Source organism: Ornithodoros turicata, chromosome 1 (assembly GCF_037126465.1).
Source record: "Ornithodoros turicata isolate Travis chromosome 1, ASM3712646v1, whole genome shotgun sequence".
Lineage (NCBI taxonomy): Eukaryota > Metazoa > Arthropoda > Arachnida > Ixodida > Argasidae > Ornithodoros > Ornithodoros turicata.
The window spans coordinates 98,294,744-98,366,832 of record NC_088201.1 but is presented as its reverse complement, the minus strand read 5'-3'; the positions used below and the strand labels follow the sequence as shown (position 1 = coordinate 98,366,832).

Genomic DNA, 72,089 nt, shown 5'->3' with positions numbered 1-72,089 from the left:
CCGAGAAGTAAACGCTTTCGAGGTAGATAGTGTCATCCAGTCATACCTCCGGCACGCAAACTGAGTGTAATTGAAAGTTGGACGTAGTAAATAAAATTTGCCAGAGCACTACACACTGACTCGATTCGGCTGGCACTTTTTTATTACACTCATCATTTGTCCTCATGTGTGTGCAAGTCTGCGTGGCGATCGAGAAATGCAGCGAAATGTACGAAACGCCTGGGACTTGTGCACCGAGCACTGTCTGGTGGTGCGGACACATCAAATAACGGTAGGTACATTAAGGGCCATTAACATCCACGTGACACATTCGTGGGATATTGCTGGGAATGTCCAAAGGGCTACCACTGGGACATGCATATGCCAACCCACGGACATTTCTGGAATGCAGGGGGGATATTGAATATCCATAGAGGAATATCCCTGGGCCGTTTGTGGGATGACGTTTTGTTGTCTGGGTGCTGGAAGGGAGATGCTCCAAAATGTTTATCAAACATGCAGCACAGTAAAAAGAGAAAGCTTAAAACATAACCTAATTACCTAAAAATTAATCGCTGGGCATATCACCTTATGAAAGAACTGGCTAGAGAGTGTTCCTTTCTCTATGTCACCTGAACTTTGTGATATCCGTGTTGAATAAAAATAAAAATGACCATAAAAATATCATGGCACCAAAGACTGCAACACACTACAAGGTACCCACAAAACAATCTGTAAAAACAAACAGAAAATACGACCTTTCATAATACCCTGGCATTCAAACACTAAGACAAACTCCAATGAAAAAGACTGACTTCGCCTGAGCATGTTGATGAGATGCGGCGACCAGGTATCGTTCTTCTCGCAACAGTGTGTGAGTGAATAAATGATGGTACTTAGGCGATGGCAGGTTCCAATAAGACAATGAGATGTATCAAAGTTCCAAGCACTGTGCACTTATCTGCATGTACAACACATGAAAGGTGAAAGGTGAAAAAAAAAGGTGAAAAGTGAAAAAATACTGACTTGTAAAACGTAAGAAGTGTAGGTAGCCACATATTGAAGCACACATGATGCTTCAGGTACGAAAATTGCAGTCAGTTTTGGAAGTGCTTCCTCCGGGTGGGAAGGCCGCGATTCAGTCAAGTTCGCACCGTCAATGTCACGAACCTCATCCACATCACTGCTCCCGTGGTCGCCAAGAGTTTGATCTACCAACACGGGACGTGGCTCATGATCACTAGGAGTGTTCACCAACATCGAAAGCGGTTCGCTTGACTGGCCCACAAACATCGAACGCGTTTCACTGCCGGCGTCACCATCGTTGCGACAGTCATATGATGCTCCTTCAGTTTATCACGCAATAGCTTCCCACTACAGCTTGGCTCACATGACGATGAAGTGTTCGCCTTGATGTTCGTTTGCTGCGTCTCATGATGAACACACTTTGATCGAGGAGTAGCTCACGATGTTCCTAAACCGAAGTTAAACGAAGAAAAATGCGTTTGAGCATTACAACACTTTGCATGTTTTCAAACTAACAGCAAGCTTCACTATCGATTCCGAATAACACATCAAAAGTATACTTACAATTCATTGATATAACGCCGTTGGCAGCAACATTGACAAGGCCTCGCTGGAGCACATGCGATCGCACGAAGACCGTTGAAAATTGAACCGCGCAGTCAGCAGTCTCGCCCTCCTCCTCTCATTGCCGTGAATCAGTTCTCCCTCCACTCGTACAGAGGTCTCTGACATGCTCCCATGGGGACGTTTTCCGGACCTCGTTGCTCGACGTAGCAAGTATAAGTTCTGAAGGCATCCCCACGGATCCCTCAATCGAGTCAGCGACATTGGGATCTGTTTAGGACGTCCCCAAAACGATACGTGTTGTCGGAGTTGTTGTTCGCATAAACAGTGACCGTCGTAAACATGCCGCTCAACAGATGGTTTATTGGGAAAACGACATCTTTCTCGTTCATTTCTTTCCCGTCGTCGCGAACAATGCGCGCGGTAAAAGACACGAAGCTACCGTAGAGATCCAAGTGTACCCTTTGTAAATTTTGAATAGAAAATTCGATCACGGAATTATTTACCCCGCTGACCGGATAAAACAGTTGGTACGGAGTATCTTCCACACCGTATTGAATGAAAAGGGTTCGAATATCATCACGTCACTTGTAAAGCTATGCGGTGACCGTTGCGTCTGTATTTTTCGTTTCGTTGACGTCATGATGGACGGAGCGCGCAGCGGATGTGTGACCTTCACGGCGTACCAAAGAAATCTGCAGGTGCGTCGTGTGCCGGCGCCTTTTGTTGTCTTTTACTTTCCATTGTTATTGTTGTTGTTGTTTCCAGAGCCCTCCATGGAATCCAGCACGTCTCTCCCCGTTGCTCTGGCCGTCTTTTTTACTGCGCGCGATATTCCTTCGCCATCAGCCAAATTTTGCGCCAAGTGCTTCAACGTTCTCTTGGCGATCGGTTTTATTTGCTGCCAGATGGGAACGATAAACTTGGATATGTTGGTCAACACACCGTCCCCTCGTTGGAAAAAGGGGTCCCGTGTACACGGGAATTGTTTTGGGGGAATTACAGTACATATTTGAAATGCAACGTTAAATTGGTTCTACCTTTAAAATACTGGATGTTATCTAATGTGTAGGTGACGACGTGCTTGTCTTTCTCGTAATAAAAGGGTAGTATTTGCAATATCGTTTTTTTCTCGCTCCTCACGTACGTGGGTTCCACGATATCCGTGTAGACGATTATGTTGTGAAACGGGGGTTCCAGGAGTACCTCGACGGAGCTCATGGCATCCTCCTCCCCCGTGAACACGGTACGTGATTCGGAGCCCAAAAGCACGGCCAGGTACTCGGAAAGTCTTGAGGTGGAGGCGCCCTACGCGCTGGTTAATCGCATCCAGAAGTGCTTGCGGAGTCGCATAATAGCCAGGAGGCAGATGTACTTGCAAAGATTGAAGAATTTTTGTCTTGATCGTGAAAGAAAATTGGCGCACTACGGGGGGAGAGACGCGTAGCGTTTTTCCGTGTCCGTCGACGGGTGTGAGATGTAGCAGCTTGACAAAGGGTTCCGGTACGTGCAACCCTTTCGGCGTTTTCAGAGCGTAGACGTTATTCGTGAATTCTAGCGAGGCATCCAGGTTGTGCGTCTGGAAATACTTGTTGAGTGTGTTACGTTCGAGCAAGGGTCCATTCCACGGCTTTCACGTCCACGGGTAAGACGAAGTCGTATCGCTATTTATTGTACGCGAAAGGAACGTTAAATTCCGAAAGGGCTTTTCCCAAATCCCTCTCCAGATCCGAGGTGACACGAAAAGTTCTCCCGGCTTCGACCGTGTCCTCGAAAGAAACTTCGATTTTCGCATCTTGCCTTTCGTACCCGATATTTAAAAAATCGTTCCTTATGCTGAAATCCATCAGACCAACTTTATAGCGATTCTAGAGATGAAGCGGACTATCGAAATCTACCATGCGAGGAAAGGCTTAACACGAGCGCGGTCAAGCATTCAAGTTTATTCGAGGGAAACTGATCCATGCTGGCGCTCGAGAGCAGGTGGACGTAGATGTCTGATGTCATTTTCCAATCTTGACGACGTCGCTGCTCGGAACCCAACTGTTGTGTTCTTTGTCGTAACCGAACCAGCGAACCAAGGAGAAGCTCTGACCGTTCACTTGCTTCTTTCTCAGCACTTTCGTTACTGGCCAAGGCTGATTGACGTCTCCGGTTACGACGAGTACTTCCTCCAGGTAGAAAGATCCGTCCACTTCCTTACCCCGGTAATCTTCCAGGTGCATGACGGGAGGGGAGGTGTCTCTCAGGCGGGAGACGGTGAAAATCATAGGTGACCAACCCCCTTCCGAGATCTTATGAAGACCTTTTCTGCGTAAATGCGTATCACACGTTCTGCCTGCGATGCTTTGATTACTGGAGAGAAGGTGGAACACATGTGGACGTTCTTTTGTGACAGGTACTCCTTGACGATCTTGTTGTAGAATTCCCCTCCTCTGTCGTAAAAGATGCGTGAGGTGTGTTACCTCCCCCGAAAAAGTCTTATCATGGCCCTTTTCATTTCGGCGGGGCGCTTCGTCCTTAGTGGGAGGGTGCACAGAAAGCGGGAGAGGGAATCGATCGCCACGAGAATGTAGCGGTAGCCGCTGTTGAATCTCTTGTATTTTGAAACGTCGGCAAGGTCCATTTGCCACACGTCGTTGATCTTGAGCACGATGATGCGTCTCCTATTAAACTTTCTTCTGACCGGATCGTGAAGTGTGTAGGCATCCAGCTTTTTCAGAATGGCGAGAACCTTCTTTTTGCTCAAGTGATGCGCATTTCTGTAGCGGTCCACGCCACCCAAACCATCCACTGGTCTCTCATATCCCTCCATAAGTCGTCCACGCAATGGAGGCCTGCTGCTGCGGCTATTAAGGCTCGCGAGATTAGGGCAGAGAAATCAGGCGCAATAGTTTCGAGACTTTGGGAAACCAGGAAGATTTCTTTCCTATCTTACGTTGCAACAAATAATTGATGAGTTCGTAAACGGAGGAGTGCCTGATGGGCTTGCCCGACACGGAGACACAACCCTCGTGATCCCAGGAAAGAACCTTCTTTAATTCCGAGACAACCCTTTCCGCTTCCTCTTCGTCCACCTCTGGAGAGAGGTGCGAGTAGTCAAAGTCAATTGTAGCGTCGGACGTGTTGTTTTTATTGTCGTAGGAGTCAAATCCGTACTGCCTGAGCATACGACACAGTGCTTGCAGTATGAGTTTCACTCCGAAGAATGTTTCCGATGGAGGAGGTGGTCACTTCAATTCTCTTGGCCATTGACGAAAAGGTTCAACATGGCGGAAGGTAGGAGAGGAACCACCGATGAAAGAACACCCTGTCCTCGCTGCTGAGAGAGATAGCGCTTCAAACGTTGCGGATTCTTGCGAATCTTTTTGTAGGTGAGCCGTCGTAAGAAGCATTTGTGCTTCTTCAAACGTGCGAACATGTCTGAAGCTAGAGCCACCTTTCTGTTCAATACATTGAGGCAAATTTCGGAGAGGTGTTTCATGTCGGACGAGGAAGAATGTCTCAAGACATCGCGACGGCGCGGAGGGGGTAGAGTGGAGAGTACTTTGAGTAAAGTGAGGTGAGGGCGGAGATTCATTTCGGGGAGTAGATATATTGACGTTCACCTGGAAAGATATTGCAAATAAGCGTGAGGTTACAACATCGCTTGTTTATATGCGTCCAGAAAATAGTCCAATCTTTTTCTTCCAAATAGCTGTTGCCCGAAATGTTCCATCTGGTGCACGCTGCGCACGGTGCGCCACAGGACGACGTAACTGGCGTTGTAGGATATAGTTCTAAAATGGCTACTGTCGAAAAAGATGTTTTGAACGAGTAAGAAGGTCGACGCGTTGGTGTGGTTACAACCCCGAATGAAAAGATCGGTCACCACCTTCAAGGAAGTCGTTCAGGTTCCTCAGCACGTTAGCAATGAAAGTAGATTTGCCGCACATAGAGGGGCCGCTTAAGATACAGCAAAAAGGATGACAGAAACGAAAAAGTTCGGGGGAAGACATGTTGCGTGCGTACACGTTGCACGAAGAAAAAGAAGAGACTGAGACTCGAAGAAGAAATGCATCACTTTTATTTACACGTCGTTTTTTTTACACGTCATCGTCCTCCTCTAGATCGGAACTGCGTTCCCAATACAGATTCTCCAGGCTAAAGTTGGACTTCTTTTTCGTCAGCCTGTCCGCCACTAAGATGCGGTCGAGCGTTTTCATCTTGTCCTGACACATTTCTTGACATGCTTGCAACCATCCCAGGTGGTGGACTTAAAAGGCTTGCTCCACGATGCCGCGAATAAATTCGTGAAGTTCTTTGTTTTTTGTCTTTGCTCGTCAACGAGAAACACAGAATTAACCACACATGGTGTTTTCCACATATCGGTCAGAATGATGAGGCGAGCGCGGTGCGCGCTGCTTTTATACAGATAAGCGTGCGCAAAGAAGTGAGAGCGAAACCAAAACGAAGAAGCCACCCGGCGCCGCTAGGAGCGCGTGCGCAGCGGGAGGAGCGGAGAGCCAAAACCGAAACAGGCCCCGGTCGGGCGGCGCAGAGGACGCTAGGAGCACACGCGCGCGCATGCGTAGCTGCTGCGGCGCGGCGACCCCAGTCAGTTGCTCGCTGGCTGTCGCGGAGAGGAAACGTGCGCTCGGTTGCTCCGCAGTCCCCACGCCCGCTCAGTTTCTGCCTGCCCCTCGGATGGAGCAGTCGCATCCATCGCCGCAGGGGAAAGGTGAGTGATTTGCCACATTGTTTTACTGCGCTCCTTTTCTCACATGTTTGCCGTGCCCCTGTGTTTAGCGGTGACCAACGAGTGATTTGCCGATGCTTGACCGCGCTCGTGTTAAGCCTTTCCTCGCATGTTTAGACTTGTTTAGCGGTGAGCAAGCCTTTTGTTCGTGTTGACGCATGTTTAGCGGTTGCCGCCTTGTGTTAGCTGCATGGTGTTGTGACGCCGTGGTTAGGCCTAACCGATCGCCCCCCCCTTAAGCCTTTTCCTCGATGTGTACTGTTTTCTCCGTGCTGTTTAGCAGTAGCGGTTAGACCTTTTCTCTCGCATGCCTAGACTTGTTCAGCAGTGTTGCCATTTTTACCTGCCGCAAGTGTCTTGTTCTGTCTTTCTCGCATAGGGCTGCGATGGTGGCGCCATCTGGTGTGATGCCTTGCAACTAAGTGGCCACCTGTCATCGATCTCTGCAACTGCTGGGTGCCAACTACCAACATGGCAGGTGCTGGTCACTGTGGTGTTGCGGAGCGGCATCGTTCGCCGCGGCATCGTTGATTTTTTAATAAATTGTTTCTCTCCACTCTCTTTCTATACATCTATTTTATTTTCTACCTATTTTTTTCTTTTTCATGACTCTCGTAGTACACAACGCTCAGCTGGTCTGGACACGAGTTAGATGCTCCCCAATTAGTGTGGTGGCTCCCTGGAGGGTGCTGATTAATGTGGGGGGACCGAATTGGCTGTAGTTGCTAATTAAATCGTGTTCAGGACAGTTGAGCCTTGTGCACTATGAGAGTCCAGTACTTACTACTGACGTTTCGCCGAGACGCACTATCAGAGCCGACCCAAGATCGTGTCACTTCCCTACGCCGGGCTGACGAGTCTCAAGTAGGACGAAACAACTGTACTCGGCTGGGAGTGTACAATCAATTTGTAAACATATGCTCAACGTGCAGCCATAGAGCATTAGCTATTTTTCCTTTGTATATATATATATATATATATATATATATATATATATATAGTTTTTAATAAAGTCCCCCTTTTATTCCTTATCCTGTAGAAGCACCGTCTCCACTTCTGATCTTTATTGAATACCATTATTATATATATATATATATATAAAAGTGAAATAATAAGACTTGGACTACAGATTACAGGAACGTTAACAAAAACTAATTTATTTAATGGGCAATTTAACACATAGATTAAAAAAAAAAAAAAAAAAAGAATGGTCGACGTTTCGACAGTGGCACTGTCTTCGTCAGGACAAAAGAGGTACAAGGGTTGCATATTGCTTAAATAGGTTTCCTGGGTGACGTCACAATCGGTGCAAGTATGCCACGTGGCAGTTGTCTGAGTCATATTCTGGAACATTCCGCAAGGTCAAGTCCGGGTGGTGATGTCATCTTTCTTGGGGAGCCAGCTCAGGGTGAGCTGTACTGAGGCCATAGCTGAAAAGAAAACAAAGGAAAATAAAAGGAAAAAAATGGGAAAGTATATCCCATCTAGACGACCAGATTCCTTACTGTTGAAAGTACACCGGGATCTTCGTTAATGATTGATTGGAATTTGTAAATGAGGTAAGACTCGCGTTGTTCCCTGCCTCTATCGGAGCTAAAGTTTGATTGAAGAATAAAAAGGGCAACGTCATTTATTGAATGACCCGGCTGGTTGAAATGACGAGAAACAGGAAGATTTGGCTTTTTATTAACGTCCGACCGGTGGTTGTTGAACCTGATCCGAAAAGATGTTTTGGTTTGACCTACGTATTGTGCTTGACACGCGTTGCACTGAATGGCATAAATGACGTTGGATGAATTGCAGTCAAAGTCACCATGAATTTTGACGAAGAAATTAGAATTTGTGCTGTTAAGCACGTGGGCACTTCGCATTAGTTTGCATATTTGACATCTGCGGCCATTGCACGGGTGGCAGCCTGCCGTCGGACTTGTTGGTCGGTTGACTTTGGAGCTGACTAGATTATCGTGGAGGTTTTGCGAGCGCCTGTAGGTCACACGTGGCGGCAATTCATCCAACATCATTTATGCCATTCAGTGCAACGCGTGTCAAGCACAATACGTAGGTCAAACCAAAACATCTTTTCGGATCAGGTTCAACAACCACCGGTCGGACGTTAATAAAAAGCCAAATCTTCCTGTTTCTCGTCATTTCAACCAGCCGGGTCATTCAATAAATGACGTTGCCCTTTTTATTCTTCAATCAAACTTTAGCTCCGATAGAGGCAGGGAACAACGCGAGTCTTACCTCATTTACAAATTCCAATCAATCATTAACGAAGATCCCGGTGTACTTTCAACAGTAAGGAATCTGGTCGTCTAGATGGGATATACTTTCCCATTTTTTTCCTTTTATTTTCCTTTGTTTTCTTTTCAGCTATGGCCTCAGTACAGCTCACCCTGAGCTGGCTCCCCAAGAAAGATGACATCACCACCCGGACTTGACCTTGCGGAATGTTCCAGAATATGACTCAGACAACTGCCACGTGGCATACTTGCACCGATTGTGACGTCACCCAGGAAACCTATTTAAGCAATATGCAACCCTTGTACCTCTTTTGTCCTGACGAAGACAGTGCCACTGTCGAAACGTCGACCATTCTTTTTTTTTTTTTAATCTATGTGTTAAATTGCCCATTAAATAAATTAGTTTTTGTTAACGTTCCTGTAATCTGTAGTCCAAGTCTTATTATTTCACTTTTATTCAACTTCGTAGCCGTCTGATATATTAACCTATTTGTTCTATATATATATATATATAGACTACAAGTAATGAAGAGACTTGGGAGGCCGTATAAGGGTTAAAAACACTTGCTACTTTTATTACATTAATAATTAAAGGGGCGCTAGGAATAAATTTACAGTTAGGGGTCGACGTTTCGGCAGTCAGCGCTGCCTTCAACAGAACTGCAGTTCTGTTGAAGGCAGCGCTGACTGCCGAAACGTCGACCCCTAACTGTAAATTTATTCCTAGCGCCCCTTTAATTATTAATGTAATAAAAGTAGCAAGTGTTTTTAACCCTTATACGGCCTCCCAAGTCTCTTCATTACTTGTAGTCTATTTGTTTTCGCGTCCATCTGTACTCAGTTATACATTCATATATATATATATATATATATATATTAGAAGCTTAGGAGGGCGGTTGACCACGAGAATGAAATAAGCAGGAAAAATCAGAAGACAACAAAGAGCTTACAGGAAAACACAAAGGGGAGTTTATTAACACATATGGGGATAGGGGACGACGTTTCGGCAGTCAGCGCTGCCTTCGACGGGAGGCAGCGCCCGTCTAAGGCAGCGCTGACTGCCGAAACGTCGTCCCCTATCCCCATATGTGTTAATAAACTCCCCTTTGTGTTTTCCTGTAAGCTCTTTGCCGTCTTCTGATTTTTCCTGCTTATATATATATATATATACGAACACCCTGTATAGTTTTGCAGAATGCAATGTGGGGCACGTTGATGGCGTTGACGGGAATTAGGACGGGATTTGGTCGCCAGTGGGGTATTAGTGACTCGGGCCCAGGCGAAAATTTTTTGAACTGGTACCAGTTGAACTGTGTTATCGAACAGGGACCAGTTCAGCCAGTCCCAGATCAACTGGTACCAGTTGGGACAACTGGTCCCTGTTCGATAACACAGTTCACCCAGTCCCAGTTGCAACCGGTCCCAGTTGAGCCAACTGGTACCAGTTGATCGAACTGGTCCCTGTTCGATAACACAGTTCGCCCAGTCCCAGTTGCAACTGGACCAGTTCAACTGGGACTGGGTGAGCTGTGTTATCGAACAGGGACCAGTTCGATCAACTGGTACCAGTTGGCCCAACTGGTTTCTGGCCGGTCCCAGTCTCAACTGGTACCAGTTGGCCCAACTGGTTTCTAACCAGTCGCAGTCTCGACTGGAACTGGTTGCAAACCTCATTGTTGAGCTGGGACCGGTTGAAGTGCCTTCACTTAGAGCGGCCTGTTCGGACAGAGGTTAGCTTGTATGTAACCGGTGCCCCTTTGTAGGATTGCTGCTCCCAGCAACGGCAGATCCAAAGAACTGCAATGCAAAATTGTATTTTATTTGTAGTCAAACATTACACATATTTCAATGTACATGTAGCATAACTATAATGTAATTAAATTATAGCAGTAGATGAACTACAGAGTTACATGGAATAGATAATACTTCATGGTTGATTGGTCCCTTGCTTGACTGCCTTGTGGACATCTTGAATCATTCAACAAAGTATTTGAGATGTTCTTAATAGCACATAATGGATCGATATTTTCCTTTGAGCCCCAGCAGCTTAAGGTTTCTGGAAAGTTGAAAGGGCACAAGTGAATATGCATTCAATTACAACATGTAATTGTAGTGTGTGCCTGGACAGTCACTCAATCTGAGCGGTCGTGGCCCCGGAAAGTACGCGAATCTCTCAACATTTTCGTTGTGCAGTAGTTGGACCTTTCAACTAAGAGATTCGCCAGCTTTCGGGGGCAATGAGTACTACTCTGGCGCGCTACGCTAGTTCGACAACATCCGTGGTGTGAAGGATCTAAAACACGAGAATGAACGAAAAAAAAAAGCAAAAACAAAAACATGAATGAAAAAAGTTGCTGGTAGCGTTAACATAAACCGGATGTTACTCGTAAAACGCCATGCATTTGCAGGTGCCACGAATGTGACGCGGAACAAGGAGAAGAGGTTCTAATGGAAGTAATATTTCTAAATGGTGCACAACGGAAAAGCACTTAAGTATATAGTACTCACGATATAAAGCGGTCTCCACAGTTGTAGTCAAGCTGCAATCCTATAACACCCATCCGCCGGCCGCTGGCGCTCATTGTACTGTCGCACTGTTGTAACTTGCAGACAAATCATTTAGATTATAAAACCAACGCCTATGTCACACATCACGCTAAGAACATAACGGGCAAGAATCGCCGTACAAGCACGCTGCTAAGCAAGCGACCGTTGCACAGTAAACGCATCATTCAACGCGGGAGCAGGAACGCACAAAATACAAATATAAGAGTTCCAAAATAACTTTCGTTAACACTAACGAACTTTGCCAAAAATTGAAATATAATTATTTCTACTAATAAAGTTACTTTCTGATCGTTTTTATAACTTCGTCTTGCAATCTTCATATTAACCTGTCCTGGCACTGAAACCGAAACTTCCTCCCAAATATGTAAACGGGTCCAGTTCGAACTGGCACCACCTCACTTCCAGATGCTGCCAGTCCAGCTTGAACTGGTACCAGTCCACTTTCCAGTTGCCACGATCCCAGCTTGAACTGGTTGCACACATTGCCCACTTGCCACCAGCCCAGCTTGAACTGGTACCAGCTCACTTTCCAGTTACCGCCAGCCCAGCTTGAACTGGTACCTGTTCACTTCCCAGTTGCAACCAGTCCAGCTTGAACTGGTACCACAAAGTGCCCAGTTGCCACCAGCCCAGCTTGAACTGGTACCAGTTTACTTTCCAGTTGCCACCAGTTTGGTACCAGTTGGTTCCAGTTGACCACCAGTTGGTGCGAACTGGGAACGAACTGGTACCAGTTGGCTTCCCAGCTCAAATTTTCGCCTGGGGGAGTAGATAGTAGGCAGAATATAATAATTCGCGACACAAATATGCGTTCTCTACGTGACTGAGCCTAGTGACTACCCACTGAGCCCCCAGTGAATGATGCATAGCGTGGTTCAGCTTCCCTGTAACAGAGAACTTTACTCTTGCACGTGAAACCAGTTTTCAGACATTCTGGTTTCGTACACATTATGAGAAGACGAAGCTCAAGGAAATCAATTGTGTCAGTATTTGCTTATTTCTTTTGTAGACAATTGCTGCAGCCATGCAGGATCTCCATGGAGTGACTATGTTACTTGTAGTCATCATTGGTGAGTCAGCGGAATTCACTTATAGCAGCAACTTATGCTTCCTCTCTACTGTGAGAGAAACACGAGGGACCTTTCTTTACAAACTAGCAAACAAGGGACTTACATTCGTTGAATGTCATGAAACCATCCAAGACTCAACCGCAACAAGATCTCTACGTAAAGGACGCGGACGAACTTTGAAATGCACATAGAAACCTGATCTTTTTCCATTATATTTCACAGTTTTCACCGTATCGGTATTCACCAGCGGAGACGGTCACAGAAGGAGTATGATAGAGAAGTTTCTGAGCGCGTGTATGAAATTTTGAATGGACTTGACCCCGTTGTAGTACTACCGGTTTGTGTTTCCAGTTTTTGTTGTCTATATACAGGGTGTCCCAGAAAACATCTCATTGAATTATAATAAGAAAAAAACTACGCCACCTAGAATCATGCGGTCAACGGCTTTTGTTCTTATTAGGTTTTTGCCACATCCTGATGTGAAGGTCATGTATCGTAACCTTAATAAAATATTTCCGAATTGAACTCGGAAATTTGCCAAGTAAAGGTCACTTTTTTACTCCACCAATATGAAGAGCGAGCCGAATTCATTCAAATTTTTGATAATTGACAGTGATATTCACGAGCTATCCCATCGGAAAAAATAGGCGAATATCATGCTTTTCGGAGCACCGGACCATAACGCTCTAAGGCTTTTTGAGCGCAATCGCTTTCAGTCCCACAATAGGAGGTTCCAAAGCCAGCCCACAGAGTGATAGCAGAAAAAGTAGCAGTTCCCAGAATTGGGAGAGGGAAAGCATTGTCCCAGCGAAAGTCGGACGCGATAAGCCATGTCTGTGTTATCTCTTTCTGCGATGCCGGGGTGGCTGGGTCTCCAACCTGCTTTCGTCGGACTGGCAAAGATTGCTCTGAAAACTTCATCGCGCGCTATCCTGTGGCAGCTTCTTAGAGCATGATGTTCGTCTATTTTTTCCGATGTGATAGCTCCTGAATACTCCTGTCAATTATCATTAAATTAGACACGCTCTTCACATTGGTGGGTAAAAAAGTGACCTTTACGTCGCAAATTTCCGACTTAAGCTCGCAAAAATTTACATAATTAAACTTACGTTACTCGACATTCACATCAGGAGGTGGCAAAAACCTAGTAAAAACAAATGCCGTGTTGACCGCATGTCTCTAGGTGGTGTAGTTTTTTGTATTATAATTCAATGGCACGTTTTCTGGGACACCCTGTAGACTGTAACAGGTAGCTGAGCGAGGATGAGGGAGCATGAGGGAGAAAGCAGAAATTAAGCGGTGAGTGAGTGAGCGCGGCACCATTCAGCTGTCCCTACTCTTCTGTCAACACCCATTTCCAAGCGGATAAACAATAAATTTAGAGTCGGATAGCAGAGCGAAAGAGCGCACCGCAGCTCTTAGAGCACTAGAAAAACAAGTTTCAGAGTACCAGCAACCGGTTGGCTTGCCTTGGCTTCACTACAAGTAAAACCAGGCAACTTCGCCATTTCCCTTCCACGCCAATTGAGCCCGCTGTGTTAGTGCTGTGCGACAAACGCAATTTTATGTAAACTAGCGTGAGATTACCTGCGCAGACGAACCTGGCCGGTACAGAAACTCTGTGTACAGATATACTGACATAGGCGATTACAAAGCCAAAGATTTTTCCGAGGTATGGACAACTTAATCTCAGTTACACAATAGTTTGATATAAAAGCACACACTGTAGTATTTTAATCAACAGCTCTTTTGGGGAAACAAAGTAGTAGTACAGTAGTTCAGTAGCTTTGACGAACGCGATATGTTCAACAGTACGTTCGGGTCTGTCTCTGATAACTGGTTCTTTATCTTTAATGTTGCATTCGAATTCACCTGTATTGCTCATATTCCGAATTGTCGAGAGCTTCTTCCCCGAACCGAAGACTACAATGACCCCAAATCTGCCGGCAACCTTTTAAAAGGGAGTATTAAACGATTTCTCCCTTATTTATTCACTTATTTATTTATTTTTATTGTATTTTTTGTCAGAAGGGATAATCCTGAAGAGTCAACTGATATTTTACGTTCGACAAGGCAATGGCTTTCTCGCGGTGGGATTTAAAAGCGAGATCGTACATTGTACGGGGATCATGCGAATCTGATTCTGTGGACGACGCACTACGGCAAGATACCAGCATCATTGGTGTCAGGAAACTTGACACTGTGACAGGTGCGCCCATTTGCGGATACCTCGCCCACGATATCACCGGACCCGGAATGACCCGTTCAAGACTGACCGACGCTCTTTTATTCGAACAGTGGGAACCCGGAAACCCAACGCATGGAGCAAGTGGCAGCACGTGTGTACTATTCAAATGCGCGAGAAGAAAAGCAACAGGAAGGAAAGCACGGAGGAGAGGTCCGGTGGAAGGAAGGATATGTAAAGTTAAAACACGCGGAGAGGTTGGTAGCAGCCAGAAGGGCTTGCTAGCTACTGACCATTAATTTGGTGTGGCTGCGGGTGATATCAACTGCGTGCGGTAAAAAAAAAACAAAAAAAAAAAGAAAAACAAAAAAAGCGCACCTCAATATAGACAAATTTCAGACGTACAAGTGTCTCTACAGGAAAAACTGTTTTCAGCGAAAGTTTACGGGGAATTGGAGAAATTCTGTAGTCGATTTAAGCCGATGTAAGGTCCTTCGTGGACACGGGATTACAGACATCAGTGTGATCTCCTTTCTTCTGTCCTCTCTCTCCATCCCGTCCTCCTCTGCTCTGTTTGTTTTGTGCCTTTCAGCAATTCAGTGTGTCGGTCAGCATAAAATGCCTATCTTTTTTCTGTCTTTTTGTCTTTTACCTGTGCTTGTATTGCACCCATTGAATCATCTTCAGATGTCTTTTATTCCACAGTGCATCTGCAAGCCATGCGAAAAGAGAATTTTGCTTTTGCACAGGAGCCCCCTGTTGATCTGCGTGTACATCGTAAGTAAAATTCAATGTTCATTCGTTCTATCAGCTTAAAATACATTTTTCGACTTGCCAGTAGACAAAAAAAATTTGGAACCCGAGAAAGGGACAGAGTCGACAGGGACAGAGAGGACAGGGAAACGTGTCCTGTCGTCCCTCTTCTGTCCCTTTCTCGGGTACCAAATTTTTTCACCATGTACCAGCTGGCCTGCACCCTTGCCCTTTTGCCATTGCCAGTAGACATTCAGTGTCGCCGTGGGTCGCGGCTAAAACGGTCTGTACCCGAAATACATCCGCTGGTATAGCATGTAAGCCTGCACCTCCTAATATAAGCTAGAGCTAACCTTTTGCGGAACTTTTCAAAACAGATTATCCGGTAAAGCCCGCGGCGTATTGTACGAGGAGCCTTTTTGCACATACCTTTTGCCATATACGAATGAAAAAAAGCCGAAGCCTCCGCTATTTTTTATTGATATATGCACTGTCTTGCTAGAAGCATCCACAGGTGTTGCCGGCACCGTGGAGCACTGATATCTAGCACAGAAGAACGGTCTTTGCAGAGCCAAGATCGTGTGACCCCCCGTGCACTGCACCGGCTAGTCCAAACTAGGACGAAACAGCTGTACGCGGCTGGGACGTTGGGACAAACATGCTCTGCACGTGCAACTTCGGTTATTTTTCATCTGTATATGCACTTCTTAGTTTCCACTCTGCCTCCTCAGCCATCACTGACACCGTAGAACACTGATGTCTTGTTCAGATGTATTGTCTGTGCATAAACCCCGCCATCCTAGGGGTTACCGCGGTAGAGCAGCGTCCCTACAAAGGCTGCTGAGGCATGCTCACATATTTTCTTTGGTGGGTAGTTCGCTTGGACTACCCAAATCCACAGCAAGAATGATCGCATAGCCCCTCTCTCTCCCGTGTCAAAGTCGCCCCCCCCCTCTTTCATCCTGCCGCTTTCCCCCTGCCTTGGCGCGCCGAGCCTTGTTGGTCGCCGCGGTGCGCTCTGCTGCAGATGTCTAATGAGCCCAAAAGACCTTTGCTGTCTCCCTTTAAGTTCAAGTTATAATGTTAGTACGCGAGGAAGACGCTCTTCGTTTTGAGGCCGAGGGCATATGAGTCATGTTCTGGAAGATTCCCGAAGGTTCCTGGGTCATTGGCCGCTGACCCAGTAACCTTCCGGAATCTTCCAGAACATGACTCACTGACGACTGCCTCGCAGTGGAATTGTACCAACTGTGACGACACTTTTGTAACCTTTTAAAAGACCTTGTACATAGATTTTCGTCTCAGTCCCGAAGAAGGCGGAGCTTCCGCCGAAACGTAGACTTCCCCAGACCCTTAGTTTAAATGCCAGCTTAATAAATAACTTTCCCCTACTCCCTACTTCAGTCTCTGGTGTCTTTTCTCCCCTATATATATATATATATATACTTTTGGGGCACTCCGTATGTATCGCATGACGTTAATAAACCTCTCCTGCCTGGTTCTGCCCTCTCGTTTGGGTCACTGGTATGGAGCTGCTTAAGCAACTCCTCGCAGACCAATGTTAACGAGTGGTTCGTATAACCACCACTGTGTAACCTCTCTACGTGATTCGCAAAACTGTCGGCCATACGGTGAGGGCAGGATTTACTGAGTCAGTTGCGGAGACAGAGGTGAGCGGTACTTCGTTTCACAAGTTTAGAATGACTAGAACTTCTATGGTTGGAATGGCTTGAAGAGGCTTCTTCGGTCGAGGAAGGTAAGCCAAGCACGTACGTTCTCTATGAAAGACAGTGTTGATGTCCAGGAGCCTAAATGAACTGTGCTACCGAACCTCATGCATCACCACTAGTGGCCTAAGACTGAAAGTCGCTTGTCTGCAATACAAAACTCTTTCCGCGGTGAGTTTCTGCATCACACGGTGAAGCCGTTTACTGAGGCAGAACGCGCGGCTACTGTGCGGCTCTTCCATACGCTCCACACCGTAACGGACGTTCGGAGGAAGTTCCGAACTAAGTTTAGGAGGAAACCTCCGACCGACACACGATTCTCAAATGGGTCGAACGATTCGCGCAGTCCGGAAGCATGAAAGGTAAAAAAAGAAATTGCAATCAACGTCGTCTCACGGACGATTTAACCAACGCTGTCCTCGTGGTTTACGACTTCGACCCTCTGATTTCAACAAGAAGGGCCGTACGCCTTTTCGAAGTGTCGGACAGGAGCATTCGGAGGGTCGTGAAGCAGCACAACATGCATCCGTACAAGGCCGTGACCGTGCAGGCTCTGCTGTCTGGGGACCGAGAAAGACGTCTGTAGTTCTGCACTGAGGAACTTCAACGTATCAAATACAACGCCATGCAACTGCCGTTCCTCACGTTCAGCGCCGAGGCCGTGTTTCACTTGGATGGCCGCGTAAACCGGCACAACTGCCGGTATTGGTCTTGCGGTACTGGTACAACTTGCGGCCATTTTCGTGATCAACTGATCAAATGCTTGTCAACGGCGAAGCAGATTGAACGAATAGCATGCGTTTTGTGTGCAGGAGGCCAGTTATAATGGTCGTTCAGAGGCTGTTTCTTTGCTTCGTTGCCATCAAGTTAACTGTGGTAGTCGGTAACTAAAAAATAGTCGGTAAAACACTCATCCGCACGTTCTGCTGGTGTTTTTCATCGTGTCGTTTTGTGCACTGGTGCAAAACACTAGGTCGAGTGACTCACTTGTTGAAGCAGAAATCATGAGATTTTCAGGAATCTCTGTAGATAGTAGATTTTTCAAAAAAAAGTAGGTAGATCTCATGATATATCTGTAGGTGGGGCAACACTGAGTAAAACATAAGCTGGGCGAACGCAAGAGGAAGCAACAACAATGTGAGCAGCAAGTCTCTCGCCCTTGGAGAGAATCGGTTTCTTCGGAAGGATTCGGGGCCCGCTTCGGTATGGTTCTCCTTAACGCCATGCCTGTGCTGTCTGACCGTGTGCCATTCGGCCGAGAAATGTCCTGACCTCGCGGTCGTTGTCGACAGGAAGTCGGTAACACGATGTAGCGAAGGCAGGTTACATTGCACAAGCATGCACAAACGTATTCTTGCGAAAATAAGCCTGCGATCGCAAAACAACAGCGAAGTGAACGGCGGGAACTCCAACCGGAGGAAGGATGTACGTCACTTCCGTGGTCTACTACGGGGGCCGCGATACTCACCAGGGACTCAAAGCGTTCCCCTGCAGCCGGATTTCATATCACGATTATGGCGGCATTTCATCGAATATAACTAAATCTCAGTCGAATCCCGCATGTTTTTGGTACACACCGCAATGTGAGATAAACAGGGTGGCAGCATATACTCTGGCTTCTGTTGTCATTCATGAAGGAAACTAAATCTAGTCCGTCAACTACATACGCCGTTTGATATAAGGAGAAGCAATAGCGCGCCACGAGAAATACTGCAGCACCGCCAAGCGAGATCACTAGGGGAGGGCACTTTCTGCTGCAACCTTGTGTCATGCGGGGGTGGACACATTTATTGAAAAGGAAGGAAAGAGGAAAGGGAGGGACGGTGTCGTGCGACCTATACGGAATCTAACTGAGCCTATACGGAGCCTATACGGAATCAAAGTGAGTGTGATAGATTCATTATCTGGCGCAAGCAGGGAAGGTGGCCTCTCTGTGTTCGGTCATCCTATCCAGGGAGCTGTAATATTTTGATATCTATCGAACTCGTTTACTTTTCCTTCTTAAGTTGAACACGTCTATAATGGCTATCCCGTTTATAGTGGTGTAGATAACCGACGAGCCTTATCCTTCTGGAATCAAGCCCAGTATACTCTTCTTATTTCCTTGTTCTTTGTTCCTTCACGTCACTTAACGTATATGCATCTTCATTCACTGGAATGGCTATCCATGCCCTTTCTTGAGAGCTTCGAGCGATGCTTTATGGCCCCGTCTCCCACTAGTGCTACACGATTTACACTTGCTTTATAATGCAATGCCACAGGAACATGAATGATAATAAAACAAAATGAACTCTAAACAAAATGATAAATTTAGCATTTAGCATAGCTGTACAACTTGGGACAGAGTGGATGAGAAATGTATGAAATGCCTCCAGCGTGAGTGAACGCTGGAGGCAACCAAAGAGTAACTCGAGTACACTCTAGAAGCAGAACTTCACCACACAGCACTGTGAACACAGGGGTGCCCTGTCGTATCCCTTCCCATTGAAAAGAGCGTGCAACCCTGCGCAAAGAACTGTGGGACGGTTCAGGCCTGACGTTTACGCAAACGTCATCACTCACATGATCAGTAAAATGGCGGCGCACATGATCGCCGGTGAACACGTTTGTAAACAATGTCACTTTTGCTTCTGTGATTGGATTCAAAAGCATGTTTTGATCGTACTGACAAGTTTGATCGAATGCAGCAACAGTTAAACATGATCCTCATGGATGTGGCCTCATAGTACACGGTGAAGTGTTGCGTACAGCGGCTAATTCCTTCGCAATATTTCCGCGGTACCGGCTGCCCGTTGATAAATAAACCTTGTTGTGAATGTATGTCATCTTTGTGTTTTACCTAAACTGAATGTGAAGTGTCCACAAAAAGAAAAAAAAAAAACGTCCCCTACCTCAGTCAGTTGGGCAGCCGCAGTAGTTTATCGCTTTACCGGGTTTTACCATGACATGGTGTTCCTGAAACCTTGGTTAGGAAGTTTGAGAGACAAGTTGGTAGTCCAGTAGTTACTAAATGAAGTGTTTACTGACGCAGGTTAAAGGAACAGTGCTGGGGAGACCCAGAACAAAAAGGAGCAACAAACTATTTACATGAGCCAACGTTTGCTCTTGACATACACTATGTGAAGTTTGTATTGTATCACTATATACAAGGCAACATGACCCAAGGGCAAGTGGGTGAAATATTTACAAACTATAAAACAATGAAGGGATGCTCTATATAATATATACATTACTGTAGTAGAACAGAGTGTGTTACAGTAGTAACCTGTGAAGTGGTCTTAACCATAGATCGAGAAAGTGCCCGTCATAAATAACTCGTTACAAATTCAGTTACCCCGTGAAAAATATAACAGTTAATAATTATGTTCTTCAGCCTGAAATGTAACTTGCAGTTACTGAGTTACTTACACTTACCTTACTTCGAACAAAAAATAGGTAAATAGTATTTGGTAATAGTGTTAGGTAATTAGCAGCGCGTGTGAGCAGTTGAGCTAGACCTTGAGTTACCTGCGGAGAAGTACAATACGACTAGGTCGTTTTCATTTATGTCCAACAATAGACCTCTCCCTTTTTGTAAACAAATGACGTCATAGTGTTCGACACCGCTACAAATTTGGTAAAGTTGAACTACACTCGAAGCTAGAGGTGAACAAGGTCAACCCCGAAAGCCTCCGTCTTGATGATATTATGATGGTCCCAGAAAGGGATGCGACCTTCTTTCCTATTTTTCTTCCAGTAGGAGGCAGCAAACAAGTTCCCATTCGTGGAACCCAGCCCACCCCTTCCGATTTGTCTCTGTCTACCAACATTATGATGACGTTTCTCTGGTAGGGGTCCATTCGAACGCTTTGCATCTTGCTCCCTGTGGGCACACAACGGGCCAGCTTCATTTCAATGGCAGCAGTTCTTACTCCCTGAATAGAATACTGTCATTGATTGAGCATCACGAAATGGTAAAAAATGGCATAAATGAACCGGAGGGAAAGCAAGAAAATATGTGGACGTGAGTGAAAAGTGAATTAAAAGTAACTTGGTACTTAACTTAAGTTACTCTGGCAAAGTTACCTAAAAAAGAAACGAGTTCCCCTGAAAGTTACCACGGCACAAAAGTACCGAGTTAAGTTACAAGTTGCCCCAAAAAAAAGGAACTTTGTTACGGTAACGAGTTACTTGTAACGGGTTACCTCGAACTCTGGTCTTAACCGTGATACTGAGTACCTGCTCAATGCAATGCTTCTTGCAACAAACAAAACACTTCAATTACTCCCCCTTAAACTGTGTTAACTTTGTGAAAAGCTGCCTGCAGCGCTGTCTATGCAAGTCAGCAGTGGCTTGCCTGCTTGCATGATGTAATCGTACCTCGAGGTATTTTTGTGCTATACTCTTCACAATGTGATAGTAATGATTTTCCAGTGGACCCTGATCAAGCATATGTTGTTGCCGGAGTGATTGAAACACTTGACTTTCAAAAAGGGGTTCAAGCACACGAGGAAGCAGTTCACGCAACACTATGCTCGACGGCTGTCCCTTCTCATTTAGCGCCCCACGGAGAACTCTTTCTGATTTTCGACAAACAGCAATAACGTCTTGTGACGGAAAGACAGCTTCACCTTGCAGTCTTCGTAGTATCAAAGAGTGATATGGCCTTGGATCTGACATGGTTAGCGTTGGTACACATGTCTCACATTTCAGGTACCCTTGTAGGTAACGTGCAATATACCCTGCGATGTACACTACCACCCTCTCTCCAAAAACTGAGGGTTCACGTGAATCTGGGAAGTAGTCATGGTCCCGCAGGTCAGCCGGCACGACGTGGTCCTCTGTTGTCATGTTTCTTCTAATCGATGTTACATTAATGATGTCTTCTGATCGAGATGTATAGCTGCTGGCATGAAGAATTGCAATGTTTTCTAGTGGAAGGCAATTTCCCATTCCTGTTTCTTGTACTTCATTTTGGATGAGCAGTTTCTTGAATCCAGCTGCCAATTGTCGTGCTGTTGGGTTGTTATTCCATCCCCCCTGAGCTCGAAGTGTGCCAAAGAAGAGTTCCAAGTGATCTTGGCTGATCCTATGTGTAGGTAGGTACGTTATGGCACCCTTGGAAATCAGGTGCTCATAAACTTCCAAGGAGCTCTGGCAACAAACAAGGAATCCCAAGAATCCAGTTTTCCTGTTGCATTTTAGGATAGCAGGGCCGGATATGCTTGTTCTAAGTGAAGTGATGTACGCTGCCGCGCAGTTGAAGAGGTCACGAACATTTTCTATGTTTTCTGGACATAGGGGCTTCTTCCAATTCTTCTGTATCATGCTGCGGGAGTTTAGCACATCAAAAATGTCATTTACCATCCTAAGGAACTTCTCAGTGGCTTCCGAGTCACTGAACTCTGGAAGGGGGAGACTGCGGCATTCAGCTAGTGCATCAGCTACAGATGTGCTCATTACTTGGGCGGCCAGGTTAACCTTCATAGGCTGCCGCTGCCAGTTGATGTGTGCCACCCGCAGCCTATTTCCTGCATGCAGGCCTTCCCTCGCTTGCAGCAAATGCAGCTTCTCTATATATGCCCATGAGATAGTGTCTCCTTCATTATCTACAAAGGTTTCCTTGTGGGACAGGGCATTGCGGATTAGTTTTAGCATATGACATGCGTCCAAAAATGCACTTATTGGCTCACCAGTCTCAGGGTGGGGAAAGCTTGTCTTGAGGCCCTTTTCGTAGTCAAAGGAGCAACCCAAGTTGCGAAGCATGGCAACGTTTGACGATGCCCCATCACAAGTGATTGACACGATGGTTGCACCTGCTTCATGTAAAAGTGATAATGCCTCGCGCACAAGGTGTGTCTTCTGCTCACCAGATATGCCATCAACTAAGAAATAGCCGATTGGCAGCTTCCACTTTTCCGTGATGGAAACAATCATCACAACAAATGCTTCTTTGGCTATTGCTGTATCATCGGTGGAGTCAGGTCCGAGGCTGACATAGCCGTATGTCCTCCTTCCATCCCACTCGACATGTTTCCTTATTGCCATTTCATCAACCATGAGGCTGCACACTGTAACTCTGCCTTTGCTGTTTTCATAAGCTGTCTTCATTCGGAGTGCTGTGAGGGCTTCTTTTGAGAATCCTGGTTCGCCGTCGATTGATTGATACCACTTCTTTATTGTCCGTGGATGTGGCAGGCAGGTGTCGAAAGTGCTACGCACATATTTATAAGCACGAGGGGAATAAAAGTGGAGTGTCAAGGCAAAGGCACGTAACTCTGAGCTGTACTGACGTGGCACGGGTTTTCCCTTCTGTTTTGCTGTTTGTCGTTTGAGGATGTCTTTGTGGGCTCCTGCTATGTTTTCTAAGCAGTCTGCATTTTCTTGCAGTAGTATGTTCTTGGACCTCAAGTCTTTTATTACATCTTCGAGGTGTGCCACTTTTTGCTTTATGCGTCGCTGTGCCTGCTGGAGAGCCTTTATCCTCTTTTTGCTGGCAGTGTGCAGCGATGCCACTCGTTTCACCTCCTTTTTCAAAAACGCCTTAACAGGTGTGTCCTCAGTGGCATGGCTGTCCTGGACAGTGAGCATGCAGTCGTCTTGTTAGACGTAAATTCATAACACACACATTGAAATTTACCAGCTTCTCGCAATAAAAAATAAGTATGCATCATTTAACTTATGATTTTATATATTCTACAGTGAAATTATTGTGCAAAAATGCAGGTTGCACGGTACATAATTATGCCAATCAATATTAGGTACCTCATTGTAAGTTTAATCAAAGGACCTTCAGAGAAATGTCTCAGCTTTCTTTACCGCTACGTTGTTGCAGTTCACATCCCCCCTGCCTTTGTGTGAAGGGTCAGCTGCGAGTGTTTCCACCTGACTTTCAGTTTATAGGAACAGGCATGATTCATGATTGATTTGTACCATGCACATGATTAGAAGCAAACGAGATGCACTAACAGCTTGCGAGAGCTACGTAGATGGACAAGCTGGAGTGCTCTTCCTCTATGCCTCCCAATCCTACTTCCTAGAATAAATGACACAGACATGCAAATCAACAAAGAATAAATCAATGTAAGTATTTTATTTCATCATTGAGTGTACATCATAAATGCAATTCATTTTTCTCATGCTGTTAGTAAAAATCAGTCAACTCACAGATCTAAATCAATACATGCCATCAAGATGTCATGTTAGGAATTAGAAGATACATGCAAACACATTTGATGGAATAGAAAGAGGCTGGTTTATAGCGCGTAGTACGCTCCAAGTAGGCTACGTAGATGCAGCCTGTACAAAATGTCAGCCGCCATCATACCCTCGTGATGAAAGATTTTTCTTCTAAAACGTAAAGGGCACAATAAACCCTTTAGTGTTCAGGGTACATCTTGCTCTCCCTTTCTCTTTTATTGTGTGCAATATGTTGTATTTAACTGCACTTAGTTATTAATTTCGAGGTAGTGGCCATGTCTCAAGACAGATTGGTATATCCTCCAATGACAAGAAGAACTATATGGTTTGAATGTATCCCCAACTGTAGTGGCACAGAGAGATTCTATGTTACTGTTGATATAAGCATGCCGCACATTCCCTCTGTGGTCTGAGATGAAACAGTAGCCCTCCTGATAGTTCTTACCAATATAATCCCTCTGGTAGGGGTCACAGGAGTGGAGGTGCTCGCAGTATCCTATGTGTCCGATAGAAAAATAAAATGCATGTATATACCTTGACTGCACTTAAATGTATAGCATCCTTTCAACTGTTTTGCTTTTGGTAGTCCTCACCAGTGAAATCCTTCTGCTAGATGTGGCAGCAGCATAGGGAGCATAGGTGATGGCACTGGTTTCCTTTATACACAAAGGAAAGGAAAAGATGGAGATCACCCTCAGCTATAGCTAAATGTACTGTAGAATTGTAAAAGCAGGTGTACACCAATAAAGAAGGCAAAGCATAAAAACGTTAGCATTCACAAAGCATCACTACTGTGTTTCCATACTTATAACCCCTTCATAGCAACAGTGTGGGCGAGTTGGTACATACTGGACACAAAATACACTGCAGAGACCGGACATGACTAGTCAAATGAGACGGATGATTCAAATTCATAATAGAGGTGGTAACAGTGTGCCTTCCATTACCCTCCTTTCCCACGAGACCCAGTATGTCAACCACAAAATTGTTTTCATTCCTTCCCAATAAACCACAGTTGTTAGTCAGAGCTTCATTTGTCTACTCACGTCCTGTCTCTGCGCTGTTTTTTGTGCCAGTTTATACCTAGGGAGTGACTTTTTCGGGTTCAATGCCTTTCTCAGATTCGGGGGGTAAAAATCAGGCGATAATTGTGCCTTTGTTATACATATATATAATTATATGTATAAATATATATAATTGTGCCAGGTGTTATCGGGTGTTTTTGTTTCTCCTCTTGTCTATTGAGTCCTTTCCTAATCTCTCTTTTTGTGTTTTTTTGCGGGATCGTGACCTTCCAGTGGTAATCCTCGAAGGCATAGACAGTGTTGACACACATGGGTGTATTGCTGGGAGCGTAAGTGACCCATTCTTAAATGTGTTACACGTGGCGACCTTTGTTTGTCTTCAGTGGAAACGTCACTTGAGGATTCCATAGTGACTGGAGATCAGAAAGAAATCGGGTTTAACCCGAATTGGTCGTGCATCAGTTCGGGGGTAATAACCGGGCAGAATCGGTTTTAACCCGAAAAAGTCACTCCCTATTTATACCCCTTCTTCATTTCTCTTTCACATTAACATGTCTCGGACACTTGATAGCCTTATGGACATAATTATGTTTCGGCCCAGCTTACTGATTTGACCCAGGTATAAAAATAACCTTGGGTCATGTGTACCAATATGTAAATTTCCAAACACAAATCAACAGGCCGGCCAAAACATTCAAAACAGGATTGCATGGAGCAGGAATTCTGACAGTTGACATTCTCACCAGTGAGGTATTTAAGCTTGAACAAGAAGCTTGAGGTGATGCATGTCCAGCTCGGACATATCCCTGCAAAATTTGATGAATGCAGTACTGTAGCACAGTTAACTCTGTGCAAGCATATGGAGAACCAGAGAAAGCAAGTACTTACTAATACGTCCTCATCTTCGAGCTCTGTAAATGGGTTGTGCAACGGGTTACAGTCAAAGCCCGTGCTTTCCTGCAGCCAAAGTAAATCACATATAATACAGGTTTGATGGTTTTAAGAAAGCATAAAAAAAACGATTGTTCAGACCAATTAGATGCCGTTAGATGCCGATGTTAGAAATTATGGTGCTCTGTGCATATGACTAATATTTTGCATAGCTGAAAAGGCAGCAATTTGTCTGTATAATGTAAAAACCCCGAGACTAAGGAACACGAAGGGACAGACACAACACCCTTCGTGTTCCCTAGTCTCGGGTTTTTTACATTATGCATCATCTTCACCAGCTCGCGTGCTTCCTAGCCATTTTTTCATAATTTATCTGTGCCCTGTTGTGACCCCGTCAGATGAAAAGTACTGATAACCAAGCAGAACGTGCACAGTGACGTGCTTTGTTTCAGCACAATATAAGAAACAACATCGAGTCGTCTCACTTTGTGTTTGCTGGTTGACATGTTGAGTCACTCAGTTATCTCGATATCAGTTGTTTAACAGGAACCACACATTTTAGTGCAGCATGATTTAGCATCATAAAGCAAAATGTACTATACTTACATCACTCATCTCTGCACAGGAGCTGGACAATAAGTCTTGCTGTCAGGATAGAAATTTCAATGTGAGCTGACTTGTGGAACTCACAGCAGAGTAAACTAAACTGTCTAAACTCTGAGGTAATAAGATGCACAAATAAATTAGCAATACGCTATGCAAGTAGGTCTCTGCGCACGAGAGGGGAAATGTTTGGAAGACGACATGACAAAGTGAGTATCCTCTCCGAAGGCAACAATAGAGGACCACATGTGGACATGTAGTAAAATTATGACACTATATGGTGAAAGACGAAGCCACCTGGTACACAGTGTAATTGATGGCCCTCTTATTTTCGAAAAGGGTGGGGAAATTAGGATGGCTCCACCGGCACGAGGAGAAAGGGGCAACCTAAGGGGCTGCGCAGATAGCTCACACGCTTGCATAGCATACAATGGCATACAAGTTGATGTGTAGAGACTACACTCCTTCACACAGTAAGATACATTATGCATACTGATTGTAGCAATAGTAGACAATGGATAGCAATGGTGGATAAGTTTTTTAGACTCTGTGTTAGTACTGCAAAGCAACTGTGGCTATGTGTGGTGTACTGAGATGGATAGATGGAGCGAAAGAGAACAGCACGAGGGAGTGGTAGAAAGGCTCTGCATCCTGTGTCGAATTCACAGGGGAAATGTTGCATGATGTAGCAATAATTGTCCAAATAAAAAATCATATACATGTTTGAGGACTTCAAGTCCTGTAGCTCACAGCACCCTGAGTGTGTACACGAAAGGGCCACTCACTTCATGTTCTCCCTCACAGGTTTCCTCTAGAGCGAGTTCCTCCTGTGTTCTGGCTGGAGCTGGGAGTTGCTCCTGTGCTCCACCAGGAGCTGTGACTAGTTCCATCTAGGAAACAACCAGTATGTCATACAGCAATTGCCACGACATAGCAGAAAAATACAGAATATAAACCTAAACGTATGAAGCACAAACACTGTGCAAGGAAATGCTGTGAACACTGCGTATCATGCCCTGAGAGTGTGAACACGAAAGTGACACTCACTTCATGCTCTGCTTCACGTGCTGCCTCAGGTGCTGTTGAAAGCTGTGCTACCTGGAACATAACCGACATTATATGTGTGCCATAGGTAATGAAATATTGCTAGGGATTGGCAGAAAAATGTAGATCACAAGTTCATATCTCATGTGCTGCACTTTCTCGTCATGTTACTTAATCGAAAATTTCAATAAGGTTACTGCGCATGACCAAAACAAAAAGTATGTTCTCGGATAGCATTACTTACAGAATTTGCTATTCAAGTTTTTTCTTTCCTTTCTTTTATTTTTGTCGACATTAACGCTCACTGATTCATAACAGGTTGTCACAATTTCTTGTACCGTTCAAACAATATTATACGCACTTTGGAGTACGGGAACGAGAGCACTCAAACACACCTGCAGCTCAGGAGCAGACACAGAAGGATGAGCGATGGGCACCGCACCAGGTCTTAATCGAATCCGTGCTAACGATGTCCTGTCCATGTCACGGTTCTGAAAGTGCTTGGAGCACACTACACTGTGTTTGCTGGGTGTCCATCCAGTTCTCCCAATGGCCTCAACCCAAGCTTCTCGAAGCGTAGGATCTCGTGGGAAACTGTAATCAATAAATAGAAGTAAAGTCAACTGTCGTACGATGTGCGACAAACGCATATACTTACCAGTGAAATGTTACGCCCGAGGCTTTTGTTGCCTCGCCGGACCGGTGCTGACAGCCCATGTAGCAACAACGTCCCATATTTATTATTGTAAAGTGTTATTCACAACTTTAAATACCTAAAAGACGCACAACGACACCAGACTAACACCACATAGTTGCGTTTGGCAAGTTGCCACCGATTGCCACACAGCATAGAAACCACGCCAATTTGTTTTCGTCGCCTTCCGTGCGCGCCGTATCGTCTGCTAGTGACGTCAGGCCTGGACAAGATGGCGGTTTTGCAAGGAGCGACCGCTTGGGGGTGGTTACAAGGTCTGGGACTTCTGGCACCCCTGTGACTGTGAAGGCCGACTATTGCACACAATGACACTTTTCTCTCTCCCAATTTGTGGAAAGCGTGGTGCGTACGCCTTCTTTGGAACTGGATAAGTTTTTCAAAAAGGCGTACGCCTCACGTTTTTAACCAATCAAGGAGCCAGAACGATGTCGATTCCGGATGGTGATTGACTAAGAGCGTGCTATATTGTGAGGTTCAGTTTTTACGGTCTAGGGTATCTCAGTAGCGTGTACAAGTCTGCAACAAATTCATGTGCCCCAGCCATCGAGCACGGTGTATGCCACTTCAACCACGTGGAATACGTTTCGATTTTATCGTGTTTAGTAATAATAGTTCAATTAACAGGTAAACATAATTCAGTTTTAGACAACCGTACGCCAATGAATTCGCAGCACGTTTCTTTTTCCTTCAGGCGAAGACGGCTGCCCGTTCTTGGAAAACGTGTGCGCGGAGTCCTGCCACAAATCGTTCGGAACTGGAGCATCAGGTCGCTGCATGGGTTGGCTGTGGGGAACGTGCGAGTGCTATCATGTCTATGAAGAAGAATACATCTAAAGAAATTAAACAGTAAACAAAATCTACTGATCTGGTCAAATCCTATGTCTCCACTTCTGCGCCTCTGATTTTGAATGAAATGTACTGCTTGCAACATACTTGACTCAAAATTGACAGCTTGCAGTTCATCCTGTATCAAATCACCAGGTGGTGCAAGATTGTTGCTTTCGACTAATATTGTCATACCGACACTACCCACCCTCCAACACAATAATGATACAGATTCTTCAATGGCGGCCAAGCCAATACGGGCTGATACATCTTTCAACGAATAATCACGTGCTACGTGATCTTCCGCTCAAGCGGTGCTTGCCTGCATACTGCTGACGTTGGCCCAATCAGGCCTCAACAGCTCTCCATACCCGCATGGTGACGTTTGAGCACTTACAAACACACGCTATACGCGTAGCCAAAGAGCTCCTGCTAATTGTTTCCCTTATATACTTGACCGGCTTTGCACTGGGCTTTCAGTGTTGTGTTAGCGCACCTTCACGAGAGGAATCATGTGCTACGTGACCTTCTGACGCCATCAGCTCAAGCGTTGCCTGCCTGCGTACTGCTGACCATGGCCCAATACGGCCGCAACTTTTATCAGGCCAGTATCCACCACCACTTTTATCCAATACTGCCGTGGCGACGTTTGAGCACTTACAAACACATGCTATACGTGCAGCCAAAGAGGTCCGGCTAACTGTTTCCCTTTGTGGAAACCCGTGTTTCCACAACCTCATGGCGTCAGTCCGTCCGCCGCACCCGCCAGGAAAACACAGCAACGACAAAATGCAATCAGCAACAACAAGGGTTTATTTGACTCGCATCTGCGGCTGATCCGTCTTGCCCGACACTCCTGGCCAAGAATTCCTTCCTCAAACCCCGCTCACGCTTTTAAATGCTCCGACAACGCCCCCTTTACTATCATGCCACTGACACTTTTCTCGAGGGCGCGAACTGGTATCTTATCAGTTCCCATATTCCCCCACCTCCAAATAGTTCTTAGAAGAACATTCAAAAGACACTCAGAAGTCCATCATGTCCAAAATCACATCTTCGGACGCCGAACCTGGGAGAGCTTATCGGGGTTCCTTGAGAAGATCCGGTTGGTGGCGGCGGAGAACGCTCAACGCTGTCTCGACATCAGTGCTTGTTGATCGAGCTGCCTTGGCAGCTTCTGCTTTTGCCTGGTGAAGTTGGCCCCGCCGGTGTTCCGGGCGGCTGATATCCGGGACGGAACAGAGTGGGCATAGGTGTCTCCGTTCCTCTTTAGAGAGGGGTAGAGGGGGGTCTGCGGGACGACGACTATCCAAGCTGAGCCTCCGGAAGGTAAGCGGTAGGAGCTCGGGGTCCGCCCCACGAAGTGGCCTTGGCTGGGAAGACCATTTTGACCTTGAAGCCCAGGCAACGGGTTTTCCGTCGGATACGACCGTCCAGGTGGCCACCGAGTGAGTAGCCGGTCGACCAGATGACCCCGAAGAGGAAGGAAGGGATCGGGAGGAAGCTGCGCTCCGGTCCTGGGTCGCTTTGCTCGTTGAGACATACTTAAAAGAAAGAAAGCAAAAACAGTCAGGAGGATACTCCTGCTCATCAAGGTCGTAAGGCCCTGGTGAAACTAAAGTGGGAGACCGTGACAACGAGAATACCACATAGAAAGTGCTACACTGAACTCCGAGCATTAAGTAATAATGACTGAGATAGTGCCTTCTACGTGCGCTGCCTGCGGGGACGCGAACTGTAGCGACTGGAAGGTCCGGGAACCGAATCCTAGTCCAGGACTTGAGGAAGAAGCTGGACATCTGCTTCTTCGTCCTCGGGGTCTTGGAGGTGGTAAGTTTTCAGGTCCGAGATGTGTACTGGCCCAGTTTCTTCGCCCGTGTTACAGCGACGACGCCTGTAAGTGAGGCCGGAGGAGCACCCACTTACCTCGAAGGGGCCATCCCACCTATCTGCGAGTGAAGCTGCAAATCCGCGTGCGGCATCAGTTAGCGGATGAGTCCGACGAAGGACGAGGTCACCGACGCTGTAGGTGAGGTTCCGTCGCCCTCGGTTGTACTGGCGAGCCTGGTCCAACCGTGCGACGTCCAGATTCTCCCGAGCCGTCCGAGCTGCATCGTCCAGTCGACTCTGGAGTTCCTCAGCGAACCTTGAATAAGGAGGCTGGGTACTGCCATCCCGGAGGCGTAGAGCATTCTCCACTGGAACAGGTGCCTCTCGTCCCAAGTTCAGGAACGCCGGGATGAAGCCTGTACATCTGTTTACTGTTGTTCGTGTAGCGAACACCAGTTCAGCCGGGCGAAGATCCCAATCACCGTGATACTGACTAGTAAAAGCAACCAACATAATTTTCAGGTTCCGATTAACACGTTCGGTAATGTTAGCCTGAGGCTGATATGGGGAAGTCTTCTTGTGCTGAATGCCTAAGACAGCGCAAGAACTGAGAACACCTTACTCGTAAAGTAGGTAGCGTTATCTGTGATGAGCTGAGCAGGAAACGCGAACCGGCAAAAGGTGTCGAGTAATCTTTCCCACACTATCAGGGAAGTCAGTGTCCTGAGAGGAAACAGCTCAACCCATTTCGTGAAATGATCAGTAACCACAAACAAATACTGGCTACCTCTAGGACTACGTGGAAACGGTCCCATCACATCACAAACAACTATCTGCCAGGGCCTACTGCTCTGAATAGGCTGCAAGCACCCAGGGAGTAAACCACCACGAGGTTTTGCTCTCTGGCATACGGGACAAGTGCGAACATACTTAGTTACGTCCTACCTCATTCCTGACCATGTCGTGTTGACATAACTTTTCATCAGTTTTCCTGCCACTGCTGTGACCTGCGAAGGCTGAGTCATGAAAGTAACGTACGAGAGACTTACGCAACTTCCGTGGCACCACGACTCTGAATGGGGATGAGCCTTCATCTTCATCCGCCTGGGGTATGTACCTGAACAGGATGCCATCCTCGCCCAGCAGACAGGAGTGGTGCCGTCTGTCAGTCGTTCCGGTGCCTGCCGAGTCCTGTTCAGCTAACCATTGAGACACCCGCTGACAAAGGCCGTCCGCTCTCTGAGCGTTTAGGAGCTGCTCTCTGCTCACGACCGTGCCCCAAGAGGAAGATACGTCTCGTGCCACTTGTGCTGCTGCCAGGAGCCGGGAAGGCGCCTCGGTGCCTTCCTCTCCCCCCTCCGGTAGAGGCGCACGGGTAAGCGCGTCTGCTACCACGTTGGTCGAGCCCCGCCTGTACTCCACGTTAAAGGAGTAGCCTTGCAGCGTCAGGGCCCACCTGGCAAGACATCCAGATGGGTTGCGGAGCCGCTGCAGCCAAGAAAGTGCCTGGTGGTCAGTCTGGACGATGAAAGTGGCGCCGTCAAGGTACAGACCAAACTCCCTGAGAGCGAAGATGATCGCCAAGCATTCCCTTTCCGTGACGGAGTAATTCCGTTCTGCCGGATTCAGCGTGCGACTTGCAAAAGCCACTGGACAGAGAATAGCGTCATGCCCCTGCAAGAGAACTGCGCCAACGCCATAATCGCTAGCATCTGTTTGCACTACAAATGGTTTGTTCAGGTCAGGCAAATACAGCCTTGCCATATTAGCGATTGCGTGAGAAAAAGCTCGAAATCATCGTTCGTGCTCCTCTCCCCACTGCCATGGTGTATCGTTGCGCAACAACCGGTTAAACGGCTGCGCTAACTCAGCGCAATTAGGAATGAATTGTCTGTGAAATCAACCATACCCAAGAAACGCTGCAAGGCTTTTACGTTACCGGGAACCGCATACTCTATGATCGCCTTTAGCTTGTCATCGCTAGGACTGATGGTTCCTCCGTCCACCATGAAGCCGAGAAGGCTGATCCTAGGCGATGCCAGCTGCACCTTGCGGGGGTTGATGGTTAGCCCCGCCTGTTTCATCCTTGCAAGGACGATTGACAGGTGTCCCAAGTGTTCCTGAAAGTTTCTGGAAAACACTCTTCCATGTACGCCATCGCGAAGTTATACTTTGCATCTCCCAATACGGTATCCATTAGCCGTTGGAAACTGGCGGGAGAGTTAGACAGGCCGAAAGGCATCCGTACAAACTCAAACAACCCCCTATGACAGGTAAAGGATGTTTTCGGGACATCCTCCGGGGCAACTTGGATCTGCACAAACCCTCTACTACAATCAAGCGTTGAAAACACTGTAGCGTTGCCCAGGAAATACATAATAGACTCGATAGACGGAAAGGGGTAAGAATCCCTTACAGTTACTGCGGTAAGCCGACGATAGTCGACGCATAACCTAGCCGTACTATCACGTTTCGGAGCCGGGACGACAGGAACAGCCCAAGGGCTCTGGGACCTTTGAACTGCACCGGTTTGGAGCATTTCATCAACAGGAGCGTCTAACAAAGCACGCTTATGCACACTCAATGGTCTCAGATTACAACGCCAGGGCCTAGCGTTTCCCGTGTCTATGCTATGCTGTAACACAGACGACTTACCGGGTTTCTCCGTGAACACACCGTCAAACTGCCGCAGTACTTGTTCAAGTTGACGGCTCTCCTCCTGGGGACCATGGAACGACCCAAGACAGTCGGGAGCGTGGACGGTTCGATGGACGTTGCTGCAGCTTGTTTAGCTGAAGTGCTGTCCTGTGGCACGGCGAAAGGAAAACGTCCTGACGATCCGTGGTAAACGTATCCTCCATTGGGCAGGTCCAGCACAAGTTTCTGCCGGATGATGAAGTCCCTGCCGAGGATAACAGGCACTGCCAGGCCAGGAAGGTCGACGAAGCGCTGCTTTCGTCGTCTCCCATCAAAGTGAAGCCATAGCACAACTGCAGTTTGTCCTGGAATTACGTCATTGGAAGCAAGACGTAAAGTGACATCTGTGGATTGCAATTCCACATTCCGTGATGCGCTGTGCTCGTAAACACAATCGCCGATAAGGGAGACTGTAGCTCCCGTGTCGATAAGGGCGCATAGGTGGGCATTTTCCCGCGCCCTCACTCATCCTCACCGCACGAAGCACGGACTTTATCAGCCTCACTCACCCTCACCAAATTTTCCTCACCAGTAACTTAACCCCAGTCGCCCTCACCCTCACATTCCATTTCAATTTTTTTCCTCACGAACCTCACTTCAGGGCATCGGGATCCCGAAAGGCCTCACCATCCTCATCCTCACATGCCTTCACCTCATGAGACGACCCTCATGGCCTCACGTATCTTCACCTCATCGGGGTCCTCATCCTCACTTGTCCTCACCTCAGGAGTGCTCTCATGGCTTCAGGAGTCCTCATCCTCACATGCCCTCACCTCATGAGGGCCCTCATGTCCTCACGTACATTAGCCTAATGAGGACCCACATGGCCCCACGTGTCCTCATCCTCACGTGCCCTCGCCTTATGAGGGCCATCATGGCCTCACGTACCTTCACCCCATTAAGACCCACATGGCCTCATGTGTCTTCAAGTCACTAGGAGACACGTACGTGAGCCTCAAAAGAACTTTCCGTCATGTTCACATGAGACGTCGGCGTTTATCTACTGTGTCGGTAGTTGGTACTAATGATACTGCGCGGCATTAAACTATTTACAGGGTTTCGTGCTGTGCTTGGATAAATGTGCTGACCGTTGTTACTGTCACAGTGAGGTTTAACGTTAGTGTTTGGCATCAGTAAAGTGGAGCCCGAAATACTACAGTGCAGATGTACCGTTACGGAAATGATCGGGTGGTGGCGGGGAATAGTGCTTGAAAAGATCCTGTACTCGATTCTCAGAACCGTATGACGCTGCTGCCAGAATCGGAGGATACGCTCACAGCTGAAGTGTTTGGGCACAACGATGGTACTTAATCGCACCTGCAATGAGGTCGAGCCTTTTTTATTGTTTTTTTTTCTCCTCCTTTTACATTTCAAAGGCGCGCTACAGTCACGGGGATTCCAGTTTTCCTGGCTTCGTTTTGAGGAGACAAAGAAGGCTTTTGAAAATTCTTACAACTCCATGATGAAAAACCCGAGACTGGGGAAAAGACGAAAAACAGACGACGCACACAAACTTTCAATTTCAACGTCTGTTTCTCGTCTCTTCCCCAGTCTCGGGTTTTTCATCATAGATCTTTTTGATTGTTATTTGTTTGTTCTGCTTTGTTAGTTCTTTCCTTAGTACTTCCTTCATTATTGCTGTCGCACAGATTTGGGGAGCCCGGTAAAGGCTGCTTTATATTCAGCTTTATGCTGTTAAGAACGAGAGATGTCAAAATAAAAAGAAAGCCTCGTTACATTCCCAGCAGCGGTAACATTTGTTTAAAAAGAAAATACAAAAACACCGCACATGGCACCTTTGGCATGATACAGCACGCGTGTGTCCAGTTGCAATCATTCGAAATTAGCGGGGGAAAGCATCTGCACGCGCTTTCGAAAACGCGGTACAGGGCCTCTCCAAACGAGGCTGCTATTCCAGTAAACAGGCAGAAAAACGAATCTACAAGAGATAGTGTGGCGCTCAAAACACGACTTCGAAATCGTGTTCCCCACTCTCGGGGTTTTATCTTATGCAACAACATAACGTGACCGCCTAAGAGAGTCATGACTTATCTGTAAGGTCACTAATGAAAAAGTCGCATACCCCTTTGAAGTGAGATTCTTCATGGTAGCCTTCATACAGGGTGGTCCACCAACCCTGATAGAAATTCATAGTGAAAAACGTAGGCCATGAAGAGACAGCCATGCGGTGAAGGGATTTTTTTCTGCCAGTAATTTTTGTCACATATTTGTAATATTTTTATTTCATTTTAATTGACGGAAAGTTAATTTCTTGAATTGAACTCCGAAATTTCCCAAGGCAATCTAACGTATTCTTTGCGGAAATGGGTTCCCCGTCGTCATTTTAGTCAGTATAGCGCATAACCCCACTCGTAATGCAATGGCGATTGCCGAAATAAATTGCCGAAAATCGTGGAAATGAGAGCCCTTGGCACCGCCTCTTTTTTGACGGCTCTAAGTTTGAGCGCAAAGCTGCGAAGAAAGGAGGTTACATTGACACGCCGCACGAGGGGGAAAGGGTTACAAACCCAACCCACAGAAGAGTTCCGCTGCCAGGTATCAGCTTTGCCCACGTCAGTTTCAGGGTCGCGCTCTTTTTCCTTTATCCGTGTTTTGCTCAGTGTGTTTGTTTGCTTTTGGGTGCGTACGCGGCTGTTTTCACTATGACCGCTCATAGCGGTGTCGTAGTTTTTCTGCACCACCTTATTGTCATGAACCTGTGTATGTGTGAGAGAGAGAGAGTGGTATGCGCGAACGCCTGTCAGCTCTCTTCTTTTTTCAATTCGTTTGTTTCAATCATGCTACGGATTTCTTCACATTCAACACACTTCCAGTGTACTTTGATTAGATTATCATTAGCGTAAAAGCGTTCGAAGCGTTCGCCATCTGCTGCAATGCACAGGTGGGCTCTCCGAATTGTATCTCCACGGTCCTTTTTATTTCGGATCTGGAAAGCGACGAGCAGAAAGCAGTGATTTTCCCCTGCTGGTGAGCCGGCGATCGTGGTTCGCTTTTGTATACTTCGTCTTTGATGCGACCCCAGAGGTAAAAGTCCATCGGCGTTAAGTTAGGAGACCTGGCGGGCCATGACACTGGATCAAATCGGCCAGCCCACTTCTCCCGGAACATGTGACGTAGCAGCTGTACTGCACGCCGCGCGCTGTGAGGTGGAGACCCATCGTGCTGAAACCACACGCGGGCCTGTTCAGCAAGAGGCAGGTCATCAATTAAGCTGAACACGGCATCTAAAATTTCGCTACAGTAGCGGTTGGCATTTAGGGGTCCCGTGAAAAAGATTGCCCCAACAATGGCTCCGTTATAAATCCCGGCCCATACATTCAATCCCCACTCGTACTGATGCTTGCAGTCCCGTAGCCAATGTGGGTTTGTTTGGCTCCAATAACGCGCGTTGTGTCGATTCACTTTAGCGCTATGACAGAAGTGGGCCTCATCAGCCCAAATGACCCTGTTCACAAAGTTTCTGCTTTCCTGGGTCCGACATCGGATCCAGTTACAGAAATCCAGCCGTTTTTGGTTGTCGCCCGGCTGGAAATGTTGATGAAGGCTCACGTGGTATGGGTGGAGTTTGTGCTTATGTAGTATCCTCAGCACACTTTACTTTGATGTCTGTACTCACTTTGCCAGGGTGCGCAGACTTTACGTGGAGATCATCTCCTACTTCTTTCAGGGCCTGCTCTGTTTGTGTCGACTCACTGGCAGAGATTGGGTGTGACCGGCTCTGGGTACCGGAATGGAAACTTCCTGTTGTAAACAGTCTCACAAATGCATGCCTTATGGTACAAGAGCTCACCACCCTAGTTCCTGGAAGCATTTCACTGTATTTGAGGACTGCTCTGTCATAGTCCATACCTGCAGCCCCCAGAGCAATGATCATCCTTGTTTTTTCTTGGTTGGAATACACGGTGCTTGCCATCGCTGCCGTTTACTTGTTCACTGCATTCACTGAGACCGGAGTGCAAAATGGTCCAAAAATGTATGTCCTTCCCTACCTGTCAACACATCGGGTGACCTCATTTTTGATCAGATAGCTCTGATTCCCGCACTCACCGCGGGTGTTTGTTCCGTGGGTAAGGCTTGTAACCCTTTCTCCCCTCGTGTGGCATTTCAATGTAACCTCCTTTCTTCGCAGCTTTGCGCTCAGACTTAGAGCCGTCAAAAGAGAGGCGGAGCCAAGGGCTCATCTTCACGAATTTTCGACGAATTTATTTCGGCAATTGCCATTGCATTACGAGTGGGATTATGTGCTATACTGAGAAAAATGACCACGAGGAACCCATTCCCGCAAAGAAAACGTCAGGTTGCCTTAGAAAATTTCGTAGTTCAATTCAAGAAATTAACTTTCCGTCAATTAAAATGAAATAAAAATGTTACCAATATGTGGCAAAAGTTATTGACTGGAAGGCGACAGCCACAGCGGGCTCGCAGCATTACTTGCCATTGCACGACACCGGTGACGTAACGGGGCACAGAAGTGCGGTCCGTACAGTTACACCATCGACTGGAGAATGTGCGCGGGAGAAGAGGAACGAGGAAGAGACACTTCAAGCGCGCGCTCCTCACAGAGTGGAGCGATTTCGTCCGGAAAAATTTGTGGCATATTAGTTTCTCGGTGGAAAGAACAGTTTCCAGCGAAAAAAAAAGTATGGGGGTTCGGGAAATTTCATAGTCCCTTTAAAGGCCTGTTCCGGCATACAGCGATTTAATATATAGCGCTAGAAAAAAGCATGATACTTTCCTTCTCGCATTAGTCCAAACCGCTAGTAATTAGCATTTGCCGGAGTTGAGTTCGAGTCAACTTTTTCAGTATTGAATCAACATGTAAATACCTGTCCCATTTTTCCATGTACTCGCTCATTCGCCCAGACACCAGGAATGTTTCTCTGCCAACTATAACAAAAAGAAAAGGAACGAGTGCCAGAAGACTGATTTTCATAACCGATTTATATGCCAGAACGCGCCGCTTCTTTATGCTCTAGAGACAACCTCCACAACGCACCTGCACTGGAGCGATGCAGACCAAACAGTGCCAGATCGCCAAGGTCAATCCTCATTCTCTATCCCTTACTGATGCCATCCAAGTGCAGCGCCACAGAGTCCCCAACTCCAAATACAACGCTGAACGGCAAGCCCTTCCCCTCCCACATCTGCTATACCCGACATAACAGCCCGTCGCTCCTTAATGCTGGAGCCATCTCCACAGCACCACACCTGCTCTGAGGCGACGCAAAACTGATAGCGCAAGCGTGCCATGCTCAGCCCACCTCCCCTGCTCCTTGTCCTTCATCCAAGTGTAGTCCCGCTCAAACGACCGAGACCCCGACTCCAAAGCCTCAGCACAATGCTGAACTGTAAACACTCCTCTCCCTCCCACCCAACAGAAGCAAGGTCGCGCTTACAACTGGAGCCTTCCCGCCACTACCGGTAAGCTCATATTATCACAGGACATGACATGAGAACAAGTACACTGAAAATGGGGTACCACATTCATGTCTAGTCAAGCATACTTCTGTGGACAGTTTATGCAACCCCCAGTAGTATAGCGCCGTTATGCACAACAACATGCTTTTTCTAATCCAGTTCTAGGAATTTCTAAGCCAGGTCAAGCCAGGCTCCACCTCTTCATGGTGATCCATCCAATTTCTATGTGATTGGCTACCCTTTGTTGCCACATTTGCTCACTCGCTCATAGACACCAAAATTATCTATTCTATTCAATTCTAAGTCGGCTCATAGGCTTCCAAATCGCTCTTTTTCCTAATCCTGTTCTAGGAATTTCTAATCCACCACCCAATTCTAATCCACGTCAAGCCACTTCTAAGTTCTCTGGTTGGTTGGTCACAGCTCCACCCCTTCATGGTGATCCATCTAATTTCTATGTGATTGGCTACCCTTCATTGCCACAACATCTGCTCACTCGCTCGTAGACACCAAAATGATCTATTCTATTCAATTCTAATTCGGCTCATAGGCTTCCAAATCGCTCACCTGTCTATTGATCCGAAGGTGGTCACTTCCATTCATTTCTAAAACATAGTGATTAGCTAGTGATTGGCCTATTGGCTGCCTCTCACACATGCTTGATAGACTCATTTGTCATTTCCACTCTCTAGTTACTCGGTCACATGCTTTCAACTGCATATTGCTTCATAATTCTAGCTGCATCATACACAACCACTCATTGATCAATCGCATTCATTTCTAGGCCAGCTCACAGTTCCCCCCAAATTACTTATTGGTCCAGGAGGCCTTGTTTTTTAGCCTGGGCGACTCTCAACAATGGTTAGGACACAAAAACATGGTAAATAGTTTTCGATATTTATTGAGTACATCATGGCAGTCTTGGAGATATTGTAGTTCTCCCTGGGGCACCTCCATGCACGCCGTACATCTCTGCTAACATCCATAGTGTTCTTCACATAGGTACTATGTGGATCACCCAGGCATTCGTCCTTCTATGTCCATGGCTCAGAGGCAAACCGCAGGAGAGAACAGTATGTGACAGAAGCATTAACTTGCTTCCTGCACATCTTCTGAAGCAAAAAAGAACATTTTGAGCTTCACTATTTATATCACCAACTTAAACTTACCATATTCGTAGCTTCCATAAAGATAGGAGTCGATGTCATTGCACAGCTATCTCTTGTCGTCGTATGCCATCAGACTTCTTTTGACATTTCTGATAGTGTACATACATTGCTTCATTCCTACCATCGCAGTACAAGGAATCGCAGTACGCCTCATGAAGGAGGTGCTTGCGTACAATATTCTTTTTGACCCCTTTAGCTCTTGCAATTTGCCTTCCTCCAGCTAATTTGATGGAGTACATTTTACCTTTCAAACAGACTACTTGCTCAACAGGTACAGGTACTACCAGTTTCGCTTTTGAATGCCCGAAGTCTTCCACGACTCTTTTCACTGTACAGTGGATGATCCCGATCGAAGGAAGACAGATCTAAGTGGTCGTCGGCACTCGCTCGTAACTGATCTTCGTAGTCTTTGCAGAACAGGCCGAGGATCAGAGAATCCGTGTCAAAGTAACAGGTAATCACCGGACAAGTGAGCTTACTCAGCAGGGTTTTATAGTAGAATGAGTACATGGTTAATTTACTGAGTTCTAAAATCGTAAACCCAATCTGGAGCGGGAAATCGCATCACACTTTTCTTTTGCGCATTTCGTACATGACACAATCCGGGGACAAAATTTCCATCCTCTCGTATTCTGCCCGACTCCCGAGGCGACTCGCCATCTCCTTATTGAAGGCTACTCGAATATCACAGATGTTAAATTTATTTAAAAGTGTTCTCCCAAAGACTGCATTATTTGAGAGTTTGTAGAAGTTTTTTTCGAATGTCGTGCCCGAGGCAACACGTCTGGCAACATTGTCGGCTAACACAAGATAACAACAAGATAACAGCGGCGGGTAAAATTGCAACACTGCTAAACAAGCACCAACATGCCATGATGACGTCACAAACCAGGAGAAAAGCACACGCGCGCGCACACAGCAGCTCAGGAATGCACAAGGAGGCGTGCTTTGTAGGAATCTTTACTCCTGGCTCCACATACTAGTATTTCTGCTCAAACTGCAAGATTAAGCACTGCTTACTTCTTCAAAATACCAGGCGAAACACTTACTTGTCAAGTGGGGTCACAGCTGCACAAACACACTCACTCACTAACGTTTTTCACACGCACAACACAGACACAACGAGCGACAGTGAAAAATAAGAAATTACACGCACTTCTGCTTGAATAGCAAAGTGTCAAGCATGAGAAAACACATTTTCTACCACTAGAAAATTATTAAACAGAATAATACAATATTGGCTGAAATTAAGCTTGTGTGGCAAAACACACAACCTGAGGAACATTCACTTCTGCTTCCTGAATTTGTTATACAGGCGTGAGCGATTCGATAAGAATAAAGCACGCTGCTTGGAGAAAGCCTGTATATGATGTGTAGCTCACCCTACTCTATTGAAAATGCGATACACCTTATTTTTCAAACAAAAATTTCTCACAGTAGGCATAATATGTGGTAATATCGACAATATCACTAAAAATCAAACACTTACTTGTCAAGTGGGGTCCCTGGTTCAGAAAAGAGCACGCGCACACACACAGACACATTTTCACACTCACAAACACAGCCTATTCACAGCCACATAAATTCATATTATTCCTCACGTCAATAAACATCCAACCAGCGCCAAAACGGGTGGAACGCACATATGCGAATGCGAAACAATAGGCCTTCCTGCCGGATGTAATACGATATCGCCAGTCGACCGTCGCAAAGCAAAAAAGAAACACAGGATCGGAGGAACGCATGTTGTCTGTACCTCCAAGAAGAAAAATGGCTTCATGCTTTTTGTGCAGCTGTTATAATACAAAAGGGGATTCATTTCTTTGTGCTTTTGTTTGCTTGCATATGAATATTTCACAAGAAATACTACAGAATGTAAGAGGAGAACAGCATTCGCTACATGCTGTAGCTCTCATTTTTAAACCAAACCAGCTTTCATATGCATAATGTAAAAAACCCCGAGACTAGGGAACACGAAGGGACAGACACAAACCAGCTCGCTTGCTTCCTAGCCATTTTTTCATTGTCATATCCACATGCAAGCTTCGTCCCTCATACATCACCAGCTCGCTTGCTTCCTAGCCATTTTTTCATTGTCAGCTTTCATATGTTCATAAGCATACTACCATTCACTAAATAGGGGAGTCACTAATGATTTAAATAAGATCAAATATCATTCCATCATCATTGATTGCAAACTTCACGCAAGAATAACCAACTGCTGCGCACCTTATTATTCTTATAAGAAACACCAAATAGCCTCAATCTCGTCGTGTTAAACACCAAATGCAATGAAGGCTAGGCAATTTTATATTTATTTGTGTCGTTTTCATCAGCTCATTATTTTGTGTGAGTCATCAAAAATAAAAATTTCTTATCTGCTGCTGTTAAAGACCTACCTCGTGTCCAGCATCATTATCATTCGAAGCACTGTACTGCGGGTGAGACAAATTATATCGCAACACTGTGCAACCCCTGTAATGTCGCGTGCACTACCAGAGAAAAAATGCTGATCATGGTCCACAACTTGTCTTATGATCTGGCTGGACTGATACGGGAATTTCACGTTCTCGGGTGGAAGCTACCTCCCTTCATTGTGGCCAGCTCCATGGAAAAAATTCGTTCATTCGAAATTGGTACCTTCCTCTTCAGAGATACCATGCAGTACCTAAATTCGTCGTTGGGGGAACTCGTGGTAACCGTCAAATCCATGAGGGTGCCAAGGCATTCCAATGCTTGAAGCAGGTATTTGGGAAGGACTACGAAACTGTACTTCGGAAAGGTGTATTCCCGTACAGCCATGTCAGTTCTTTCGCAGTGTACGATGAACTGACCTTGCTAGAAAAATCCTCCTTTCAAAACGATATCACGGGGAAGGATATAAGTGAGGAGGACTACCAGTATGTGTTGCTCGTATTTGAACATTTTGGATGCTCAAATTTGAGGGATTATAATGCATTGTACCTGAAAACGGATGGCATATTACATGCGGACGTGATGCAGCACTTCAGACGTCTGTGCTTACTGATGCATGCAGATTGGAATTGCTCCATTGTGTTTCTCTGGCATCCCATTCGTGGCAATGCGCTCTAAATTACACGCAGGCAAAATTGGAGTTAATCATTGACGAGGACATGTACAGAACCATCGCATCGGGCGTTAGAGGCGGGCTCTGTCAGGTGAGCAGGCATCATTTGCGCGCTAACAACCCTCTGTGTAGTGGCTGTGATCCCGACAAAGAGGAGGTGTACATATCATACATAGATTGCAACAATCTTTACGGATTTAGTATGATAAAGCACCTCCCCGTTGATGATTTCGAATGAGTCGAGGATTTTAGCTCCATGGATTTTATGCATCACCCGGATTCAGGCGTGGGGTATGTGTACGTACGTGACTTGGAGTATCCAAAATCTATCCACACTCTAATGAGGTACTTCCCCCTGGCTCCCGAGAAGGCAGTAGTCCCAAAGGAATGGCTCTCGCCATTCCAGCGAGGGCTTCTCGAAGAATTAATGTATCAGCCTGCTAACAGAAAAAAGGTGTTGCTTACGTGCAAGGACAAAGTCGAGTACGTTGTTCATTACGCGCTGCTCGCACTCTATTGTAGATTAGGCATGAGGGTGACGAAAATTCACCGATTTCTAAAATTTTGCCAGGCGCCATTCCTGCGTCCCTGCATCGAAGACAATGTTGCCAGATGTGTTGCCTCAGGCACGACATTCGAAAAAAACTTCTACAAACTCTCAAATAATGCAGTCTTTGGGAGAACACTTGTAAATAAATTTAACATGCGTGATATTCGAGTAGCCTTCGATGAGGAGACGGCGAGTCTCCTCGGGAGTCGGGCAGAATGCGTGAAGATGCAAACTTTGTCCCGGGATTGTGTCATGTACGAAATGCGCAAAAGAAAAGTGCGATGCGATTTCCCACTCCAGATTGGGTTTACGATTTTAGAACTCAGTAAATTAACCATGTACTCATTCTACTGTGAAACTCTGCTGAGTAAGCTCACTTGATTACCTGTTACTTTGACACGGATTCTCTGATCCTCGGCCTGTTCTGCAAAGACTATAAAGATCAGTTATGAGTGACTGCCGACGACCACTTAGATTTGTCTTCCTTCGATCGGGATCATCCATTGTACAGTGAAAAGGATCGTGGAAGACTTGGGGCATTCAAAAGCGAAACTGGTAATGTACCTATTGAGGAAGTAGTCTGTTTGAAAGCTAAAATGTACTCCATCAAATTAGCTGGAGGAAGACAAATTGCAAGAGCTAAAGGGGTCAAAAAGAATATTGTACGCAAGCACCTCCTCCATGAGACGTACTGCGATACCTTGTTCAATCACATGAGCATATCGAATGAACAAGTATCAATCGTTGGAAAGAAACAGTGTATGTACACCATCAGAAATGTCAAAAGAAGTCTGATGGCATACGACAACAAGAGATACCTGTGCAATGACATCGACTCCTATCCTTATGGAAGCTACGAATATGGTAAGATTAAGAGGTTGATATAAATAGTGAAGCTCATAATGTTCGTTTTTGCTTCAGAAGATGTGCAGGAAGCGAATTAATAGCTTCTGTCACATATTGTTCTCTCCTGCGGTTTTCCTCTGAGCCATGGACAGAGAAGTACGAATGCCTGGGTGATCCACATAGTACCTATGTGAAGAACACTATGGATGCATGGAGATGTACAGCGTGCATGGAGGTGTCCCAGGGAGAACTACAATATCTCCAAGACTGCCATGATGCACTCAATAAACATTGAAAACTATTTACCATATTTTTATGTCCCAACCATTGCCGAGAGTCGCCCAAGCAAAAAAAGAAGGCCTCCCAGACCAATTAGCAATTTGGGGGGGAAGTGTGAGCTGGCCTAGAAATGAATGGGATAGATCAATAAGTGGTTGTCTATGATGCAGCTGGAATTATGAGGCAATATGCAGTTGAAAGCATGTGACTGAGTAACTAGAGAGTGGAAATGACAAATGAGTCTATCGCGCATTTATGAGAGGCAGCCAATAGGCCAATCACTAGCCAATCACTAGGTTTTAGAAATGAATGGAAGTGACCACCTCCAGACCAATAGACAGGCGACTGATTTGGAAGCCCATGAGCCGACTTAGAATTGAATAGAATAGATCATTTTGGTGTCTACGAGCGAGTGAGCAGATGTTGTGCCAATGACGGGTAGCCAATCACATAGAAATTAGATGGATCACCATGAAGGGGTGGAGCTGTGACCAACCAACCAGAGGACTTAGAAGTGGCTTGACCTGGATTAGAATTGGGTGGTGGATTAGAAATTCCTAGAACTGGATTAGAAAAAAGAGCGATTTGGAAGCCTATGAGCCGACTTAGAATTGAATAGAATAGATAATTTTGGTGTACATCAGTGAGTGAGCAAATCTGTCAATGAAGGGTAGCCAATCACATAGAAATTGGATGGATCACCATGAAGGGGTGGAGCCTGGATTAGACCTGACTTGACCTGGATTAGAAATGGTTGATGGATTAGAAATTCCTAGAACTGGATTAGAAAAAGGATGCCGTTGTGCGTAACGGCGCTATGCTACTACGCCCTCCCCAAGTACCCCTGACTAATGTCAACTTCATACCCTAAAACGCCGATTTCAACTTGAAAAACCCATCGCAGAGTCTTCAAATTCAACATCTCATCTTCACACATAAGTCAACATCAATCTCAGCATCAAATCATTGCCCATCACTCAACAATAATGTCCTCATCACATCATTGCTCATAATTCAACATAAAATTCAAATTCACATTTCATCGTTACCCATTATTCAACATCAAACTCAACATCACATCACATCGTTGCCCATCATTCAACATCAAACTCAATGTAATATCACATCATTGAATCATTCAACATCAAACTCATGATGGCCATCATCAATGAATCCGTCGACCTATGGGCAGGAAATGTGTACGAAATATCTCGGTCGAAAACTCCGCAGATTTTACTCAAATAAATAATTACAAAGCGAGCGCTTCGCCTCTGTGAAGCAAGAGGGCGCTGAAAGCAACACACTGCTGACATCATCCGGTACCTGGAAAGGGAGGACGAATCCAGGCTTGGAAGCTGTCGACAATGCCGGTTAACGTCATGGGGTCCTCCTCTGGACAAACCGTGGTGCTATGGAGTTCTGTTTCGTGCTTTTCGCATTTCTTTTTTTTTTCTGTTTCTGTTTGCTATTGTCATATTTACGAATTAATAACTCGCCCAAAATGAATGCGAATGCTGTATTCGGCATCTTTTTTTTTTTCCAATCCTTGCGAAGACTCTCTTTAACGAATGTCATATCAATGAGGTTTATACGTATACATATTATATTGATTGGTTATAGATAACTGCATTAAAGTAACAGGCAAAAATTAGAAAAGTCTATCGCGCGCAAGTGAATAAAGGCTGGTTTATAGTCCGAAGAGATGGTATGTAGCGACGTGCAGTGCACCGCCGCGCATCGCGAGCCAGCGCCGATCAGTTGATAGTTCGACGACGCTTGCCGAAACGCTGCTCGACGGCAATGCGCGATACGTCGGTCGTCGTCGGGGGAGTAGAGCAGTGGTCTACATCTGGCGGTGCCCAGCGACCTCTGCACAGTGTGGGCTCCGGTGCGCTGGAATTTCCCAACGTTGTGTCGCTCCTTGAGCTATTGATCGAAGCTATTAAGGAACATCCGTGCCTATATGTAATACACGAGTGATGGATTATAGAGACATGCAAAAAAAGGAGAAAATCTGGGAAGACGTGCGTCGAAGAAGAATACATCGGTCGTCGTCGGGGGAGTACAGCAGTGCTCTACATCTGGCGGTGCCCAGCGAGCTGTGCACAGTTTGGGCCCCGGCGCGCTCGCATTTCCCAACATGGTGTCGCCCTTTGAGCTCTTCATCGCAGCTATTAAGGAACATCCATGCCTGTATGTAATACACGAGTGATGGATTATAGAGACAAGCAAAAGAAGGAGAAAATCTGGGAAGACGTGCGACTTTCTTCTGGAATTCAGTGTCCTTGTTTGGGGGTACCAACCATACTGCAGTAGTATAAAACATAACAGTGCCAAGAATGCGAACAGGGATTTTCTGTAGTCGGATTCCAGCACTTTGTTTACGGTTGCTAGATATGACTGCTTTCCCAGTACGAAATCTGAAAACTTCCAGTAGTCATTTCCATAGTTCGTTTCGACTATGAACCCGGTAGGATACGCAAGCGTGGCATAGCGAACGCTGCGTGTTGGTGCGGAACGCGGGCGACGATGGACGAAGACTACGTCGTACTCTAAACCAGCCTTCAGATAGGCGTTTAAAGAGATTGAAACAGTCAAGTAATTTATTGTACTAAAATAACAAGCTTTCGGATAGCACCTGATGAAGGACGGACACTTCGGGGGTGGGGGTATCGTTTATTGAAAGAAAGAAAGCTAAAAGAAAGAGAGGGCGGTCTGCCTGCAGGTCTGCCGGCAAGTTGCCACAGGGAAAGAGGGAAAAAAGCAAAGAAAAGAAAGGAAACAAGAAAAAACGGGACACACCGAGAAGACACACGACACACAGCGACGATATGTTCAGTGCAAAGTTCGGGGGCTGTACCACCTGGTGGTCACGTTCGGTTCGGAAGCCTGTTTTTGAGTAAAATTATTGGAATGTTTCAATCTCTTAAAATACTTACCTTATAAATCCATTAACCAGATTCCTGTTCTTTCGTCATTTGTAAGACCTAAATCCAACCTACACTGTAAATCTGACACTACTTCGCGTGGCATAGTGGTTACGATGATTGCTTTCGAAGCTGAGAGTGGGAGGTGAAGAGGGTTCAAGTCCTGTCATCGGCTCTGCTCTCTGGGATTTCCCGCCAGTGTTTCCAGACGAACTTCGGTCCAGGACCCATACTAACCCCCTGTCCCCCTTCCTTCTGTCCTCTCTCCATCTGTCTACATGTGACTGCCTTACTGTAATTGTGTGTTGGTATCATTTTCAGTTGAACAACTTACTGTTCCCTTTCGTCTGGATGTTAGAACGTTAATCGATAGCACGATTCTGCTAAATATTAAAAGTAGGTTGCGTTATCTTTTAGATGATAACATCAGATTTCTGTGAAACAGGTATCAGAACTGCACAAGTTGACTTTTGTAGTCGGTCTGTATGTCGATCTGTCGGTGGAAACAATTTGTGAGATCACATTTAACTGCCAGATGACAAACATTTCTGAACAAACCTCATGCCATTTTGCAAGGGACCTGTATAGCGGTATTAGAACCAATCGTCAATTGGACTTTCAATTTTTCAAAATTTTGGGCAATGCTCACATGTGGAATTAATCCTTTTCCTCATTTTGCCGAAATGACACCAAACCGAAGGCATGTACTGACTGCAAGGATCACAGTCATCACCGATGGAGAATTGGGTGATATGGGAGGCACTTGATATTAATTAACTTTATACGTGCATGTACTTCTAGCAGTAGCACGATGGAGCCACGCTGACCTGTTATCCACACAGCACAACCACGTCAACTGGGATCACCCAGGTCTAACGCCGCTGCTTGGAGTGCGGGCGCGAATTGTTGCGCCGCAGCACGTGATCGTTCGAAACAGTTCACCCTGCACTCAACATCCGCAGTTTTGCCTTAGGTTTCCCTCAATTTGGTGTAATTTGGCAGATGACTTATTTCATGTGTGAACAAACTGCAACAACTACTACTTTATTACAAGATGATGGATGGGGAAGAACAAATCGCAAAAAAACGTCCCTGTATGAAATTATGAGAAATAGTAAATGAAATTATAGATTGCCGAAGGCAGCCGTAGATAATGAAATGTAATAAAAAGTGATTAACATGAATTCAAGGTAAAGTGAGAGTAAATAAAGGGAGGAAACATAATTTAAAGGAATTAAATGAAATTCATGTTTACCTTAGGTAACCTGCGGTTACCTTCGGTAATCAAAGTGGAATGGAAAGTAATTGAATCTAATTAAAGGTTAATTAAATGAACTGACTTATAGTAATTCAAAGTGTCGAACCGGAAGTCAGTAGTAGGTGGACAGGCCGAGAGAGATCGGGGATTACTCAGAGACGTGGATCACTGACCCCTGGGCCGACTTCACTGGCGTATTCTTTTCCCTCGCGCGGTGGGTGGCGCTCGGGTACAGAGCTACGCGCGCTTATCCTGGCATATTTTTCAGCCTGGGTCGACTTCTTTCGCAATTTTTCCTCCTGCGCCGATTTCACTCGCAATTTTTTTCTTGCTACAACAGGTGTGCAATAGGCGGTTTACATGAAATATAGACATGCAAGGGATAGCTATACATATACACGTGAAAATATATTTATTAAAGTCAATAGTTCTGGCAGTTCTGATAGATGTACGTAACTTCAAGCACAGTAGGGAAGCTAACTTGAATATTCCAATATGGCACAATTAATCAGATTATTATGAAGTGATTGGTGGTCGGCACGTCGGCGGAGGTTCTTCGTTTACCGTCGCGCATTTTTCAACATGTGCCGACTTCACTCGCGTAGTTTTTTCCAACGCGCGGTCGGTGGCGCGCAGGTGAGGGGCTGTCTGGGTGCTTACCAGCGGGCCGAAGGGCTGGGCGTGCTCTTATCGTTGTGCATTTTTCACCCGGGGCCGACTCTTTGGCAATTTTTCCGCCTGGGTCGGCTTCGTTCGAGTTTTTTTTTTTTTCAGGTGGCGCGTGACCACTTTACATGTAAGTAGCGACATGAGTAGTAGGAGGGCTGGCCGTAGGGGACCGGGGATCACTACGTTCCATAGGTGTCTGGTACGAACCCCGCAGCGTCTGGGCCACCATCGCGTATTTTTTTCCCGCGCTCGATGGGCGGCGCGAGGGTGGAGGGTTGCCCATGCGCTTACGGGTGGACGGCGCGTGGCCGGAAGGCTGCGTGCGCGCTTACGCTCTCACATTTTTCAGCCTGGGCCGACTTGTTTCATCATTTTTCCATCGGTGCCGACTTGAATCGCAATTTTTTCCCCGCTACAACAGGTGTGCAGTAGGCTGTTTACATGCAAAGAATAGCCGTACACAAAAGTACAAGTGAAAATATATTTATTAAAGTCATTAGTATCGGGAATTATGTTATGACTCTGTGTGAAGGAGAAAAACCCAGCTAACAAATCTCATGCAGAAGAAACACAATACGATGCACGGAACAAAAGGTTATAATTATTACAGGTATGATGCTATAGTATTGAAGGGGTATCACACATCATACACCATATTTTCTATTAATGGTAATCACACAAGTTTTCAATTAATCAGAACTAAAATGGGATAGCACATTTAATCAAACAGATGTTTTTAATCAGTACGATTACAATTAAAATTACAAGTCTTATTATAACAAGTCTAACATTATTATATGTGAGCACCATAGAGGAGTTTTAGTCTCCAAGCACAATAGGGAAGCTAAGTTCAATATTCTAAAATCAACATAAATTTAATTGATCAGATCAATTAATCAAGTGATCGGTAGTCGACACATCGGCAGAGGGCAGTGCATTCGTTTACCGTCGTGCATTTTTCAACCTGGGCCGACTTCTCTCGCGAATTTTTGTTTTCCAGCGCACGGCAGGTTGTGCGCAGGTGAGGGACGGTCCGGGTGCATACCAGCGAGCCGAATGGCTGAGCGTGTCCTTATTGTTATGCATTTTTTTACCCTGGGCCGACTTCTCTGGCGATTTTTCTGCCAGGACCAAGTTCGTTCGCAATTTTTTCAGGCGGTGCGTTTTTGCGGTTTACACGCAAGTAGGGGCATGCACACTGACAACACCTCGGCCCATTTCATTCACAAGTTTTCCGGTACAACAGTTACGCGGTGGTCGGTTTGCAGACAAGTAGGACCATCCACACCGGCAACCCCACCAAGCGTTGGTGCCGTCACACCTGGGCCGACTTCATTCATAGTTTTTTCTGCTACAACAGCTGTGCGATGGACGTTTTAATAATAAAGAATACGGGAAGCTAAGTCGAGACAAAAGCTAAACAAAAAACAATAAAGCAGAAGAAACGCAATACACTTAATAAAGAATATGGGAAGCTAAGTTGAATATTCCAACACGACACACTTAATAAATTTCTTATTATGTGAATAGCACACAAGCAAGGAAACAACGAGAAACACGATCAACAGATAATAGAGAGCCAAACCCATGCATCATCCAAACAAGAGATACGTACAGGAAAATAATTCAAAAACGATCTATCAGAACGAGGAACGTGACGATTTTAATACAGTGACTAGTACAGAGCTACGCTGAATAGCAGGGAAACACTTTGAACGGTGCATCATCCACAAGTAAACAATAGATACATGCAAGGAAATAATGAGAAATACGATCAACAGCTAATAGAGAGCCAAACCAATGCTCCGTCGAACACGTAAACAAAAGGTACACAAAGGAAAAATAATTTTAAACAATCTATCCAAACGATAAACATGCACAGACTTAACAATGAATAGCAGAGAAACGCACTAAACGGTGCGCAGGTGATACAAGGAATGACTAAGTGCATGTGGCACGAGCCACGCTCTAGGGGCAGACTGTCGTGGTCTCTAAAGGTTTCAACATCCTGCCCCCCGACGACGTGGAGGCGGATGCTGGTACGTTACTGAGATGATGCATTGAGGGGCAAAGTGTGTCTGCGCGAAGTTTCCAGAGTCCGAGTACGGAACGCAGCTCGGTCTCGCTGAATCAATAAATCTCCTCATCCATGCAGTCGAGCGCTGCAAACCATTGATGTCGCGGTTCCTCACTTTCCGTTTCATCCTCTTTGGAGGGCAGTTGACCACTCCTGTGGCAGTCTCGATGCTTCAGAGCTCGTGTTCGGAGTTCAGCGTCTCCACGGCGCGCTGCGTCGCTGTCAGCTGCGAAGTCTAGTTGGCACAGGCAGATGGTCTGGGCAGCGGTAGAAGCGGCCACGTTATGTAACGTTGAGAAGTCCGCAGTGATTCGTCCTTGCTTGTTTAGACGTGGCGTAACAACTGCGCTGCATCCGCAGTGTTGCACTGTGGTCTTTGCTGAAGAGTAAGTTTGCAGCTGTTGATCGAAGGGTCGCAAAGCTCCGGTTGAAACTGTGATTGGTTATTCATCGGAACGTTTGGGTTGTGTGGTATGTCATGCTGGCGGCTCGGCTTTCCATGACACCTTTCAATCGCTATTTAGGGGAGGAGCAAAGCGTTTTGGTGGATGACTGTCCGTCCTTCGATCATTTGGCATTCATCAGCCAATGAGCATGTCGTTTCAATTGTGGTCTTTGAGGAGGTGGAAATCATTGCGTGTTCTGATGAGCCGTTTTGTACGCTCTGACTGAGTTCCACAACAAGCGATTCTGCCGTCACAGTCTTGCACAGCACTTCCTCCGCATTTCCCTCTTTATCGTTCCCACCGAGGGTATCCTGAAGAGCGGTTGACCATGTCGCATCTGTTATTACGTCTGGCACCTGAGTTTCTACATGTTGGCGATCTTCCCCGCGGCACCACGGTGACGGTGGTTGGGGAGCTTTATTGTCAAGCCCGTTCGCTGTAGCCTTAGGGCTAATGTTTTCGGTTATCGCTGAAGACATCACATCGCGTTTGCCGCTTGAATGCCCGTCAGTCAGATTATGCTTAAGCCGCTCTTCTTGGGAATGAAAACTCTTATTTTTGACAGCCTGAGACGAAGTGGAGTATGTTGGGGATCGTTCCTGTGACTCACAAAGTGCGTAGATGTTACGTCCACGCGGGTCCATCGCGCATTGCAGCGTTACCATTGAACCCCGTGCGGTCACGGTGGAAGCGTGATTAGGAAGCCTGTCAGTTTCAGTTTCATTTCGGGTCTGTAAACAACAGACACATATTTATTTATTTGGGTACCCTCAGGGCTTTACAGCATTAAAGAGGCGAGCAGGATAATACAAAGCTGCTAAACACTAGTGGAACAGAAACAAGTTCAATAAAAGAAAAAAAAGGAGAAAAAAGAATTAACAATAATACTGAATGAACAAATATCACCACTACTCTACCGGAAACCCGGTATGCAGGTTATGTTACATTAAAGTGATCAAACAGCGATTTTCTAAACTGTGCGCTATCAGTGATGGAGGTGATATGACTAGGAAGATGGTTCCATTGTTGTGATGTCTTTGGTACAAATGAGTCAAAATAGGTTTTCTTAGCGCAAAAGGGGACGCCGACCTTTTGTCGATGATCCACTCTCGATGATGTGTACGATGGACTTGTAAGTAACAAACGTTTTAAAGCTTGATTGTGGTAATATATTTTGTGGAACAAGCACAGACGAGCTGTTTGACGGCGATGTGATAAGGGGGATAGATTAAGAGTTGACTTCATCAGGGTCACACTGGCTGTGCGAGTATAGTTACCGAGAATAAAACGAGCAGCACGGCTTTGCGCTCTTTCCAGTTGATCAATGAGCGATGATTGTCCAGGGTCCCACACAGAGGCGGCATATTCCAGTTTTGGAAGAACTAATGTTCGATAAAGTGTGAGTTTTATATTAATTGGTGCGAGGCTGAAATTACGTCTAATGTACCCCAAAGTGCGTGTGGCGTTATTAGTAATGTATTCGATGTGGTGGCCCCATGACAGGTTAGTTGTTACATACACGCCTAAGTATTTGTAAGAGGAAACCCTTTCTACTTCGATGTTATCGATTGTGTACGACGGACAAGTGTTGTTACTACGAGCCACCCTGAGGTGCTTACATTTTTCTAAATTTATTTCCATGTGCCAAGTAGAACACCAGCTTGATAATTTATGAAGATCAGATTGTAGGCAGAGAGAGTCAGAGGCGCTAGTTATTTCCTGGTATATTACACAGTCATCGGCGTGGAGGCGAACGGAGCAGGAAAACGATTTAGGAAGGTCGTTAATGTAGATAAGAAAGTGCAAAGGACCAAGTACAGACCCTTGTGGTACACCAGATAAAACAGGAACGTGGTTAGATGTGGCATTGTTAGCGATAACGTACTGGTGGCAGTTCGTTAGGAAACCCCGAATCCAGGCCATATAGGAAACTAATATCGAAACAAACTATCAAACAAGAAACATTACAAATTTAATAAATTGGAAGGGAAGTAATCCATCCTTTGAAGTGTCATGAAACCATCCTTGTGACCTAATCTAGTTGAACAATATACAGTTTTCGTCCTACTCATGCCCCAGCATCGGGAACTTGGCGCCCCCATCGCCCGGCAGCAGCCGCAGTAGCCTCCTCCTGCACCCACGGTTAGGTCGCCGCAGGAGGGAGACTCCCACGTATAGCTGTGCGTGGCTTTCCCGTGTCTGGGAAAAGGGGGACCCCGGCGTTTGAGTGGACCTGGAGGTTGTTTAGGACCCTTCAGGGCCCCTCCGGAAAAGCAATACACCGCTTTGGCCCCTGCTTCCCATAGACGTGAGGTCCTGGAAGGCACGGCCAGGACTATTCAGCTAGTCGCCATCTCATTCCACTTTCCACTTTCTTTGCTTTCTCTTTCTCTACTTCTTCAGCCTCTACCTTTCCTTTTTCACCTTCTTTGGAGGCAAGGGTTAATCTGGGGCGTCTTTCACTCTCCAGAAGATGCACTTGGGTATAGTGCACAGGCAAGTGTTAGCGTGTGAAACACGTTCCCTTGGTTGGGGTCGGTGGTGGCCGACACACCCTTTGCACTGAATTCAGCATACACTCTTTATGGACAAACCAAACCCAAAAAACACTGATCGGCGCCCAAAGCGGCACAGCACCGAGGACATCACAATGAGTTTCTTTGAAAGCAGTCACGAGTCGTGGTTCCCTAAATACCTAGTCATTAATGCAGAGAATGAAACAAAGTCGTTTGCAGGGTTGTCCCCATTTCTGGTGGACAAGACACTTGAACAAGTGGTTGGGAAGTCTTGCAACGCAAGGAAACTGAACACCGAAGACATACAAGTCGAAGTGCAAACTAGGCAACAAAGTACAGCACTCTGTTCACTAAACACCATTGGAGAAACCCCAGTTTCTGTCACAGTACATCGCAGTTTAAACACAATGAAAGGGGTCATATCTGCCAGTGAGTTGCTACCATGTTCTGACTGTGAGATGACGGAGGGCTTAAAGGACCATGGGGTAATCAACGCAAAGAGGATCATCATATGCAGAGAAGGAAAAGAAATACCTACACCACATGTCGTTCTCACCTTTGAACTCCACAAATTCCCTTCCAGTATCAAGGCAGGTTATGTGAGCTGCCCAGTGCGCCCGTACGTCCCCAACCCGAGACGCTGGTTTAAGTGTCAACAGTTTTGGGCACGGTTCGCAGGTTAGTCGTGGTCAGGCTGTCTGCCGAAAATGTGCAGAGACAAATCACACGTCTGACTCGTGCCAAAATGCTTTAAAGTGTGCAAACTGTCAGGGTGGGAATGCAGTCTACTGCAGGTCGTGCCTACGTTGGCAACAGGAGAAGCAAATATTGAAAGTAAAGGCAGAACAAAATATAACATACAGGGCGGCAAAGGCACAGGTTGAATTTCAAAGAAAATGTACTTTCTCTGTAGTGGTGCCCAGCGGTGGCACCACTCAGAGTTTCAGTGGAGACTCAGATGTCTGAGCCTCCACCCCACACCCCCAACACGAAACGCAGGACACGGAAGTGTCCCTTTAACGTTCCCTGGCTTGCCAGATGAGCAGCCAGGAGACTGCCTCAGCTTCCTGTGAAGCTGACGGCACACAGTCTATTTAGGACGGGGCCACACAGGCCTCGTCTCAAGGACACAAAAAATGGAGGTGGAGGACGACGACTCTCTGTCACAGAAGTCGTCGTCCAGTATGTCAGGTGTTTCCTCTCTTGGAAAAGAACAAAAAGAGAAAACGGCTAGCAGAGGTAGGGGAGAGAAAGTGAAAGAGACGCCGAAAATGCCTCCACCGAGAATTACTCTTCCCTAAACTCAACTTTCATGCCCACACACTCCAAGTTACACATCCAAGTTATGACAAAGTTGTTGCTCCTTTTTTCCTCCCTTACCTTCCTAATGGGTGTCGGCACCATTAGGACCATTACTTCACCACCATACTTCACCATACACCATACTTCAGTGGAATTGCCGAGGTCTTTTTCTAACTTGGATGACGTTAACGACTTATTTGAGGAACACAATACAACTGGTTTCTGTCTGCAGGACACCTACTTAAATCCAGAAAATTTGAACCCCTTTCGTAGGTGCAATATATTTCGAAAAGATCCTGTAGGCAGAACACGTTCGTCGGGTGGTGCAGCCAGTGCCCTTCCTCGCTCTGTACCTGCAATGAATATTCCGCTAACAACAGACCAAGAAGCTGTTGCTGTCCGTGTGTGTCTTGAACAGACTATCACTGTCTGTTCATTATATCTTCCTCCTTCAACTTCCGTCGGTCAAAGAGTGTTTGAGAAGTTAATTGACCAGCTCCCTCAGTCCTTGATGATTTTAGGCGACCTCAATGCGCATAATCCTTTGTGGGACAGCGCAAAGGTTGATAGCCGTGGAAAAATGGTGGAGAGAGTTCTCTTTTCAAGGTCACTTTGCCTCCAATACACAGGGTCAACAACCTACCAAAACTCTGCAACATAATCCTTCTCTGCATTTGACATCTCTCTTTGCAGTCCTTCCCTTTTTTCCTCTTTAGATTGGAGAGTGGATCACGACCCGCGCGGTCGCGACCACTTCCCAATTGTTGTCAAATTTGGTGGCCCCACCAACAACATTGCAACACGCCCGCCTCGGTGGAAACTACAAGAGGCAGACTGGGACCTCTTCACCAAAGAGGCCAATACCTTGACCCAATCTTTTCAACATCTTCATGTTGACGAGGCAAGCACTGTAACTACAAGTGCTATTATAAATGCTGCTCAGCGGTCAATACCACAAACAAAGGGTAACCTTCCAAGACGTCCAAAGCCATGGTGGACGAGTGACTGCGAGAAGACCCGCAAGCAATAAAATCGGGCGTGGGGTATTTTGAGGAGATATCCCACAAGCACAAACTTACTTCTTTTCAAGAAAGCTCGTGGAAAAGGCACGCTGGACAAGGCGTCAATCCAAGAAAGATTCTTGGAATAATTTTGTGTCATCCCTGAACTCAAGCACCCCTTCTAAAATAATATGGCACTGGTTGACAAACAACACCGGTCGTATTCAGAGATATGGTACAAATTACGGAATTGAAGGTGCAATAACTTGTATGCCGAATCTACAATAGGTATAAAAATATTTGCACGTCAACAACGGAAAGGCCGCTGGGATTGATGGTGGAGTTTTTGAGGTTTGCTAACGAAGAATTGAAATACACTAGACCAGATGTAATTGTAATCTTTACAATGGGCATTGCATTAATCAAGACAGCAATCAGATCAAATTATCATATACAAGCAGTCTATATCGCGCGATTCATTGCGGATTTGTTGAAATTGCACCTAACAATTGAAGTGGGAAGTACATAAAAAGATATTATCACGTGATATGTTCCACTACAGCGTCTACAGAATTATTTTCTTCTATCAGTTCTTGCAATGATGTCGAATGAGCAGAAGTTCATTATTGTCCTAGAAGGTAAGATATATCATCACTTATTGAAATTCAACGAGCATATCAATTGTGGTTGACCATCGGGCGATTTAGGTCTAATACTTTCTTGTACGCCATTCAAGAATCTTCATACAAAGAAAGGAAACATCAACAATAGATTGTGCAAGTTCATCGCAACAAAGTGCAAGTTGCTGAAGCAATACAAATACGGCTACGACATATCGCCTGCATCAATCAACGCTGGATTCAAGCGCCCAATAATAAGACTAAACTATTTGATATATTCTAAATGCATCAATCAAGACAACAAACGAAAACTTCAGACATCAGAATAGGACAATTGTAATTTACGGAAATTGCGCCGCATCTGTGACTAGCACACTTAGCCTGTTTGGGCGCCTTTGGTCACGCCGCATAGGACAGAGCACATTCGTGCAACGCCTAACCAAGTGCCAAGATGCGGGAAATGCGGCACTCGAATAGCACATGGTACTTCGTTTCTGCCCTACCGCAGTACGGGCAGGCCTCAGTTGATGTGATGTCTCACGCATGCAGCCGGTCGCGTGTGGGCGGTATCCGCCAGGCAAAGGTCCAAATGATGTCGCGCAGTTGACCAGGAAGCCACGGGCCGACTAACGATGTCCAAGAGATGCCTGAAGCATAGTCCAGTCGCCTTTTAAGGCTCTTAGTGGTTGCGAGTCCAGCAAAACTAGTTTGGTCATCGTTGAAGGCGAAGTGGATTGCAAACTGGAAGCAGCGGGGAGCAGAGACGAGACCTTCTGATAGTAAGCCCGAACCGCCGCGTGAAATCGGTGAGAAGCTGCACGATGGCCTTGTTGGAGAGCGTCCCACCAGACGCGGAGCAAGACTTTAGTTGGAGAGTACGCAGCATCGAGAATTCGCAGTGTGGTGCTGAGCGCAATGCCCCGGTTCATCAGCAAAACATCGGGCAGGTTGACTTCGCCAACAGACTCCGGGAACGAAAGCATGGTTCGTGAAACTGGTCCCCTTCACTTCTTCCAGAAGAACGACGAGAGGCATGAATGGATGCGCGTCACAGCAGCGCGTGGGGCAATCGAAACATGACTGAGATGAAAGATGAAAGTTACTGAAAAGGTTAGCCAGCTGTAGGATTCGAACCCACATCCTCTGAATTACCGGTTTAGGGCTCTACCAATTGAGCTAAGCTAGGAGGAGGAGGAGTGTCGTTGGGAGGAACCCGAGAGGTCTGCCTGCCTGATTAGGCGGCATGTTTCTCGGGAAGGGAAAGGTGGTGGAGAGGAGGAGAGGAAAGGGTGAAGTGGAAGACCGAGCGGAATCCGCTCGGGGGGAGGATAGCTGCGTCCATGGGCCGACTTCAGGGGAACTGTGCCGGCATACGCCTAGTACACATCTGAGGGAAACCCAGGAAAAACCCCAGACGGCACAGCCGGCCCGCGGATTCGAACCGCGGACCTCCCAGTCTCCAAGCGCACGCGTTACCGCTGCGCCACCGGAGCTGGTTTGAGCTAAGCTAACACGCCTTCTCAGCGACTTCCAAAGGTGCGTCATCTGAAGGAACAAACCAGCCACTCTCTCTCACTCATCCTCCTCTCACTCTTACATTTTTGCTCACTCATACACACATTCATACGACGGGATCGACGCAAGCGGCAACTGTTGAACAAGAGAGAACTGGTGTTCTGAGGCTGGAACAACATAGAAAGGACAAACACATACAAAGCCTCAAATTGCCTAAGAAATGAACGATGAAAGTCACTGAAAAGGTTAGCCAGCTGTAGGATTCGAACCCGCATCCTCTGAATTACCGGTCCAGGGCTCTACCAATTGAGCTAAACTAACACGCCTTCTCAGTCACTTCCAAAGGTGCGTCATCTGAAGGAACAAACCAGCCACTCTCTCTCACTCATCCTCCTCTCACTCTTACATTTTTGCTCACTCATACACACATTCATACGACGGGATCGACGAAAGCGGCAACTGTTGAACATTGAGTTGAGATGAGTTGAGAGTTGAGTGAACCGTTGAGATGCCACACGCGCCAGATAGGACCGCTCGCGATACGATAGTTCATAGTGGCTTGCAGACTCACATTTCACTTGCACCTCTTCGAGGGCCGCCGACCAATTGTCAGCAGTTGGCCCGCGTGTGTTAAACACCACATCAAGTATCATAAGCGATGAGACGCGCACGAACGACAATGGCATATACTGCGCCGGACTACCGAGCGGCGTACATTTCGTCTTCTGATAATTCAACACTCCTCCAGAGACAGTCGCATAGGATTCGTATACGCGCATAACTTCGGCTGCTGCGCTTTCGTCACGCAGAAGCAAGATTATATCATCCGCATATGCGGCCACTTTCCATTCCCCAGAGGAGGGGAGGGGAAAACCACGAATTCGCTCAGCTGTGTCGATGTTCCACAGTAGGGGATCAAGTGCCAAGGTGAACAACGCCTGCGAAAGAGGACAACCAACCGCACACCTATAGACACCGGTAACTGTCCGAAAAAACGCTGGAGGAGGTACAGGCTGCTCCGGTGATTACTGTGCAATTTCTTGATGACACCAACCAGCCACTCCGGGGAACCGTACACCTCCAGCACAGTGAACATGTAGCTGTGGGCGACACGATCGAATGCCTTCTTTTAGTTGAGAGACCACAGGCAGCCGTTGGGAACATGATCATACATGAACACATGAACATGAACACGCGTATCACATGATAATATTTTATGTACTTTTCATTTCAATTGTTACGTGTAATTTCAACAAATCCGTAATGAATCGCGCGATAGACAGCTTGCATATGATAATTTGATCTGATTACTTTCTTGATTAATTCCATTGTCCATTGCAATGACTACAATTACATCTGGTCTAGTGTATTTCAATTCTTCGTTAGCAAACCTGAAAAGCTCCACCATCAATCCCAGTGGCTCTTCCCATGTTGACGTGAAAATATTTTTATAACTATTGTACATTGGGCATACAAGTTCTTGCACCTTCAATTCCGTTATTTGTACCATATCTCTGAATACGACCATGTCTAAGACGTATTGAAATGCTGTGATAATAGAATCATTTCGTGCTCGCTTCTTTTTCGAAGCAGCTTTTTATTATGTCCTCCCATGCCCTATTGTAACGAGTACAAAATCCATCGATCTCTTCGCTGAGACTTCCTTGTTCTGTTTTGTAGTGTCCTTCTACTCTTAATTAAATCTTATCGGTGCTCATTTGACTTATTAAAAATTTATTATGTTTACAGGTTTGGAATGTTATTAATATCCACCTGCCGCGAGAATTACGAAAATCAATTTACAAAAAGATGTAATGAGTAAGAAAAACGTGTGCTTTCAATGATTCTACGTACAAGAACGTGCTAGAAACCTCCCTTCCTTAACTTCACTTGCAGAAGAGAGTTTATGGTTTTCAACTATACATTGCGCACGAAGACCATAGTAGAATTCCCCTACTCCCTGCGGGCGTAACCTTAAAGGGACTCTGACCAGAAACTGTGGGAGCTCTTTCGTACTTGCAGTCGATAAACCGCCCAACAAGGACTCTCCATGCGAAAATTCATGCACTAAAACTTTACGGTTTCTCTAAACTCGAATTTTAAACATTCGACTTCATCTGAGTGCAGCAGGACTAGCGTCAAACCGGGAAAACATACACTTATATAGAATATCCACCCTGCTCACCATCAAGACGACGTCAACACGAGGGCCACTGGCCACTGTCAACACCCATAATTGGCACAAACGCGTCCCGTGGTCGCACAATACCTGTCAGTTTCCTTCATAAAATGGCATTTATATGGTAATGTTTTTGTTACAGAGCCTCAAAAAGAAAAATATACCCTACATTTATCACCTGCCATAGGTCAATCTGTGCACGGCGTTCCTTGTTCCTCCGTATCCGGTCAGCTGTAATGAATGCCGTATAACGACGAGCTTGCGAACTTGTATGACTCCCGGCTCATTCGGCTTTTTTCGGATCATTGGGTTGGTGTTCCAGTTGTTCGCCATATTCTGAGCGTTTCACCTATCATTTCGGTGTACTGTTCTTGATCTGCTGCGAAGCAACGAACCGCAACGGCAGTCACTCGCCTCAGCAAAATTCTGTCTGCTGAATCTCAAAGGAGGATCGGGACCTCATGATACCGTCACCCAAACCTTCATTGCCTTCATCTCAAGAAACCAAGTGTGCTCTCGTGGGGTCCTGACGGAAAAGTAGTTTCAACAAGGTTAGCATGTTTATTTTTCAGTTCCAAGTCTACGCACTGAAAACCATACAAGTGCAGCCGATCGTTCTCGTAGCTGTCGTGTAACGCATATGCTTTCTTAAGCATCCCACAGAACCCTCCGCTTCTTCAACCCAGTTATCTTTATGTGATCCTTCTGATGGCTTCTTACTAAGCTATGCCGCTCTGAACCATTGAGATGATGAAGCGTCGTGGTGGCTGCACCTCTGCTTTCGAAAGATGAAGCAGTCATTCCACACTGTGCTTACTGGCTTTGTTAGTCTGAGAAATCCGACAGACTTGGACTGCCTTTTTCAAGGAAGTTTGAAATGTAAGTACGTGTATGTTGGTTTCACATATCCACATCCACATGTGTATCATTGTACTTGCTATAGCATATTAGCGTACGTTATTATACAACACCTGGTATGGCAAACTCGACATCAGTCACACAATGCCAGCAATTGTTTCTGCCTCTTCTTCAACTGGTTATTTTTATCATGTCATGTTTTTGTCTATATCTCAATTTACCAACCAGCCAAGTATAATATTTTAGTATAATAGACTGATTTTTAACTAGTCAGTTTTACCATGGTTTTGGCGCACTATAGATCGAGTAGCTTATACGCCATTAAATTGAATCATCATCATCTTCAACTGCCATTATTCAATTCAAGTGCCAGGTCTCAGTTGGATACAATGATATGGCGTGATATATTTTTTGCATTCATTCTGGAATTGCTCATTTCAGAAGAATAGCCACTGTGAAGTTTGTTTTCGTTTTCGGAAACATTAAGAGGACTAAAACCACACACTTTTCTTTTGGAGCATCCCTTATGCACCTGCGTTTCAATTCCAGTCTGCATTACAAGAATGACACCACTTAGCAGCGATAAACGTTTGAAGGTGAAAGAGCAGGACCGAAGATGCGTTAATCTGTGTGAAAGGTGCTCTGTATGTGTCTGAGTCGAGGACATTGGTCTCAAGCTAATTCCTGTCTTCAGAAGAGGTGACAACTATGCTCCTTCAATCTATTAACCAGCTCCACCTTTTAGGGCTCCCTGTAAACTAATAGAGCACATCATATACTAGCACGTTGTCAACCATGTTGAGTCTATCAATTTCTTTTTTTCAATTCTAGCCCGGTTTTAGAAAAGAGCATTCAGGCAAAACTAACGTAGTGGAATTCGTTCAGAGCATTTTAAAAGGTCTTGATTTCTGGTCCACGTAGATGTAGCATTTTTTATTTTGTAAGGAATTTTGACATTGTGCTTTATGCTTGCATGTTGGCCAAACTAGCCTAATTAAAATTTGATCCTGTTACCATTAACTGGATATGCACCTTCTCAACTAACCGCAAGAACTCGTGAGGAGAACCTATCATATCGCCACCATGCAGCATTTGTTATGTTACAGTCGCTTCACATTTTAATCTAGTCAAAAGCAAGGCCTTTTGGTGATCGGTCTTGTATGATTACATGCCCCTCCGTTATGTAACACCCACACTGGGTTCTTCAACCTATGAGAGATAAATAAATATATTGCCAAGTAAATTGTTTACAAGGCTCATTATTTGATTTCGCCACACTACCACAAGCAATTGATAGAGTAGTGGCCCAGGGTATGAAGCTCGCCACTAATCATCATTCAGACAAAGTTCATAATGTAAAATCCTTTATTGAGAACACCGGCTTAACACAACAATTACGAACAAAGAGAGTAAACGTTTCGTTGCCTATCCAGGTGACATCATCCCTACAACAGAGAACAATCAAAAACAACATCAAAAGAGTAAAATCGGTGGTGCGCATTCCTTTCACCCAACGTGTTTCGTACGCCATTTGGAGGGCACTGTGCCCATCAGGCATTTTGACTGTGCATATCAAGTTGAGTGCATAGAATGTTGAGCGGTGTTTGCAGTAAAGGACGTTACAGTATGAGGCTGTCACCCGGCTTTTGGAATATATTTTCAAATTAGGTTGTTGTTGTAACCTAAAAACGATGAAGAGGAGGAGTGATCTGAAGCCACGCCCCCTTCGCTCTGTGTGTTCACGCGAATAAATTATTCTTGTCTCTACGTCTCCTTGTTCATCAACATGGTGCCCTGACCAGGATCAATCGGCATAGACGACCTCCAGAAGCACAACGCAAGCAGGGGTGTAGTTCCGTATCGGGACCACTCGTTTTTAAAAATTACTGAAACGGTTAGGAAAGTAAATATTGCATAGAAGTGGAAGAAGATCATATACTGAATCTAAAAATGTAAGAATTATAAAATTCTGTGGACTAGAAGTTTTTTTATATGCATTTAAACAACCCCATCTGATTCACTTTTAGCGCAGGAGAAACACGGGAATGCTAAGCCTAACGGATTCGAAACTTGCCGTCTTGCGAAAGGTAGGGTCGTCGAAATGGGCTAAATCACCTCACTTTAGTGAGGTTGGGTTAAGTTAGGTTCTACAGATTGGGGGGGGGGTCTGGGGGGGGGCGCCGCCCCCCCCAGGCACGCACTAGGCGGTGCGGGCGTCGAGACTGTGCCTCGGGTTAGGTCAGTAAGGTCCTCAGCCAAGATGGCGGATCGCCATCAAGAAACTGGCGATAAAATTTAATTTTTATACGTTTTACGCAATATACGAGGGACATTCCTGTTGAATTTGGTTACTAATTACTTCCTCTTTCATGTAAAAGCGTTAGATTTTTGTTTTTATTCGTTTTTCTTTAAAAAAAGCCAGTGGTCCCGATACGGAACTACATCCCGCAAGCAGATTACAGGCATCTTGTTAGAGCCCAGAGCAGCAACCCCAGATATACCGACGTTTGTCCAGTTAGAAGGTGAATCTGCACTTTACCTGCAGCGAGGCGTCTTCGATCCTGGCGGCGGACGACGAGCGAACCACCCTGAGACAAGCAGTGAATTATATTCATTTGTATCACGAAGAATAGGGACGCCGTATCGAAAAAACGGAAACTTCTCAGAACGCAAGTCACGAACCTTATCGGAGAAATTGAACGGACCACTCAAGGGAGAGTTGGTCAGAGTGTTGTAGAAACACTCACGCACCAGTTAAAGGCTTTAGACAGTCTCCTGAAAGAGACCAATAGCCAGTACGAACAGTTTATCACTGCCGAAACAGCAGATGGAGAATTTGAGAGATTGGTTGATTACAAAATGAAAATAGCAACTGCGTTCGCAACATGGGCGCGGGCAGGTATGCGAGAACCAGCAAGTGCACAAGAGCAAGGTGCAGGGAGAGCAGTCAGCACTTCACGAGAGGAAGTAGTCAAATTATCAAAGCTTGAACTGATCAAATTTGATGGAAACAGAATGATGTGGCAGAGATTTTGGAATCAGTTCAAGACCACCGTTCACGATAGACAGGCAATGTCGAAGACCCACAAGTTCAGCTACCTCTTAAACTCCTTAACGGGACCCGCTGCATCTGCAATTGAAGGATTACAGGTTTCGGAAGAAAACTATGACCATGCAGTACAAATTCTTACCGAGCGATTTGGACTCCCACAGCATATAGTGGACAGTCACATGGATTCTCTCATCCACATAAAACCTGTAATGTCGACAACTGACAAGGAAGGACTTCGATATCTACATCAGACTGTTGAAGTCAACACTAGAGGGCTGGAGTCTTTGGGCATAAAACTGGAATCGTATGCTACAATGCTGCTACCCATTCTTCTAAAAAGTCTGCTAAAAATCTGCTGCTTTGTCTACGACCGCAACAAGCAAATGCATATTCTGTGGTCAATCTAACCACAAAATAGAAGAGTGCCAGAAATCGCTAACGTATGAGGCCAAATTGCTGAAACTCAAAGAAGAGCGACGCTGCTTCAAATGCACAGGAGAAAGGCATTCAGAAAAGCTTTGCAACACACCAGCTCCCGTGGTATAGTGGTTAGAGTGATCGCTTTCCACGCCGAGACTGGGAGGTGACACGGGTTCGAATCCTGTCACCGGCTGTGCTGTCTGAGGTTTTCCCGGGGTTTTCCGAAGACTTTCCAGACGAATGTCGGCACAGTTCCCCTTGAAGTCGACCCAGGACGCATACTAACCCCCCTGTCCCCCGCTCCTTCCTGCTGTCCTCTCTTCATCTGTCTACGTCTATACGCCGCTCATAGCCACAGTTGCTTCGCGGCGCTAACACGGAATTTAAAAAAAATAGCTTTGCAACAGCAGAATTAAATGTAGAGGATGCAAAGGTGGGCACGCTACAAGCATGTGCCGGAACAAGCGAACGCAATCACCATTGGTGTCAGCGGACGAGTTGGAAAGTCATCCAAGGCACGGTAGACCGCCTAACCCAGACCAAGGATGCATAGAAGAGGGAAGAACAGCGTTCGGCAGAGCATACATATCATGCATCCGAAAAACGAGATGCAAGAAACAGAAAAAGTGAACTTTCCAGAAGCGTGTTGCTTCAAACCGTTACAACGCTAATAGAGGGAAGGCGAGGCACGCAACCAGCAAGGATACTACTGGACACTGGAAGTCAAAGGTCCTTCATTAGAACGTCATTGTCCAAGACACTAAGATGTACAATATTGGGAACGGAGAATCTGTTCATCGGATCTTTTGGAGGAGCAGTTTCAGAGAGAGATGCGAGTCGTTGAGCTGAAGATAAAGAAGCACAAGGGCACACATGCACAGACGATCAGAGCTCTCGAAGTAGAGAAGATAGGAAGTAATACCTTGAGAAGAGTGGATCCCAACATGCAAGGTCTACCAGACGAAGTTAAGCGACATTTGACGGGGACGAAGAAACAGTAGCAGACGATCAAATAGGCGTCCTGGTAGGATCAGAGCACTATTGGGAACTTGTCACTCGAAAGACATACAGGATTAGCGATTCAGTAACCACGGTGGAGACAACTCTCGGTTGGGCGATACAAGGGACAGTTACTTTAAAATGCCGATGCACTAGGCAGGCCGCAGTCACTGAGCTAAAAGTGTCGCTTGGATGTGAACTAGAAGACTAATGATACGCGACCCCACGGTTCGGAAATTCACAACAGCCAACCGAATACGATGGAACTATATCGTTGAAAGAGCGCCTTGGTGGGGAGGGTTCTATGAAAGGCTGGTAAGAAGCATTAAAGCTGCTCTACGAAAAGCCGTTGGAAAAGCTGTGAAGAGGAGCTTGAGACCACACTCGTGGAAATTGAAGGTATTCTAAACGATCGACCACTCACGTACGTGTACACAGACGCGGCGAGCCCTCTTCCTCTCACACCAGCGGGCCTCATTGGTGGGCGACACACCATGCCTTCCATCCAAGCAAACAGTGACGTCTTTAACGAAGACCTGATAGCTGTATGGTCTCTCAAGCAGCAAGCCACAAGGCTATGGTGGGAAAAATGGAGAAAAGAATATTTGAAAGAGCTAAGAGGCGCTTTCATGAAGAAAGGCCAGCGAAAGCCCAGAGTGCAGGTGGGAGACGTAGTTCTAGTGGAAGACAAAGGGCCGCGGATAGAAAATGTTTTCTATGGCAAAGACGGCATTATAAGAGCATGTCAACTAAAGATGGCAAATAGAAAGGTCATACGTCGTCCGATTCAACAGATGTATCCGCTAGAAGGGTGCACGTAAGTCCCGGGCCTGAAGATGTTGTAACCTAAAAACGATGAAGAGGAGGAGTGATCTGAAACCACGCCCCCCTGTCTGTTCACGCGAATAAATTATTCTTGTCTCTACGTCTCATTGTTCATCAACAGTTGTTGTTTTACAAAGCACAATACATTACAGCAATCATTCTTATTGCCTATTGTTTAGAGGATACCATTCTTGCACTCACATGAAGCACTGAAGGGCCAATTTCAAAAATAAAGGCAATCTGATTCATGTTCTTGCCGACATGGCACAGCGTATGCACGAGGTAGCTCCATTTCAGAAGCCTGAAGACGCAAAGCAATTAGTGTGCTAGCATTAGATATGGTGTACAGCATTATATATTTGCTTTTGCTAGGACAACTAAGATGGGTGGATCGAAAGCAGAGCTGTACGTAACTCGTTACCCAGTAACCAGTTACTTTTTTGGGTAACGAAGTAACGATCTAGTTACTTTTCTAAACATTGTAACTAATAACGTATTCAGTTACAAAAATTGGAATCCGCTTCAACATGGACATGGTTAAATACTATGTGGGAACTCCCGAAATTCCGTACGTATCTAACACGAGGTGACCTGGCCTGGATGTTCAGCTCCTGGGAGCCTCTGGTCGACAGTCATTCTTTTGTTGAGTCCTAAGGTGGTCGGCATGACTAATGCCGCAACGCTTTCTGGTCGTGAGTAGTAAAGAGGGTTGTCCCATTAAACTGCGGTCCATTCTACAAGGTTCCTGCCCCTGAGCCCTGCGCGTATTTTTCCCTGCGCGGCGCGTCCCTGCGCGTATTTTTCCCCGCGCGGCGCCAGTGCGGAGGGTTGTCCGCGAGCTTATAACATGCAGAGACGTGCAAAGAAGGGTCATACACAAAGAGTACGAGTGAAAATATATTTATTAATGCCAATTGTAATGCCAATCAAGTTGCGATATATTTATTAAAGCCAATTGTGCTGGGAATTGTGATGCCAATCAGGTGAAGGAGAAAAACCCAGCCGAAAAACCTTCACGACCTGTAACAGAAGAAACACAATACACATAATAAAGAATATACTTACTCATTACCAATTTCACAGCTTCCATATGGATATGACTCAATAGCATTAAAGAGATATCTCTTATCATCATAGGGCATGAGTGCAAGCTTAGTTGTTTCTACTGTATACATGCATTGGCGCTTACTACCTATGGTCCTTTGGGGGTGACTTACCTTCACACTATTAAACAAAACATCTTTATATACATCATGATACAATTCCTTACGAGCAATACTTTTCTTAACACCTTTTGCTCTAGCAATTTGACTATCGTCACTCAATCGGATAGAATACATTTTTGCTTTCAGAGCAACCACCTCTTCAATTATCCTACCTCCAGTCTCGTCCTTGAAGTGGAACAATGCACCCTTATTTTTATTGCTATAGAGTGGATGATCAGTGGGATAGGATGAAAGATCGAGGTGATCATCTGCAATCTTTTTGATTTCCTCTTCATACTCTGACGTATGAAACACACCGATGATAGAATCGGTATCCGAATACATGATGGTGATGGGACAATTCAATTTTTCCAAGAGAGTGCAATAGACAAATTCATACATTACCAACTTACTATAATCTAAAATACAAAAACCAATCTGCAATGGAAAGCTACAGTTTACCTTCCTTTTCTTCATCTCATACAACACACAATTATCAGACAAAATTTCGAATCGAATACAGTCGTTCGAGGAGCTATATCTTTGGGCCTCTTCTTTGCTGAATGCTATCTTAATTGATCTAAATCGCCTGGGGGAAAGGAGTGTCATATCGCAAAGAGCATTACAACTTAAATTCAATATCTGCTTCTCAAAGTCCGTTTGCGCTGCAATGCGTCGCTGAATGTTCATTTCAATGTACGGGCCAAAGATTGTACCCTGACGAAATTTCAACACTCTATGAATTTTGCTAACCCGCATACCTAACTTACAATATAGACTCAACAAACGATAATGTACAACATACTCTGTTTTATCATTACAAGTGAGAAGTAACTTACCCTGTGCTGCAGGTTTGTGATTCAATTGGTCTTTTAGAGCCAACTGATACTCTGACAACCAACTCTCGTCAACCTTTTGCTTCATTGGAGCTAGTGGGAAATACCTGGTCTTCTGGTGTAGCTCCGGCGGGTAGACGAGGTCGCACACGTAAATGTAGCCATACTCTGCATCCTGAGGATGGTTAATGATGTCCAAACTCGAAAATTCGGATTCGGGCACCCACTCGAATCTTCCAATTGGCAATGGCAATGTCTGGCAACCAGCATACAGACTGCTTGCATCCCAATAGGAGATGTAACTTTGCGGTTTCTCCGGGTCAAAGTTTGCACAATATTTGTTATTGGCAGCAGCATACCTCAATCCTTGTTGGCAAATACCACCTCTAATAGAAGACTCGATGGTTCGATACATATCTTCATCTGTAAGCAGCTCGATCTCAGCCTTTGTATACTTGAGAGCAGCCTGCCAACTGAATCCAGCTAGACTGACAAAGTGCAGCACTTCCAATCCATATATCTTCATAGAAAGCTGTCAAAATGCTGCATAACATCTAAAAGGAGCAGGACATCACATTCCAAATAGATCATTGTATAATCTTTCAATGACTTGCAACCAAAATGGTCATATGTTTCCCGAGCGAAAGCATAGTCATCTTCGCTGATGTGTGTTCCATTCAAATCGTCATAAAAACCATCCATGGCCGGTAGGCATTCTTTATTGTAGACTTGAAAGCTTTTGATCCAGGAATATGGGTACACGCCTTTCCTGGTTAAACGTGCAAAGTCATTACCATACACTTGCTGTAGGCACTTAAATGCCTCAATTCCTTCCGACACCTTCAAACTATCCACCAAGCAAGAAAGGGAACTATTTAAAAATTGCGTGGTGTCCCTGAATATGAGATTGCCATATTCAAAATTGCGAATCTTCTCCGAGCTCGTCGCAATGAGCTTGGGTGGGTGTTCCAACTTCAAAGCATGGAAGCAATGTAACAAGGAGCTGATGTCATACTGAAGGTTGTGGATGAGCACAGGAATTTTGCCGTGATTGCTGTAACTGATGTTACATTCGTTACAAATGGTAGCCAAAAAGTTGCTGACACTGCTTTCACGGCTGTGATCGTGATGACGAACCTTTTTCCTGGCAACACTAAACAACACACCACAATACTCGCAGTGCGTTGCAGCGACATGTTTACGAGTCTCTTCGTCTGTGAGTTTAATGGGGGCAGGGCAACGACTGATATCGACCACCTTGTTATGAAAACGTAACAGGCAGTCGACGCATCTGGAAGCGGCATCGGGGCCTAAATATTTTTCATTTGCTAGTATTTTCGAATCATAGGTTCTGATTAGAATGCAGCAGAAGGAACTCATAACATGCTTCTGCACGGCACTTTTCACGTTCGTATTAGAGTCGAGGACAGACTCTGTATCGAGTCCGATAATATATGGAAATGCGAACACGTGACCAAACTTGTTAAATTTTAGAATATTCTTACCTGGCTCAGGGAACTCCATCAAAAACTCCTCAAAATTCCGGCACACTCTCCTATGTGACACTAGGTTTTCCTGTGTTCTAAACCCCCTCGTACACTTTTCACAAAAAAATCTACTTTTCTTACCATTCAATGTATTAAAATTCCTTATCCCAAAAAAGTGATTATCAAATTCTAATAATTGCACTTTATCATCAAATGCGAGACGCGGAACACGCGAAGTGTGGATACTCCCATCCTGATATGAGTACACATACACTTCAATTTGATTCCGTTCTTCAAATTCTGCAATCTCCGAATACGATACCGGACCGTCCGGCCACCATTTGACCCGTGCCAATGGATTCGAATCGAGATCCACAAGATACTTACGATATCGTTTCCAATCATTTCCTTCTATTTTTTGAGGGTGCAATAGCGCTAAAGTATTGTATTTGAAACACTCATTCTCTGGGCATTTTACATTTGTGAGTGTTTTCTTTCTTTTTTTCAATTCGGCGGGAATTACAGTATTACAGCCAATCTTCTTTTTTTCGATTGTGCTTATGTTCAATTCGATTTCGGATACGTCCCGAGAGACGTAACCGCTACCTTCACCCTGATAATTTTCAAGGTTGCGCGCTAACTCGCTAATCATTTCATTTAGCGCAACCATTATATCCGCGAGACTATGAATTTCTCGCGACACGGCACTTAGAAAAGCAAAATGGCTACTCATCGAATCGCCAACTTGCTTTACCATCAATACTTTCACACGCATATAAAATTTAAAAGGTGTGGGATGTTGTTGTAATATGGAAACTATATCGTGCTGGTAATGTACCAGGTATTCGAACGGATCCTCGACAA

The 72,089-nt window shown here is 45.7% G+C and overlaps 1 protein-coding gene and 2 long non-coding RNA genes across 3 annotated transcripts in view; 1 reads left to right on the top strand and 2 right to left on the bottom strand.

Moving 5' to 3' along the window:
* The window catches only part of LOC135366983 (uncharacterized), a 1,754-nt gene extending 1,445 nt beyond the window's left edge, over nt 1-309 (top strand). The window contains exon 3 of the long non-coding RNA XR_010414331.1: nt 1-309. This exon is cut by the window's left edge and continues 24 nt beyond it. This is a non-coding gene — a long non-coding RNA (uncharacterized LOC135366983).
* Nucleotides 310-10,189: 9,880 nt separating this feature from the next.
* Nucleotides 10,190-11,101, bottom strand: LOC135366979 (uncharacterized). The gene is made up of 3 exons (XR_010414329.1): nt 11,059-11,101; nt 10,477-10,606; nt 10,190-10,347 (listed from the first exon to the last, which is right to left on the bottom strand). It is a non-coding gene; the product is annotated as an uncharacterized LOC135366979 (long non-coding RNA).
* Nucleotides 11,102-24,145: 13,044 nt separating this feature from the next.
* LOC135366972 (THAP domain-containing protein 3-like) lies at nt 24,146-28,564 on the bottom strand. Its single transcript, XM_064600006.1, has 9 exons — nt 28,254-28,564; nt 27,991-28,189; nt 27,599-27,649; nt 27,337-27,441; nt 26,555-26,593; nt 25,946-26,014; nt 25,801-25,863; nt 24,626-24,688; nt 24,146-24,528 (listed from the first exon to the last, which is right to left on the bottom strand). Exons 1-9 carry the CDS (start codon nt 28,328-28,330, stop codon nt 24,397-24,399), a joined length of 798 nt encoding a protein of 265 aa, XP_064456076.1. The 5' UTR covers nt 28,331-28,564; the 3' UTR covers nt 24,146-24,396.
* Nucleotides 28,565-72,089: the final 43,525 nt, after the last annotated feature.

Coding starts and splice junctions, on each gene's coding strand:
- LOC135366972 (XM_064600006.1), bottom strand. CDS start 28,330: ATGGGACGTTGTTGCTACATGGGCTGTCAGCACCGGTCCGGCGAGGCA. Junction 27,442..27,598: donor CACGTGAAGCAGAGCATGAA/GTGAGTGTCACT, acceptor GTTGTTTCCTAG/ATGGAACTAGTCACAGCTCC. Junction 24,529..24,625: donor CTAGCAGAAGGATTTCACTG/GTGAGGACTACC, acceptor TCGGACACATAG/GATACTGCGAGCACCTCCAC.